Source organism: Leptodactylus fuscus, chromosome 7, assembly GCF_031893055.1.
Source record: "Leptodactylus fuscus isolate aLepFus1 chromosome 7, aLepFus1.hap2, whole genome shotgun sequence".
Lineage (NCBI taxonomy): Eukaryota > Metazoa > Chordata > Amphibia > Anura > Leptodactylidae > Leptodactylus > Leptodactylus fuscus.
The window spans coordinates 109,974,486-110,046,574 of record NC_134271.1 but is presented as its reverse complement, the minus strand read 5'-3'; the positions used below and the strand labels follow the sequence as shown (position 1 = coordinate 110,046,574).

At 42.8% G+C, this 72,089-nt stretch overlaps 3 protein-coding genes across 3 annotated transcripts in view; 1 reads left to right on the top strand and 2 right to left on the bottom strand.

The window, feature by feature from the left end:
- The window catches only part of FBXO34 (F-box protein 34), a 20,196-nt gene extending 11,986 nt beyond the window's left edge, over window positions 1–8,210 (top strand). Inside the window, exons 2-3 of the mRNA XM_075282712.1 lie at window positions 3,024–3,179; window positions 5,253–8,210. Of these exons, the coding sequence (XP_075138813.1) occupies window positions 3,112–3,179; window positions 5,253–7,359 (2,175 nt within the window). The 5' untranslated portion in view covers window positions 3,024–3,111 and the 3' untranslated portion in view covers window positions 7,360–8,210. The remainder of the gene's footprint in view (window positions 1–3,023; window positions 3,180–5,252) is intronic.
- A 7,084-nt stretch (window positions 8,211–15,294) lies between these two features.
- On the bottom strand, window positions 15,295–49,021 carry ATG14 (autophagy related 14). Its single transcript, XM_075282770.1, has 10 exons — window positions 48,760–49,021; window positions 36,931–36,993; window positions 35,103–35,145; window positions 34,181–34,262; window positions 29,429–29,666; window positions 27,544–27,773; window positions 26,920–27,037; window positions 25,776–25,866; window positions 20,978–21,063; window positions 15,295–19,624 (listed from the first exon to the last, which is right to left on the bottom strand). The coding sequence occupies exons 1-10, from the start codon at window positions 48,987–48,989 to the stop codon at window positions 19,318–19,320; spliced, it is 1,488 nt and encodes a 495-aa protein (XP_075138871.1). The 5' UTR covers window positions 48,990–49,021; the 3' UTR covers window positions 15,295–19,317.
- Window positions 49,022–50,542: 1,521 nt separating this feature from the next.
- Window positions 50,543–64,180, bottom strand: TBPL2 (TATA-box binding protein like 2). Its single transcript, XM_075280842.1, has 7 exons — window positions 64,130–64,180; window positions 60,074–60,468; window positions 56,947–57,034; window positions 56,774–56,865; window positions 53,348–53,515; window positions 51,195–51,289; window positions 50,543–50,622 (listed from the first exon to the last, which is right to left on the bottom strand). Exons 1-7 carry the CDS (start codon window positions 64,178–64,180, stop codon window positions 50,543–50,545), a joined length of 969 nt encoding a protein of 322 aa, XP_075136943.1.
- Between the last annotated feature and the right edge of the window lie 7,909 nt (window positions 64,181–72,089).

Sequence of the window (72,089 nt, the reverse complement as noted above, 5' to 3'; positions counted from 1 at the left end):
CGCAGGATCCTGTTCTCAGGCAGCGGTGGGGATGCCCTCATCGCATTTTCAGCGCTGGGGCCCACCCCCATCGCTGCCAGAGAACTAATTTACATACCGGTAAAAACCGGTATTACTAAGGAACGGCGCGGCGGAGATCCCATATAAAGGTAAGAGACGAATAGCCTTTCTAAAGGCTATTCCGACATGTTAGCCACAGAAAAAAGATTTTTAATGGTAGAATCCCTTTAAAGGGAACATGACTGGTGCCCCCCCCCCCCCCCCAAATCTATCCCCAGCATGTACAGAATCCTGTAATAACCTGCAGTTACAGCCTTGTCCCATTCACTTCTATGGCGAGAGACTGTCGTTATATCACAAGGTTGCTATAGATCAAACAATATGCAATATAAAAAATGAAGACGTCATTGCGATTGTACAAGCACCACTACCCCTTCAAACAGCTGATCAGCAGGGATCCCCGGTGTTGGACCCCCGCTGAACTTTTATTGATGACCGATCATGAAAATAGGTAGCCAATAAGAACAAAAATCATTTTTTTTTTCTAAGGGGACATCAATTTTTAATATGTATGGTCCCTTTAAGAACCTGTCCTCAGGTTTGAGCCTTGTGCAGTTGCATTTCGTAACCTATTAATCATTCACACCTATTGAAAATGATTTCCTAGTCATTTGGTTTCCTCCCTCCTTTATAATACCTGCACCATGACCAGATGACAAGGCTTCATGTGAATAGCCCATCATAAAATCCACCCTTCGTCACCTTTCCTCTCATGATAGCAGACGCCAGGGCTTGCTTACCTTCCTTTTCTGTTTTGTTTTTGTGTGACAAATTAGAATCCTGTATGTCCTCCTTTCAAGAATCTTTGCAGATTTCTCATACTGTGTATCTTCCCAGCCCAAAGCTGATCCAAATCCTGGGAACTGCAATGAGGACTTGGCCTTATTTGGTAGCACCTGTCTCTGGTGACATCAATGGTCTCTGGATCAGGAATGATGCACAGTACACTCCTTGGTATGGATAACAATCTCTGACGTACCGTGCATCCACCGCTTCTGTCACCGGCACACTTCCGGTGACTATACTGGTGCATCTTGGTGTACTGAGAATAGTTGTAGACCTGACCAGTGACACTGGCAAAGACTGGCCATCAGTCAATGCCAAGGTGGAGTCCTCAGGCAGAGCTGAGTGAGATCTAGAGCATTAGCTTTCCACCCTTGGGTACTGCCCCCTTATTCCTTCCTGGTTGCATACCCTATCAATGTTTGCAGAAGCATATATTCCCAAGTCCTCTACCACTGTAGGAGTTGTATGATGGGTATAATACATAGACTCCCTTTAAGCTCCCTGGTGCCCCCTATGCATGGCTGCAGGCATGTTACATTACCACTAATGATAGTGGGTTCAGCACTCTGTATATTAATCTAAGCAGCAATTAATTGTGGATTTATTTAGGTAACTGTGGCTGAATGTTCACTTTAAATGAGATTGTATGTTATTTCTGAAGGGGACTGGCGAGCCTGTTGTCACCATCCACCTTGGCACCCCCATATTTCTTTGTCAGCAGAACACAGGAACATTCAGTGGTGGTTACTCCGTCAGTGTCCAGAGCAGCTGTGAGGAATCTGATCTCCCTGCATCTGCCCTTAACTCTTACCTGCATTGCTCTTACCCCCTGTCAGCAGTCCTGGAGATTCTGCAGCACTGGCATCCAGATACCCACATGGTGCACAAGTGTTTGGGACCCACATTTGATCCCGACTCCTTTAATTCCTTGTGACATTTGAACTGTTCCTTTACACGTCAGTCTTGTTTCCTGGAATCTGAAATACTTGTAAGGTTTTTTTTTTCCTTTCCACTTAGAGTTTACCTGTTTTTCCTACTCTTTCAGTACTTTTATGTTGTGTGACATATGTACACAGTCAGCATAGTACATTTGTGGACGTCAGACCATCTAAAATAAAAACTTTGTTGCCCACGTGTCCGATCACCAATTCGTTGTAGCTTTTATCTTTTAGGCCCGGTTCAATCTGCATTTAGGTTTCTGCTTGGAGAGTTGGCTTGGGGACCTCCCGAACTGAAACCTATCCGCATAAAAGAGTAGTTCCTTAAGGAAATCCACGGACCCCATAAACTATAATGTGTTTCTGCACAAAAAAGGGGAGAGAGAAGTGCTGCTTTCAGGACTTTTCCCTCCACATATTTCATGCGGATAGGGGGACAGAATGGCCCGAACGCAGATGTGAATCGGGCCTTAGATAAATCTGCCCTATTGTTCATGTACACGTGTTCTGTAGTTTTGTGGCCAGGACCTTCTCTGATAGTTGAATGCCCCCACAGAGTCTCTTGTGTACTCCTTGGGGCTCTGTTTGCCGCCATAGTTTGCTCCTTGGGGTGTTGTATGTGACTATATTCTCCACTAGAAGCAAGGACATATAGGGGGTATACAGTAATGGACCACAAAGAAGCCATAATACGTGTGTGTGTGTATGACGCCAGAGTGGTAGTTTACGATGGAATCGCTGTGAGCGCGGTTGCCGAAGAGACTACCCTCATTTCAGTAAGTGTCACAGGAATGTGAAGTGTCAGCCTCGGCCGCTGTATTTTTAGGCTCCTGGCAGATTCCGTGCAGTCACAAGTGTCGGGTTGTGGAAATCTTCAGGGCGGATATTTTTAAACCTGTTTTCTGCAGTTTTTGCCCAGAATAGATGCTGGGGTGTAAACAGCGCTGGTAGTTACTACACATTTATTTACTAGTCACACTTTTTGTAGGCTATAGTCACTTCACACAAAGCCGTACTGTTTCCTAAATTCAGTACCTTGTCAAGGAGTATGCGCTTTTATTCTGGAAGTTTAGGATTTTTTTTTCAATTGACACTATATAAAGCTATTGGGTAGTCAGAGTGGACCTTTGTGTTTAAGGGAATGCTGGTAGATTAATATCACTTGTCCATACTGGACCATTACAGTGATGGGGATTATTAGTCCTGTTAAACGTTTCATATCGGTTTGTGTTTTTGCAGATTACCACGACATTGTGACGAACAGTGCAAACCCCCATAAGCACCATGGACTGGCTGTGACGACACGCCTTCTGTGCAGGCAGCTAGGATGAGTTCCAGCAGAGCCGGCCTCCACAGGGAACCACTGAAACTCCACTCACATCAACATGTCAGGCGGTAAGTGGCGCTGGAGTGTCTGTTTGTATGTTTGTGTATAGTATATATACACACAATGTGAGCGTACATCTACTTAATATTTATAGCTTTATTTTATTGTAGTTTTAGAGTGTTATTGTACGACAGCTTTCCTTGTTGCCTGCAGGGTATATTATATTATATTACATTAGTTGTGCTCTCACATTGTGTTCTTAGCCGTTCTATTGCAACGCTGCGCACTGTGTAATGGTTCGGTAAGGTTAAATACACTGGGATTTGGCTGCCCATTGGTTGTAGCCAATAAATTATTAATTTCTCATTGCTGTCTGTGTGAGTGGCCCTTTACCTACTTGTGTATGATGCTATATACCAGTGATGGCAAACCTTTTAGACACACAGTGCCCAAACTGCAACCCAAAACCCACTAATTTATCACAAAGTGCCAACACGACAGTTTAACCTTAATAATGTGCAGATCCACAATTGCATACAATTACAAACCATTACAGACCTGCAAAATATGGTCATACGAATGGGGCTTTATAGAGCTTTCTGCTCCACTGTGACCCCCACACAGTCCAATCTGCTTCATAGTGACCCGCACACAGTATAATCTGCTCCACAGTGGCCCCCACACAGTACAATCTGCTCCACAGTGGCCCCCACACAGTGCAATCTGCTTCAGTGACCCATACACAGTACAATCTGCTCCACAGTGGCCCCCCACACAGTACAATCTGCTCCACAGTGGCCCCCACACAGTACAATCTGCTCCACAGTGGCCCCCACACAGTACAATCTGCTCCACAGTGGCCCCCACACAGTACAATCTGCTCCACAGTGGCCCCCACACAGTACAATCTGCTCCACAGTGGCCCCCACACAGTACAATCTGCTCCACAGTGGCCCCCACACAGTACAATCTGCTCCACAGTGGCCCCCACACAGTACAATCTGCTCCACAGTGGCCCCCACACAGTACAATCTGCTCCACAGTGGCCCACACACAGTGCAATCTGCTTCAGTGACCCATACACAGTACAATCTGCTCCACAGTGGCCCCCCACACAGTACAATCTGCTCTACAGTGGCCCCCCACACAGTATAATCTGCTCCACAGTGGCCCCCACACAGTATAATCTGCTCCACAGTGGCCCCCACACAGTGCAATCTGCTCCACAGTGGCCCCCACACAGTGCAATCTGCTCCACAGTGGCCCCCACACAGTGCAATCTGCTCCACAGTGGCCCCCACACAGTGCAATCAGCTTCACAGTGGCCCCCTCACAGTGCAATCAGCTTCACAGTGGCCCCCACACAGTGCAATCTGCTCCACAGTGGCCCCCACACAGTGCAATCTGCTCCACAGTGGCCCCCTCACAGTATAATCTGTTCCATGGATGGGTGACCAAAGAGGGCTCTGAGTGCCACCTCTGGCACCCATGCCATAGGTTCGCCATCATGGCTATATACATACTATCTGTAATTATGGATAGTATATGGAAAACCAAATACTATCAGGTGTGATACTGCCTCTATATAAGTTATATCCATATAGCAATATCACATGACTTTCTTGCCCCAGTTATTTTCATTATTAAAAGGATTGTCCAGTGTCAGTAAATAAATGTTTGTTGTTAATTTACCATCTGTCGTGTACTGAGCCATGCACCTTTGTGTCCATCACATGACCATGGCACCATTATTCATTGGTAGTAACAGAATGAATCACAGCAAGCAGAGATCTAGAAAACCAGGAGGAATTAATACAGAAAGTATATTGGAAAATTGTAGAACTTATTATACAAACCGTAACATTTATGTCTGGAAACTGAGCGACCCCTTTAAGGATTAAGTAGAGTCCCTGACTACACAAGCCATGTGACGAGCAGCTAGCCGTTTAGCCAGATCTTATGCAGTTTTGCTGCTAATGCATTTTCCCATATAATAGGAGATTTCTCTTAAGCTGCTGGGATAAGGCTGCATGTGATCATAGGTTTTGTAAAGTGCGTTGGGCTGAATTGATTTTTCGTGTTACATATCCTATGCTGCATGTGACTTGTGAGACTCATTGTGGTGTCCGTATCTTCCGCAGGGCTTCTGGAATGCATTTAAAGCCATATCACAAGATACAGAAAAAAGAATCTCTTCTGGAACCAAGATCAAACAAAGGCATGCATCTGAATAACCAAAGCTCTGCTAAAGAAGAAAAGTGTAATGTCGCCACCAAGAATTGTTTACCCTGTACGGACAATCCACCCCGCAGGCCATTGGGCACCCTGTCTCAAAACACCATGTGCAATACAGCAGGGATGAGCTCCTCCAACAACTTCGAGGTCAAAGCAAAGAATGTTCCACCTGCAACGATCCATCAGGGGGACGAAGGAGAAGGCCCAATAGATAGTTGTGCACTCATCAAGCCGGGAAACACCAAGGAGAAGATCGCCTTTTTTGCCTCTCATCACTGCAGCAACAATAGGAACAGCTCAATGAAGATTAAAAACACTGGGGATATGAGCGGGAGAGCTGCGAAAAGGCGAAAGAAATCAGTGGACCTTAAACGCGTAAAGAACCATCTGGAGAAAATGCAGGAAGCGCAGAAAAAGTGCCTCCTCTCCGAGTCTTTCTCAAGTGGAGTTGAAGACTGTTCTATTAATTTTGTCACTGACAGTGATGGGATTCTTCCCGGAAGACCCCTTTCTGTGATAGAAATGGTAGCTTTTCTAGAACAAAGAGCAAATGCGTTACTTTCTGATTGTGCTAAACCCTTTTCCAACTCTCATCCTTCGAAACCTACTGGAAATTCTAAATGTGCCCTTCCGTCTGTGTCCTTGATGTCACTCGGAGCCAGTGAAAACTCTTCTGAGAAGGACAATTCAGAGAAGGCTGAACTGGAATCTGTGTGTGTCTTGGAAATGGTGGCTAAACTGGAGTCTGAGTGTTTGAGGCGCCAGAACGATCGGGATTCAGGAGGACTCTCCAGGAACAACAGCTTCAGAAGAAACGTTGGCCGGATGCTGCTTGCCAGTGGCTCGCAGCAAGATGCTGGTTGTCCTCCCGATGACTCGTCTGACCCTGAAAAACACTCCGCTGCTTCTGCGGGGGAGAAGAATGTCTCGCAAAATGGGGAAGACCCTTCTCCTGTCAAATCATGGGAAAACTGTGCTGCACCCAAGCCTCAAGAGTCCGAGTCTTTGCCACCCACAGAAGATTTTTTTGTGGCCAACGTAGACCTTGAACTTGTGAGGGAGACTTATATGAAAATGCGGTGTAGGGGTGATATAGCGATAACTGTGGATCCTTGTAAATTATCTATTTCTGTCTGTATAAAAGCTGTTGAATGTGTCCCTGATTCTTTTGAGAATCAGACGGTGAATGATGGTGCAGCTGATGAGAAGGTGGAGTGTTCAGATAGGATCCCTGATCCCTCCCTTAAGACTGCGGATGTATTAATGCACACACAGGATATAGGACACACACAGGACAACGCTTTATCAGGGGACCCTTCACCAGGGGTCTTATTTTTTCAAAGTGATCAAACCGATGCAAACCATGCACATGTACGGATCAACCCTGAAGTAAAGTCGCAGGCAGGCGCCCCAGAGAAACATGCCTTTGACAATACTCTGTGTATGCAGACTAGCTCAGTGATTGCACAATATGCTGTCTCTATATCCTCACTTGGAAACGTAACTCAGGTACTTGACACGTCCTCTGTAAAGAGGCAGGTGTCTCACGATTTTCTTGAGACCAGATTTAAGATCCAGCAACTCCTGGAGCCTCAACAATACATGGCTTTCCTACCGCATCACATCCTAGTGAAGATATTCAAATATCTTCCCACCCGATCTCTCGCTGCCCTAAAATGCACTTCTTGCTATTTCAAATTTATTATCGAACATTATGACATTCGACCGTGCGACTCGCTGTGGGTCCGGGATCCCCGCTACAAAGACGACCCTTGCAAGCAGTGCAAGAAAAAGTACGCAAAAGGTGACGTGTCTTTATGTCTGTGGCATCCCAAACCTTACTGCCAAGCTTTACCTTATGGCCCGGGTTTTTGGATGTGCTGTCACATGTCTCAAAAAGAGAGCCGCGGCTGTAAGGAGGGGCTTCACGACAATCGCTGGGTGCCCGCTTTTCACAGCTTTAACCGAACGGTGTGCAAGAAATCTAGAGAGTCCGAGTTCGAAGACGACTAACCCCGCGGGCAGGAATAGTACAGGTCTCGTAAGATAAAGATTTTCATGCCCCATGCTGTTTACATTGTATATAATCATGAGGTTTTTTTCATGGGGTCGCGAAACTGCACATTCTTTAACACAAGAGCCTTTACTTTTTCATTTCTTCAACTGGATATTTAGCCCTTTATCTTCTGTAAATATCTCCTAATAGATGTACATATAAAATCTATTGCTAGCTGATGCCACCTAATCTTTACAATGCAGCTATGGAAGTTGTCGTGGCTATAGGTGTGCGTATGTACGGATGGAATATTTTTGTGCGGATGTGGATTTATTTTGTTGTTTTTTTTTTCCATTTTAAGTGTCTTGTTCAATCTGTATATCCTGTACGACGTTTCTAAAAAAAACAAAAAAAGAAACTCTAAAATATATAGGGCTTGAAGCATTTAAAGTGTTTATCATTGGTTTAACTGGAGAGAGTTGTACTCGGAACTGGCACAAGTGTCTGCAATACTGTGACAAGTGAATACATGAGGTGACTTATTGTACAGTGGCAAACTATAAGAAGAGGATATTGTCTGGCTTTACTTCAATAAAAATGTGCATCCTGAATCTCGCTCAGCGCATTGGCCTTGCCGTTTGTTTCATGGTGTGTTGGCTTTTCTTTCTCTCTACGATTTCCTTTACTTTGCACTTTTTTATATAACGTCTATTATGCCGTATCTTGATCTCTTCCGTGTCCTTTTCTTTATGAGCTGCAATGTTTTCAGTAGAGTTTATAGATGTACAATTTATGGAAATGTTCAAGCCGTATTTTTTTTTATTTTAATAGAGATTCTGGTGAATATTAAATATATAATAACTTGTCACCGTGTCTAATGACATTTACTATTAGGACGTTCTTGACACACTCAGCCTTTATGAATTGTTAAAGGGATTTTCCAGCTTCATGTAAATAAGGTCAATTGATGTGTAACGAGAGTTCTGCAGTTCGGTATTAAAGGGCTTGTCCAGGATTTGGAGCAACCTGTGGGGCACGTTGTTGTCTATCCCAGCGCTGGAAGCTGCAGGGCTTACGTGATTGCTGAGACTAGTGGTCGCTGGATAGGAACTAGTGATGTCACCGCTTTGTTTCCAGTGACTATTGAGGCCACTTATTGATTTCAGCAGTCTCATGAGCCTCACAGCTTCTGGTTTGTGAAGGAAAAGGTACTGGGAGAAGACAATGGAGAATCAGACAGGTGGGAATGCCGTTTTTTTTTTATTTTTCTTCTACACCTGCTACTACCACCCCACAAGTTGCTTCAAATCCAGAAAACCCCTTTAAGAGCTGTACTTGCAACCATTGAATTAAAACCTTGTTGCATTCATATGAAAGTAACACAGGTTTATGGTTGTGTAGAAAAGAACATTGTGGGAAAGTCTCAACTGACCACCCCATTCAAGGATAGGAAATAATTGTAAGCCCCGTAAGATTCCGTCTGGGGGAGTCCGCATGTCACACAGACCCCATAGACTATAATGGGTTCCGTGTGCTTGATGCGAGATCTCAGAAGGCATTGCGGACAGGAAAGTAGTTCACCATCTACTTTCCTGTCCGCATGATGCATGCAGGCACTGTGTGGAAAGCACATGGACTCTACTATAGTCTGTGAACGAGGATTAAGATTGCTTGGGACCACCTTTACTCTTTAAAATGGGTGGCCAAAAGTTCCGCCTCTGTCTCCATGTGGATTTGAGTGCGGATGCGTATACACGGCCAGTTCTTCATTAATTTCTATGGAGCTGCCAGGATGGTGATCTCTGGCAGTCTCATAGCAGTGAATTAAGTGCCAGTGATCAGAAACTTAGAAATATCTTTAGTGGCACATTCCCTTTAAAGCAGCAGAAGTGCACGTGGGTGACCACTGCCCCATTTATTTGTATGGGACTGACTGAGATGGCCAAGTCTCTCAGAAGTGAATGAAGCCGTGTCACAATCTGCATTTACACAGAGGACTTGGGGTTTCCTGTTCGTGATGGCTGGGGGTCTAATAAATGGGGCACCAAGCAATCAGACACTTATATTAAAGGGGTACTCGCAGGAAAGGGAATGAGTCCTGCAGGGAAAATGTACTGCATTCACACAGAGCTTGGAGATACTGCTTGACCACGTCTTTCCTTTCAGATGAGCCCTTTAAGCTTTACACCTGCCTGAAGACTGAGATCTTCAAAACTCAGGGACTATTAACCATTACTGTTGCATAATGGAAAACCCATTTAAATGTATAACACCATACTAAGAGCTATGTGCTGTTGTATTTCCAGTAGCAGTCCCATGTGTTGCTGGAATATTTCCTTGTAAGGTCACCACAGACATGTAGGCCGAGTGCCGTTTGCCATGTAAGAATACCTGGATACAACTATGTTGGTACGGCACAGTGTTTAGTAAGTCTCTATACTGGTACTCCCTATATCCAAGAGTGACTCCATGTTGTGGAAGGTCCTTTAAATGAGTTTGTACAGAATTAGAAAAAAAACCCCAAAAACATATGTCCATAGGTTTTGTCTAGTATTACAACTTGGTTTTGAAGCTCAGTACCATTCACTTGCAATGCAGCCATGTATAACCTGTGCATGACTGGTCCTGTCTTTACAAAAACATGGCTTTTTTTTCCCCCCCCCTATCAGTATGTCTTTGTAGAATGGGAGGAAATCTACGCAAACACAGGGAGAACGTCCAACTACTTGCAGATGTTGCTCTGGCTGGATTCAAACCCAGGACTCCAGTGCTGCAAGGTTGTAGTGCTAAGCACTGAGCCACCGTGTTGCCCCTTGTCCACTCCCCCACTCATGACTAGTCCTGAATGAAAACTGTACCTGAAATATATATATTTTTTTTATCATGGCTGCTCATGAAGGTGACTGTACATAAAGGGTAATGGAGTCTCCAAAACACTTCATGGCATTTTCTGCTGCTTACACTGAAGGTTTTCTCTAGGAATAAGACTCGCTGCTGGGGGTGTCCATGTAAGAGCTCATTGTTGGGAATAAACTCCCTCAGTTGTAACGTCTTGTAGGTGAAAGAACGTTCTTATATGTAGAACTGCAGTAAGAAGAAACCTGCTGTGTGGGAATGATGTGGATCTAGTCCATCACACATGACTGTGCATAGAGGGATTATACATATACACTACTACACAGATAGAAATACACTTCCAAGAAATTCTATCCTATACCAGTACATGAAGTGGAGTATATTTATTGTCCTAGATGTTGACTTGTAATGTATGATAGGGAAAGTAAGGCCTTATTCATGCTACTATCAAAAACTGCCATTTATTTATTTTAATTCATTGGCCCATATTTACGGTGCGATACTGGTGTAAATGTAGCACCTCGAGTTTACTACTTGCATTATTAGTCTATGGTGGATGTATGTAGGTCACAAGCAGACTTGGACAGACTGAGTGTATGGGCAGGCACATGAAGTTCAATGTGGGTAAATGTAGCGTTATGGAGCTGGGTAAAAATAATCAGCAAGATTCAAGAGAAGGCTACAAACCTGATAAGGGGCATGGAGGCCCTCAGTTATTTAAGGTACCACTATGCATGTGTTGCTAAATATTGCCTCTGAGTAAGTCAACTAAAAGGTGGTATAAACTTAAGACTAGACAGTCTACATCATCCAGCATTAGTCACTGTGATAAATCTGATGTAGTTTCAGAGTGTCTGTAGTACCAGACATGGTCACCTTCCCTATCGGGCACTCCGACCTCATCTGCTGCTCTGTCCTCTCATATGACTTTGGATAACATGAGAATATACACACTGTGGTTTGCACTATTGTGATATCCTAATCTATTGTGATGGTCAGCTACACACTGGTGTTTGTTTTTGTATTCTCCCCCTCCTCCAAATATGACCAGGTGCATTATTTAGCAAGTGTCAGCGAGAAGACATTAGACCTCTAGTGTTTCCATAAATAATTCACTAACCTCACTATGGATCGGATCTGCTCTATGTTCTTGGAGCTTTTCTTATCCAGCCCTCCAGATCTTGGGTTACATAAACAGCCACCAAATGCCGCCTATGACCTGAGCTTGTGTCAAGGACATGTTTCGACACTGGCTTCCTAATTTTGTGTAGCTAGAAAGGCAATGGATGTGAATAGTATGTAGAGTCTTAACCTATATCTACAGCAGGACTTTTTTTTTTTTTTTAAACGTGAATTTTTGAGTTTCATCCAGGCCCCAGGTCTGAAACATCCCTCATTGGATATGTACTGAGCATCTTGGCATTTTATTTAAAGCCATTCCAATAATAGAAGACCATTAATACATAGCATTTGTATGAGCCTGGAAGGTCACAGGTTCGGTTTACAATCTGGGGAGATACCGAAATGATGTTTCAAAGTAATTAAAGGAGACTCGTATGGATAGTCAAGGTTTTAGCAGCAGCTCTACAGTGTAAAGAGCCAGCAAACACCCCGTGTCCTAGTATCCTGGACTGCTGCGGGAGATGGAGGTTTGGATACAAGACTAACCTCATAGTAAGGTGCAGTAATAAGCCATGACACACTACACTATCATAAGTCACAATGTCAGCTGCATGCTATGACTGTCACAAGCAATACAAATGTGCTGGTTGTGTTGTGATAAGTCCTAATGTAATAACATTTACTTATTACTTCTGCTAGTGTGACACCATCATGGCCAAAGGAATGTGCAAAGAAGAATAACGCTTACCCATACATTCCCTGTACAGCGTACACTTTATTACTAATATGGAAGCAGGGCCTCTGAAGTCCCGGGGATTGGATTTGCAGCAAGGAACATGGGGCTGGAAGTCTGTATTCACCCTCCAGTACAGGGAATACACTGGTGTTATTTTTACACCACCACCTTAGACTGAGCCTATCCTAACACCGGTTGTGTCCTCTTCTCAGAAGATGGTAACACATAGGCAGGATATGACCTACATAGGATGATAATGTATCATTAGAACATGTCTGACATTGATAGATGATCAAGAATTACCTCTAATGATTTGTTCCTTATGACCTGTGACTTAGACATTAAGAAGCTACAGTTCATGTGCTTGAAACCTTATTATTTAGCTGGAGCAGAGAACTCCTACAGAGAGCATAATATCTTGTAAGGTGTCACTGATCGGGTATTAGACCCAGTGCAGAATGTGGACGCCTTTGGTCATTGCTTCCAAAATCCTGAAGACGCCATGGCTGGCTAGCAATGAAAAGAAACCAGGTGGATTTTCTTATAACTGGCATTGTCCAGGATTTTGTAAATGTATGGCCTATGCTTAGGATAGGCCATACATATCTGATTGGTGGTGGTGGTGGGGGGGTGACAGGCAACGCCTATACAGACTCGCTGTTTATACACTGGCTATACTATACCGACTGGCTGTGTGTTATACACACAGCGGGGTGCCAACAGTGACAGTAAGTTCTCAGAGTTTTTTGGTCAGGATTTTGAGGCCGTATCTGCCTCAAAATCCTGACCAAAAAGATGGCTCCCATTGAAATCAATGGGAGCCGTTTGCTCTGGCTCCCGGAAAAAAAAAGAAGCAACATGCTCATTCTTTCAAGCGGATTGGCCTCGTGACATCCACCTTAAGACACTCCCTTCCGACTAGGCCCATTCATTTGCGCTGCACTGGCATCCAGTCTCAGATACTCGTATTTTGGTCCGGAACCTGATGCGGTCTCTGCCTCTCACAATTCTCATAAGGTAATGGCACAAAATGTTAAAATATACTATCTTTATTAATATGCACTAAAATAATATTTTGCCCAGGTATAAATATAATAAAAAGAAATATGTACCCTAACCCCACACCAATAGCAGTCCACTTAAATAGGGTTATCTGTCCTTCCAATGATAGATCTGAAGTTACTCTCCACTGGTTACAAGAAAAGAATAGCAGGAGCATATTCACGTACCTGTATACTCCTCACCAGAGCACCATACAATGGGATCCCGGGACTATTTCGAACTATACAGTTTCTCTCTAAATGTTGAAAGGGTACATAATACTCGCACAATCCCAATGCCTATAAAGGAGGGGTGCTGGTCATTAGAGATGAGCGAGTACTGTTCAGATCAGCCGATCTGAACAGCACGCTCGCATAGAAATGAATGGACGTAGCCGACACGCGGGGGTTAAGCGGCCGGCCTCCGTCAAAGCGGAAGTACCAGGTGCATCCATTCATTTCTATGGAGCGTGCTGTTCGGATCGGCTGATCCAAACAGTACTCGCTTAGCTCTACTGGTCGTCAATGGTCTCATTTTTTTTTTTTTTACTGACCAAAAACACACACCACAGAGTGCAACCTAATAATGACAGATCGCATATTCAGATCGCTGTAACCGACCATCAGTGCACTAACGTTATTTATTGTGCGTTATAATGTCATTTGGCAGGAGAGGGGGTAGATGTATATAGTAGGATAGCCCACTAGCCCAGGAACAATCCCATAAGCCCCACAGTCCTTATTACATATATGGTATCTGTGAGTCTCTAGTCTGCATAGACAGATTAGCAGAACACGGACACCAGTTCAATATCGTTAGTGGGTGGAGTGGTTAACAAGCACATACTCCAGAACACTCAGGAGTAACTATTGGAGCGTCTCAGAGGGTGTTACATAGTCTCGATAATAGAGACCAGTAATAAGAGTGCCCCAAACCGGCTCAATATCGCTATAGAGTGGAGCGAACATCACATCAAAGTAAAAAAGTGTGTCTATGCGTTTCCCTCTGGATATTATAGAGTTCATCAGGAGACTAAACGATCTAGTGATGTCACTAGCGAAATTACAATAATACAGGGGCCACACGTGGTCAGTGGTTAGTACTGCAGCCTTGTAGCGCTGGAGTCCTGGTGTTCAAATCCCGTCAAGGGCAAAAAAAAAATAAAAATCTGCAAGGAGTTTGTAAGTTTCCCCCCGTGTTTGCATGGATTTCCATACCATATTCCAAAGACATACTGATAGAGAAAAACAATGTACATTGTCATGTGGGGCTCACAATCTACATAAAGAAAAAAAAATTACAATAATACAGCCGTCTCAGTATAGGTAATAATGGCGATTAAAATCCCCTTTCCCCCACGCCTTGATGGTAGGTGCGGGCACTAAAATTGCAGCCTAGTGGTTCCTAAGGCCACACTACCCTACACCTACCTTTTTAGGCCATCAAGCAAAGTCATTCAATTTTGATCAGAACTGAAGGTCCACTGCAGTAAGTGCCTTATAGACAGCATGAAGGATCTGGCCTGCTGAAGCAGCAGAGTAACACATGGGCAGGCTTCACAGCAGAAGAAAGTTATCTAACCTTCATAGGGTTGTCAAGGTTTATAAGCCCAAGTTATTTCTCCTAACAAAGTGCACTCTTATCTATGGGCTGTGTCTGGCATTACATTCACTTGACAAGGCTTTATGCACAAAGCTGTAACATGTAAGGAACCACAATAGGACAAGCATAGAGGTGCATGGGGCCTTACTGTACCTCACTATGTCTTTGGGAAAGAATCTGACAGAACATAGTTGTATCTCAGTAAGTAAATATTAAGCAATAGAAAAGTCTTAATGGAGTCTCCTGCCGGCATAAGATGCATCTGAGGCTCCAACATCTTGTAGGGCCCGATGCACTAAACTTGAGCTCTGCCCTAGATTTCAGGTATACATACAGCAGTTTTCTGGTATGAGTTGAACTAAATCTGTTGGGCCAAGACTGCTCCATCCATCCAGGCAGGACCATGTTTCAGTCACTATTATTGCTCTATTTGGTATTGTAAAAATGCTGATAGGAACGAAAGCTCCTTCCATTTCTGCTAGTAATAACTCAGCAGAGTCCCCTGGCACGGGTGAAGGCGTTTGGGAGTCTAGGGCTACCTCTTAGCACCGTGTTACATTTAAGCAGCTATTCTACTTCAGTTTTGTGCTATTTGTTCCTGGATCTCGAGCACGGCACATGTCACAGATTCCATACACAGTCATTTGGTAATTTGACCTCCAGAACCCTCTTCCACATATACTGCAGTCAGCAAGTAGTAAGGAGATAAATGAATATTAATGAGAACGCCATCAATCAGCTCCCAGGAATCTGTAGCGACACGAGACACATACGTGTGCGGCTGCTTCAGTGACGGCACTAGTTCCTGGTGTACATCTCACAGCGACTGCGCCCTCTGTAATAACATTACAATAATCCATGTAAATGGAATCACACAAACCACATCACAGTCACGTTGCCACTTATCAAAGGTGGAAATAAATACTTTATTGCCCAGTTAAACAAGCAGAGCCATCAATGACATGTCACACAGTATCAGGACAACAGCCAATGTTAATAGGACATACTAGCATTTTATATAGCACCTACAAGCCAGAGAAGTGCAGTATAGATCTAGCACAAGGGCTGTCGCACCTCGCTGCTCCAGCTGTGCTCGAACTACTTGGGGGAGGGGGGAGCATAATGGGAAATGTAGTTCAGCAACAAATGGAGTGTTGCAAAGTTTCCAGTCCCAGTCTAGTCCCTGACGGACACTTGGCTGATGTTTACAACCCTGAGTGCTGGTACCTTAGGCAGAGGTTTAGGATACGGTGCAGCCTTAGTCCTCTACACCATATGCTACAACATACCTATGGTTACATAGGACAAAGACAATGAAGGGAACTACTGAATAACCAGAGAGAACAATCTTCCCATCACTGTGAGCATGCTGCTAGATGCAAATTAAAGGACAGCTATAAAAATAAAGTCAGATCCTTTACAATGATTTACATATAGGAGGAGAGTTTTAAAAAAAATTCCCTTTGAGAAATAAAAATATCTGCCATCCCCCACACTCATCAATAGGTCTGTTATCTTATACTGAGCTAGGTGTCAGGCCAGTCCTCATGGGAGGGACCAGTGGTCACATGCTGCTATATGGCACATGACTCCTCCTACAAGGGGAAGAGGCAGACACCAATTTCCAGTGTGGCAATTCAGGATATAAGCCTGACATGGCTGCTAACTCCACCTGGGGGAAATTATGAAGAGTTTTATTTTTTTGCATCACTTTCCTCATTTCAGTACAGTGCCATTATGTAGTGCTCAGGAATACAACCATACAAGTATACTTCTGTACACAGTACATTTTACAACAGTATGAACTTGGAGCAGCCAATACTGACCAAAGAGAGTTCCATGTAAGAGTCCTGACTGTACAAGACCTGCAGTGGAGCTAATGTGAGTGTGTGGGATAGAAAAGAAGGGCCATTCATGGGTCAATATTCTGACCTAATACCACTTTGCACCCTTTTTTATTTTTACTGAAAACAACCATGCAGATAAGCTACCTGCACTGTACCTGTGGCTTCACCCACCTCCCATGTGCCCTCTCCTTCAAGATCTGCACCCCAATAGCACCATTACATTTCAGCATATACAGCAGGTGACTGCTTACTCGGGAAAACTACATTTCCCAGGTGCACCTTGCTCTGTGTGCTTCCTCACAGAAATCAGACATGCACTGCACATGCGCCATCTCTTAGATAAGACCTACATAACCTAACTACAGGGGAATGAGCACGCTTGTCCTGAATGAAGACGGATTACAGGTCGTAGCCATTGGTAACAGGTGGTAGGGAAAGAGGGATTTCATTGGGTTTTTATAATGATATATACAATTTTGTTAATTGCTTTCAATGGGTATAAGATGAAACATGACTGTTGTTGTAGTAAAGAACATGGAACAAGCATGGATATGGGTTTCGCATGTAATATGCCTGTCTGAATTAAAGGGAATGGGTCATCAAAAAGTGACCTATTATTAAACCAGGTTTATTGTTAAACATTTGTTTATATAAACAAATTTAAGAATATGTTTAAAATAATATATATATTATTATTTTTTTTTTTTAACAACTTTAGATTTTCTGGCAGTATGCGTGTGTCAATAATAAGCTGTGTAATATACTTTATTAACAGATTTTGTCTCCTTTGTGTGATACAGAAGTTAGAGCTGTGCAAGGCTTCTCATTGTGTAATGAAAAGAAAAGGAGGGCGTTCTGAAAACTTACTTTTGGTATCGTCTGCAGCAGTTCTACCTTTCTTATATCCAGAGATATCACAGGTTGAAAACACAGCCAGGATTAGGTTATTTATATCGTATGCAGCTGCACATAAATATCCCAAATCCAAACTATGTTTTCAACCAGTGATCTCTCTGGAAATAGGTCTAGCTGCAACCTGAGATAGGAGCCTCCCCTCATTTCACATAAGCCATACACCATAGACAGTGGGAGAGGCAGGGACAGCTTTCTGTACAGAAGAGATGCAGGATTTTACAGAAGACAAGATTTAATAATAAAGTATATTACAAACATGTATTAATGACACAAATACTGCCAGAAAAATAAAAAATTGTCTAAAAGTTTAGTTACGGTATTTAAGTACTAAATCCTGTAATTTTTACTCTGGTCACCAAGCCTAGTAATAGACTGCTACTTCTGAATTCTAGAGGAGTTCTGTTTGCAGCAGTCACATCATTTCTATCAGACAAGAGAGACAGGATTACAATGAATTTCACATTATGGTTTCAATAAATAAAAATTGATGATACATTCCCTTTAAGATGTGTTCAGTAGAACTTTTTTTAGGCTAGTGTCTGAATATTCGTCATTACGCTATCCATCCCTTTTTTCATAGAAAGTAGGGATTAGACCGTAGCTGCACTGCCAGGACAGGAACCAGACGTTTTCTGAGTATAAAGGGTGACATCTCTGCTTATATGGCCAAACACAAGTTCTTTACTGGTGAGGTTTTGGCGTATCTTTAGGCAACGTGATACTGGACGAGGAGCAAAATCTCTCAAAAAGCGGTCATAAAGAAGGTGTGCACCAAAGCAATATGAAACATGTCATAAGTGTAAGTGATCCTGATTCTCTGGGCTTATTCTAAAAAGTGTCACGTTCATCTGTAAGAGGGGGGAGATGGGCATCTTGGGCTCGAGCCTTTCACTGGAGGATTTCCTAATGTATACCCCCTCATGAGTACACTGCATGGTATACCATTTTGCAGTACACCTTTGACATTTTTATAAAAAGTATAATGACCTATACCACAACACATTTTTGGCATCTGTCAAGTAAACAGAACCCTCTGGACATGTCTGACACAGAGCTTAAAGGGGTTCCCCCACAATAGACATTTATGGCATATCCATAAGATATGCCATGAAAGCCTGATGGATACGGGTCCTACCTTTGGGACCTACAGCTGTTTCTAAAATGAGCTTCCCCAGCCTTTGTGTATTTCTACTTACTGGACTGTGTCTTTTCTGTGAAGACTTCACTACGCTGTTTCCATAACAGTAATTGGGAGTTACAGAAACATAGCTCAGGGCTACGCTGTTTCTGTAAAGCCCAACCATAGCCAATAGTCTTCACAGCCAGGTCGTGGTCAGGAAAGTAGCACAGAAGCTGGAGGGCTTATTTTACAAATAGGTTTGGGTCCCAGAGGTGGGGATATGCCATAAATATCTTTTGAGGGACAACCCCTCTAAGTGGCACATACGCTAACAGTAGGGTTCAGATGTGATGTGAATAGTGCCTGAATTATACCATGGCACCAACAATATTGGTAAAATAACGAGCAAAACAATAAAACTTCCCAATATATATTTAGTGCAAACCTGTAAATATAGATGAATGGAAAGAATAAGCATCTACAACATGTTCAGCACTGCTGGGCCTGGCGCAGGTGGGTGGCACATCTGTCCAGAATGTAGGGCAGAAGATTTACCACCGATAATAAAATCTAGCAGTAATCGGTGTCAACATTAGAAAAGTCCATCCGTGCACAAAAAAAACAAAACAGCCTATATAAAGTTTGTTCTCTGCCATAAGTCAAACTACTTATCTTGCCTGTGTAAAAAGTCAGTGACAGGAGAGGTAACGTCATATATGTGCCCTACAGAGCCAGGTCAGCGATGTCCAGTGTAAGCCTTAAACCAGGAGGTGACAGAGGCAGCGGCGGAGGAGATCATCCCCCCAGCACTGCTGCTAGCGATAGGCTGCGACATCATCGTGCTCTGGCTCTCCTGCATCTCCAGTGGTTGAGAGGGGATATCACAAAATTTAGGACTTGGCAGATTTTCCCAGTCAGTGCCTAGGTCTGTCTCTTCATCACTTATATGCTCGTCTCCACTTTCATCACTCTCTCCGGCACCACTGGGATCTACAAATTCCATGGAGTCTTCGAGATCAGCGCTGATTTCAAAAGGTCCAGATCTACAGAACAGAACACGGAGAATATTACTTTTGCCAGTCCCACTCACTGGAATGGAGCTAAGTTCACATTTGCGTCTGTGTGTCCATTGTTCAAGTATAGACAGGAGTAGAGGACCAGAGGTCCGTTATGGAAGCACCGCGCTCTCTGGTATGTATAAGAGGATGGTAGACCAGGATCCAAACTTGAATAATTTATTGGATAAAATATAGTACAGCATAAGGCATGACGCGTTTCCGGCCTCACAGGATTCAATCCTGACTCGGTTCTGCTTTTCCTTGGAGTTTCTCTGGCCTAGGATGAAATAACTGCACAATATTCACAGCTGTCTCTTTTTTTGCACTTGAGAAAGGGCCATTGTGAGGCCCAAAATGCGCCGTACTATATTTTATCCAATAAATTATTCAAGTTTGGATCTTGGTCTACCATCCTCTTATACATACCAAAGAGCGCTATTCTTCCATAACGGACCTCTGGTCCTCTACTCCTGTCTATGATTCCCCCAGTCCTCCGGTGACGGATTGAACTGCTGCCACTCTCACCTTAATATGCTCCCCAAGTGTTAATACTGCACTTAGTGCGCTCGGGGTCCTCTCTCTGTTTTTTACTCTCATTGTTCAAGTATGTCAGAGGACCAAAACAGTGGATAAACAGTCCGCTAAAATAGGAGACACCAATAGTGCCCGATGGACCCCATTAATTACAATTAGATCCGTCGCTGTCCGTTCTTTCAAACAAACCGGACTTACAGCATTTTTTCATCCACTATTTTAGGTGGTCACTGCAATACAGTCTAAAACGCAGATGTGAATGTAGACTTACTGTGCATGTATGGCCACCACTCCAACAGGGACCAGGCTTTTCAGATTATGATTAGCCATAAATATTAGATCAGAGGATGTCTGACTCCCAGCACCCTCGCCGATCAGCTGTTTGTATTCCCTTCACTATTTACAAGCACAGCTCTGTACTTTAAGTGGCTTGGTATTACAGCTCAGAGCAGTTCATTCCTACTCAAGGGAATGGTACAAAGCTGTTATACCAGGCACAGCCATAGGCCTAAGCAAGTACTGCTTGTTTCGACATCCCCTACCTGAGGCCAGTATTTCCTGAAACCAGACAATTAACTCTTGTCCATCTGTACAGAAAGCTGCTGTGTTTTCATTTCCACACATGAAGTACAAGTGGTTACACTGTGAGTGAGCTGTGAATTACATTTATGTTCCAGAGCACAAAGGCACCGCCACACAATAGACACTATATGAACACAATGTGACATGTCGCCACTGCTGTACAATGGGAACATAAGAAAGTGTTCTTAAGCATACTGAGGAAAGCAAAAATTTCAAGCTCACCTGCCCAAGTTTTCACTGTCAGGACTAACCAAGTACATGAGGTTCCTGAGCGTATGTAGTGGATGTAACAGATCCAAGTCCACATGCTGCAAAAGAAACACACAGTTACTATATCAGCCATACAACGTCACAACATCAGAGCAAGCACAAAATCTCACAAGACAAACAACTAAAGTACAATTACATTTTACAATATCCGTGCTGCCTACATGTTCGTTTTGGAAAAAAAACAAAGCATAATATGCAACAGAAGCCCGAGCCTTTCTGTAAAGCGTATCTCCAGTTATAAATCACATTGCAAAAGTGAACAGAGTAGATGAAAATATTTTCTACGTTATTAGTCTATGGAGAGTGGAGATGTATAGAAAAGACACCAATTGCTGCTCCTGGGTCATTCCGTGTCAAGTGAACCAATGATTTTTCCCTCTATATTTTTAATTTTTTTGATATTTTGTCATTTGGTAATAGTGTGTCAGAGAATGCAAAATGTGAAGAAAAAAAAATTCTAGAATTTTTTTTGGATTTTTAATTGATTTTCAAAGTTCAGAAAAAGTGTGAATTTCTGTGTTGCCTGCCTTTACATTTCTCCTCATAACTTAGGCTAGAAAAAAGATAGAGAAACAAAATAAACGCCATTCTACTCAGAACTATACAGGCTTTCACCAAATATGTCACAAGAGTATCTTTGTTAATATTTTACCCATGTGAACGCAAACGCAAAATTTTAAAACGCATTTCCGAAAAAAAACGTTTTATTTAAAAATTTCAAAAAAATGCACATGGGCCTGCTATGCCCTTAGCCACATCTGTACCAAAATTCAAGTTGGGATCACGATGGGATAATATTTTAAAATATAACTATTACAGTTTCATTCCGAAAATCTTGAATTCAGATCTGTTCAGCCTGTGGTCTAAAAGTGTGGGGTCTTTATGTGAGATATGTACAGAGAATGATCCACCTCACAAAGTGTCAGACTAGCAGTATACAGGTCCTGTAATATGACACTAGAGTGGGACCATGTATCTCAGAGGTGTGTTTCTGGTAGGACACTTATTGTAGTGCACCTCAGATAACCACAAGAAGGGAGGTTCCAATCTTCATGTTTGATGCATGTCCCTTATTATTAAAGGTAGAGTAATTAATACAGAAGTCATGTTGTTATGTTCTCATATTGCATTGCTCAGTATATGTTGATGCAGTCACTGATGTAAGGAATGACTGAGGACTTAATGCTAATGTACAATTACTAGGTAGTATGGAAGGACACTTATTGTAGTGCACCTCATAACAAGAAGAAGGGAGGTCCTAATCTCCATGTTTGATGCATGTGCCTTATTATTACAGATGAATGTTAATAAAGAATATAACCCCCCCAACCACACCAGTGTCAACTCATTAGGTGTGCAACATATAATTACCAAATAATCCATGATTTTTAGATATCACAGCAGCTTTTTTTCTTTCGGTTTGTTCAATGCATTCAGGTTGAAAATGCTGAACAAGCTGTGTTCTGATGATAAGGGCTAGTTCACACGTGAGTATAAGGGGAGGGTTTTGACAGCGGATTTCGCATCTAAAACCTCCCCTTATAATGGTGGTCTATGGAGACCGCCGGGCTTCTTTTCTCCGCTAGCGGCGGGCTGCTGCTAGCGGAGAAAAGAAGCGACATGCTCTTTCTTCAGGCGGAAGCCGCGCGGGCTGCGCCGCACAGTTTCCGCCCGGCTGCAGCACCCTCCATGTTGGCTCATTCATTTGAGCCGACAGCGGAGGTGAAAGCCGCGACCGCGATGGTCGCGGCGGGTTTTGACAAGAGAGAGACGCGGCTCGCCGCGTCTCTCTCTGTGTCAAAACCCGCGCGGGCAGTTCACGTGTGAACTAGCCCTAAGATGTATTTGTTCTGGCACTTACAGTATTTGTTTTTTATGTTTTTTTTATTGTTGCATATAAATGTTGAATTCAGCAAGTTGTAATTTGAAAAGAAAAAAGGAAGAAGCTCACACAAACATAAAATCAGATGGTTCAAGGCTTAAAAAAAAAATAAAAAAAAAATTGATCCCAATTTGGTCCCAAGTTGAAAACCTGTACAAATATAATCAAGAGCACAAGTAACACACATGCATTTTTTCACAATTTTAAAACATACGTTTTTTTCACAATTGCGCATCAAAATTTTAAATTTGATTTCTCCAAAACAAAATATAAAGAAACATCGTCTTGTGACATATCAAATGAAAGCCGGTACCGCTCTGAGAAAAATGATGCCTCTCCCACCCATTTATCTTAATTCTAGCCCAAGATATGTTAAAAAATGTAAAGCCATACCAGGCCAAAATTCACACTTTTTCAAAACTTTAGAAGTCTATAAAAAATTAACTGATGAAGAAAAAAAATCAAAACTTTTTATTTGTAATTAACTTAAGTTGTACTTCATAAAAAATAAAAATAAAAAAATCTAAAGACGTCAGGTAAAAAAAATATTCCTATTTGGATCACTTGATATGGAATGACCCTCCTACACATTTAACACTGCTATGTTTGTAGGTAAAAGGGTATTAGTCCACAGAGAAGGTACACTTTAAGGACAAAACTATGGATCAGTGAACATGGAAAAGATGAGCCTATCCATTCCTGTAGACAAGGCCACATTCATACTTGCCATTTCCCCTATTGGATTAGAGGTTTACTTTAGCACACTGAGGTAATATACAGTGCCTACAAGTAGTATTCAACCCCCTGCAGATTTAGCAGGTTTGATAAGATGCAAATAAGTTAGAGCCTTCAAACTTCAAACAAGAGCAGGATTTAGTAACAGATGCATAAATCTTACAAACCAAAAAGTTATGCTGCTCAGTTAAATTTTAATAAATTTTAAACATAAAAGTGTGGGTCAATTATTATTCAACCCCTAGGTTTAATATTTTGTGGAATAACCCTTGTTTGCAATTACAGCTAATAATCGTCTTTTATAAGACCTGATCAGGCCGGCACAGGTCTCTGGAGTTATCTTGGCCCACTCCTCCATGCAGATCTTCTCCAAGTTATCTAGGTTCTTTGGGTGTCTCATGTGGACTTTAATCTTGAGCTCATTCCACAAGTTTTCAATTGGGTTAAGGTCAGGAGACTGACTAGGCCACTGCAACACCATGATTTTTTCCCTCTTGAACCAGGCCTTGGTTTTCTTGGCTGTGTGCTTTGGGTCGTTGTCTTGTTGGAAGATGAAATGACGACCCATCTTAAGATCCTTGATGGAGGAGCGGAGGTTCTTGGCCAAAATCTCCAGGTAGGCCGTGCCATCCATCTTCCCATGGATGCGGACCAGATGGCCAGGCCCCTTGGCTGAGAAGCAGCCCCACAGCATGATGCTGCCACCACCATGCTTGACTGTAGGGATGGTATTCTTGGGGTCGTATGCAGTGCCATCCAGTCTCCAAACGTCACGTGTGTGGTTGGCACCAAAGATCTAGATCTTGGTCTCATCAGACCAGAGAACCTTGAACCAGTCTGTCTCAGAGTCCTCCAAGTGATCATGAGCAAACTGTAGACGAGCCTTGACATGACGCTTTGAAAGTAAAGGTACCTTACGGGCTCGTCTGGAACGGAGACCATTGCGGTGGAGTACGTTACTTATGGTATTGACTGAAACCAATGTCCCCACTGCCATGAGATCTTCCCGGAGCTCCTTCCTTGTTGTCCTTGGGTCACGGGAGAAAACTTTTAAAGGCTGTCCAGGCCGTGGAAGGCTAACAGTAGTTCCATAAGCCTGCCACTTCCGGATGATGCTCCCAACAGTGGAGACAGGTAGGCCCAACTCCTTGGAAAGGGTTTTGTACCCCTTGCCAGCCTTGTGACCCTCCACGATCTTGTCTCTGATGGCCTTGGAATGCTCCTTTGTCTTTCCCATGTTGACCATGTATGAGTGCTGTTCACAAGTTTGGGGAGGGTCTTAAATAGTCAGAAAAGGCTGGAAAAAGAGATAATTAATCCAAACATGTGAAGCTCATTGTTCTTTGTGCCTGAACTACTTCTTAATACTTTAGGGGAACCAAACAGAATTCTGGTGGTTTGAGGGGTTGAATAATAAATGACCCTCTGAATAAACTTTTCACAATTTAAAAAAAAATTAAACAAAGAAATAACATTCTTTTTTGCTGCAGTGCATTTCACACTTCCAGGCTGATCTACAGTCCAAATGTCACAATGCCAAGTTAATTCCGAATGTGTAAACCTGCTAAATCTGCAGGGGGTTGAATACTACTTGTAAAAAGAAAACTGTTCGTTGTTGTACCGTGTTAGCCAGTGGGTTGGAAATATAAAAAACACGAAAACTTGGTAATCTTCAGTAGTTGATACCTTTTTAATGGCTAACTCATAATGATGACAAATGGCTGACGTTTCGGAACGCAAAAGGCTCCTTTATCAAAGTAAATTTAAAAACATTTCTGAAGGAGTATATATATATATATATATATATATATATATATATATATATATATATATGTAGCATGCAGCGTTCCGAAACGTCAGCCATTTGTCATCATTATGAGTTAGCCATTAAAAAGGTATCAACTACTGAAGATTACCAAGTTTTTGTGTTTTTTATATTTACTACTTGTAGGCACTGTAACCTTATGCAGCCTTGCTAGGTTCCCATGTAACGTCAAAAGAGTACATGGAATAGTGAGATATGGTGCTGTGTTATAAGTAGTCCTAAATCAACCCCATCATGCTTTCATTCATAAAATTATAATATTTTTTATATTTAATATGAGACAAATACAGGCACACAGTGATACCAACCTGAGAAAAACACAGATAGAGTATATTGGAGTTCAGCTTATTCACAGCACGATTAAATTTCCACCGACTCAAATTCTCTCCACAAAATTCACTGAAAAATCCAGAAAGATTTCCATTGATTAGAAGACATGCCCCTGTTAAAGACGTTTTCTGGGTCTAATCAGGGCACTCTGAAGACATGTGAAGGATAGAGGACCGGACTGGACTGGGAGCTGCAGCTGTGCAGATAAGCGAAACCTGGGGGAAGGGGGGGGTTGTCTTAAAGATGGCGGCCACTCCTGCCATAGCTACCGAGTCTCCACTGTACAGGAGACCCGATAGCTATGGCATTCGCTCTGCAAGAGAGGACGACTTGTTACTGTGCCACGCGGGAGCCTCCCCTGACCAGCCTCAATAGTAATATTGAGTATCTCCCATAGACTGCTATACAGTTGTATTGCAGTCTATGGGACTTGTAATCAAATGATTGCAAGTTCAAAAAAAAATAAAAATAAAATGATATTATATATTATGTGTATATATATATATATATATATATATATATATATATATATATATATATATAGTTCATATCACCCCCATATCCCTAGAATACATATAAATACAGAAGCATTACTGTTGAAACACATACACATTTGGTATCCCTGTGTCCAAAAACCCCCGGTTCTATTTAAATTGGTGAAATATTATATTATTATGTTATTAAATATTTTACAAATTTTTTTGCTTACATTTTTCCCCCTATTTTCCTCCTCTAAAACCTTAGTGCGTCTTATGGTCTGGTGCGTCTTATAGTCCGAAAAATACGATAATATATACAGTATATGCAATGGAGGCACAAATTATCATGGGGAAGAAGGTATTACAATCAGTTAGGCCTGACCTACCTAAATGTGCTGCTGGTGAATAGACTCCCTTTAAAGGGCTAAGCCACAAAGAGACAGCCGAGTGCTGTACGGCCAACTGTTTCCAGGTGCGTCTCATCCAGCACAGACTGAATTCACGACGGGTGGTAAACAGCCCCATACAGCTATTTAACCTCTATCCATATGAACAGAGGATAAATACTTATAATGCCATAACCCCATTAAGCCATATTAGTGACAGATCACAGCTGTATTCCTACCACAGGCGGTATACTCACCTATTATAAAGCTTTCTCGGAAGGTTGACATTTAATATGTGTGACAGCGTATTGACAAGCTGAGTTGCATAGCATAATGCAGCACTGATAGTGTACGCAGGATTGTTGTGTTCCATCTCTGCAAAAACACAAGCCAAGCAATATTTTATAGAAAATCTTCTTAAAGTTAGCCATAATCATATGAAGCGGTCTATCAAAGTCCAGAATTCCCCTTTAAGATGACCGTACAACATGTGTAGGATGAATAGTTAGCTGCAGACCTGCTTATCTCTATGCAAAAATGATCCGATAATAAAAATCAACGGTAGCTGAGTTACAGTACAAGTGTTTGGCCACTATACAGAGACCACAGCCTACTGCTTCCAGCTCCACCTCGTGTATAGTACAGGCGTCTGTAGCGGCCCCGTACAGCTGATCCATGTGGGGGCTCCCTGACAGCCTCTCACCAATCAGATATTTATGGCCTTTCCTTAAGATTTCCTGGACAAGCGCCTATAGCTTACTTCACCAATCCAGAAACCACTGATAGTCCTACAGACTGATAATGGATTCCATTGGGGCTCTCAATAATACTGTATTTGTATAACCATTTTTACATGCACTCCTAATTTGGAGAACCCTTACCAGGTCCTGGCGTGGCCTTCTTCTCCTCCACCCAGTTGTAGTAAGCAGAGTAATCTCCATTGTTTGGCAGAGTGATCCAAGGGCCAGCAATGCTAATGCTGGTATCACCATTGTGATCATCACACACCCATCTTCCAGAAAGGTAAGTGGTCCTGCGGGCTTCAGCCAACTTGCTCACAGTGCTAGAGGTCATTGCATTGTCATTCTCAAACGAAATGTCGGCTGGATCCCTGAAAACACATGATCATATAATGTACACAATTTAGTGATGAGGGGATAGTCAAATGTGTATCTGCAATATGCAATGCTAAACATGGAATACAGACTGAACACAACTCTCATACACAAAAGAAGAAGTCATATGAGAAGTAGCTAAAACATTACAGGGCTCCCTCACTAGCATAGGAGAAACAATCTGACAGCTGTGCACCCTGAATGGTTGTTTACAGACAATATTGCAATATCAGGGACCATAGTATTAGGACTCAGTTTTGTATATGTCATAACAGGGATGCCATAGAGGTACAGATGTAGCAGAGTTAACCTTTACTTCTGTAATTGGTTATACTGGTGCTGCGTGACATCTTATCACAGACGACAAAACAAAAAAAAAGCAATTAAATGTCATTGGTTTAAATTGCAGAAATTTGGGTTAACTCTGCCACATGTACATACACCGTCTACCAATAAGCATTTGGACACCCATGCAAATGAAGCTATCTGCGGTTGTGATGTACGTCACGCCTTCCGCCGTTAAATGGGAAACCGCATTGGCATTAGTCGCATGCAAGATGCCACGAATTGCAGAGTTGTCCGATTTCGAGAAAAGGGTAATTGTCGGGTACCACAGAAATGGTTGAGCCTTAAGGGACATAGCAAGCAAACTGAATTACCCAAAATCGACAGTGGCCTATGTGATTACAAAGTGGAAGATGACAGTGATTGACGCAATGTGCCCCGAGTCAGCAGACCCCCAAAACTGGGAGATAGAGACCGATGAGTGCTGGCCACAGAAACCACACACAACCAATGGCTCACATACACCAAGAGATTCACCAGGCATCCGGGAGTATTGTGTCTCTCAATACCATCTGTAAGGAAGCATCTGCTGGGTTCTACCAACTATTGTATAGGAATAAATGTGGTTTTCTATTCTACCACAGGTGTCCAAATACTTACTGGTAGGCAGTGTATAGGCTCTACACCATGCTTTCATATAGAAGAATATAGAGGTTTTATCAGTCAGATACTGTAGATCAACAGAAAAGAAATTAAATAAAATTGTGGACCACTTGTGTATTCGTCCATAGAAGGGTATGTACAAGTGCCTGACCAAATCTGTATGTCGTAGTGCAGTGAGGTAGTGAGAGCTGTACACACAAGCCCTTATTGAAAACTCTACTTAAAGAGGGGTATTGTGACCTATCCTTAGAATGGGTCATTCATATCAGGTCATTGGGGGTCCAGATCCTGGTACAAGTACTTTTTTTTTTTTTGGGCCAATGACGTCAAGTTAATTATGGCCTTTTTAAAAATACATCTGAGTCATGTAAATAAGAAGGAGCTGCAATACTAAGCACAGCCACATTACAGAGCAAAATTCTTCTGGAATGAATAAACGACAGCGCTTGTCCGACTGCTGCAGCCACTTCTAAATGTTGTCCTGCATAAGTGTCGGCACCTACCAATCTGCTATCGAAGATCTTTACACAGATAGTAGTATTACGGCTCAGTTTTGTATACAGTATGCCATAACAGGGGTGCCACAAAGGTACAGATGTGACACAGAATAGAAAGAACAGGTAGTAAAAGACAATGTTGTAGAAGTACACAGGAAAACCTTAAGTGGCAACATAATCAAAGAGAAGCCAAAACTTGGGGTTACCTTGTTACATTTCTTACTTCCCCTATGGGGAATATAACTGAAGTCAGCTCCAGAATATGTGACCGCCGAAGACTGGCCAACTCAGCATGCCGGCTCTTCAGATCTTTGTTCCTTTTCTCCACTACCACACTGAGCTTATGGTTCCTCCTCTGTATCTTCTCCTTCTTTTCCTGATGCCTTTGACTTCTGGAGTAAAGTTCTTGGTTGTATTTTTTGGACTTTGAAAGAAGTTCCGAATCTGTAAAAGAAAAATATAGGTAATTTATGGGAAAAGAATAAATTATCTAAACAGATCAAAAAGCTAGAGTTAGGGGACATGTACACGTTTAGGAATATGTCTGGATTATAATGCTGAAAATCTGCATAGTAATCTGTTCGAGCCATAATGGCTCTCCGTAATGCTGCACCTCCCTACATTTCCACCCAACCCGTGCTCTCCGTTCACTCAATGACCTAACACTTACATCCTCTATTATCAGAACCTCCCACGCTCGTATACAAGACTTCGTTGCACCACTTCTCTCGAAGTTATCCCGAACAATCAGATTAACTCACAATTTCTACAACTTCAAGCACAAACTAAAAGACGCATCTTTTCAGACAGGCTGATCACAATTCCTAATGTAAACCCTTCTGTACCGTAATTAGAATCCCTATAATGAACTCTCCTCTGTTCCAGCTCCCACATTACCCCACATGATATGATGCTGTTTCAGGCTAGCTTTATATGTCCAGGCACCATCTGCATGTTAAAGGACACGACTGATGACGGCTCATACCGTTTTATGTTTGTGTAATGACAGTAACCTCTATTACACAATTGTCTGACCACTGTATAAGCAATGCCGCCCCTGCTACCTCTTGTGTCACCCAGTCTACCTCATAGATTGTAAGCTCTTGCGAGCAGGGCCCTCAGTCCCATTGTGTGAAATGACCATTTCTTTGTAATGTATCTTTTTGTCTGTACTTGAACCCTACAAAATGTACAGTGCTGCGGAATATGTTGGCACCATATTAATAAAATGTATTATTATTTATAATGCATTGTAATCATTGGTCCCCACCAAGGATGTAAGTAAAAATCAAGTTGGAGACCACTTATAAGAGGACGTACTGCCCGGTTCCACCACAGAGCACAGCCCATCAATGATCAAATTATTGTCAAGTGGTCTCTTCTGTATAATAACTATACAGTATGCCAAATATCAAACTATCACAAGGGACTCATAAATTATAGCTTACAACACAGAAACAAGTTTATTGTACGACATAGGGTGGGACACCAGAAGCAGATTGAAATTGTCTTCACTGCATGTTATAGCATGTGGTGTTATATAACTTGCTTATTGTGCCATTTCGATACAGAAATCTCTCTCACTTTTCTCATGTACCTTTACTTGCTTTGTAGGTTTCCTGAGGACAGAAAAGAAGCCTACGTATTATGAAGTGGCACTCTAATGTATGTTTGGCAGAGCACTCATGACTCTTCATGTTACTACATTTACTCTAGTAGTTAGAAAAGATCACATGGTTGAAAAGCTACTTGAACTCACACATCATGTCTTGAACATTTACATGAGAATGCTTGTATCTTGTCAGTGGGGTCTCACCAATCCCAAAAACAGGCAGCCTCTCCTCCCATGATCGGAGCCAGGAAGAATGCGGGTGTGAGTGGTGGTGGACAGCGTTCCCATTCATTTCAATGGGAGCGCCAGAGATAGCCGAAGTACAGCACTAATCTATCTCCGGTGCTCTCATTGAAGTGAATGGGAGTGCTGTCTACCAGTAGTTACATCCACATTCAGCCAGAATGTGGTCAGGATGAATGTGCAGTGGGGAAATACATTCAGAAATTATCTTACAGAAGTTTTTCACAATAAAATATCCATTTCTGCAGATGGTACTAAACCTTGTGAAGTGCTGAGCACACCAGTAAGATTTTCTACATATCACACGTTGTTCCAATGGATCTGATAAGTACAAGGCTGCAGCAGAGAACTCTGATAAATGTAAGATTATGTCCATGGGATGGGAAAATACATGCTAACATTACTGACCAAGTCTATGCTTACAACTGCTTCAGTGTAGGTCCACCTAAAATCACAGAAAGTCCTGCAAGCCTGACTATTTTTTGCCAACAGATACCCAACAGACCACAATGTGGTGCAAGGGATCCCTCACTAGATGGACTGTTTTGAGTGTTTGATCCTGTCTTTTGTTCATATGATGGACCAGAAGAGCACATCAAATAAAGCAGCCACGGAAAAGGATTTTGGAAATTTTGTTGACAAACTTAATTTTGTCAATCAGTGTCAGGCAATAACATCATGGGGAGCATTAAAAAAGACAAGGATGCAGATGTATGTCATTTCACCAATCGCTGGTCAGAACGCACATGGAACAGGGTTGTGTGTGACGGCACACATAAATGACATAACAGAGCTGGAGAATAATAAATAATAATTATAAAACACCCCAATAAGTGGGAACTGAATTTCGTTCCTAGATGGGGAAAACTGGCTTTTGCCTCATGGAGTTGTTGCCATCCTCCATCATACTGCAGAATAATAACTTGAGTCTTTTTCTTGACCTTACAAGCTGTGTTACTACACTGGTGTCACACACAAGTCACATGTCAGACATGTTCTCTCATTATACAAAGAAGATCTGACGCTTATTTTAGCTCAGATAAATATTTGAGTTGAATCTTCGGTTAAAGTCATTTAGGTTTATAAAAAGACATTTTCCGCTCATTCATCAGGCAAGGAAATGTCAGAAGTCTGTCTGCAAATAGTCATTGAAAAGCCAAGATTAAAAGGGCTCCTAATAAAGAACAAGCGACTTCTTGTAACCGCTACTCCACAGATCTCTGAGCACCAAGAACTTTCTTCAAGGCATGTTTGCATAGCATGTCCAGTGTGTAAGAGCCCAGGGTTTCTAATATTAAACTGCAGGGCAGACATTACTGCATCTACGGGATGACCGTCTGACATAAGGGAAACAATCCACCCAACACATTGTACAAAATTATTAGTAAAGAAATTCATTAAATGGGGTTTCCAGTATGTTATAGAGCAGACTGATACAGAATTTAAATTATTATAAATATCTGTGCTTTTTATCCTAAGGCTACGTTCACATATGTGGTGGAGTCTACATTGCAGACTCAGTCATTGTGTTGGCCAAAAATCCTCTGTGCAGGACTTTTTCCTCTGCTGCTTTGTTCTATAATGACGGACCCCATCATAGTCAATGGAATCCATTGGGCTCTGTGTGTTACTGCTGTGAACTTAGCATTAGAGGTCCAATGGGTGACCCCATCAGAGGTTCCTTTGTGTGTCATGTGATCACTGTATGACTAACCATCCTATCCCCTCAAGTTAAAAAGGTAGAGGTCAGTCTTTGCTACAGGGCTGTTTAAAACAAAGGGAAAAAAAAAAGTGCATCCGGGCCATATGGTAGTGGGGGGGCCCCCTTTGTCGCCCGGATCAAACAGTACAATCCTGTGTTTCGGGTACTTTCCTAGGTTGCAGGTAGTGATTTCGATTCTGTCTGTTTCCAAAGTTGAAGATCACAGAGGTTGAACACAACAGTGCAGTATAAGATGGCCTTATGTACGGCTGGTAAGGGGAAATTAAAGTACCGTATATACTCGAGTATAAGCCGACCCGAATATAAGCCGAGGCTCCTAATTTTACCACAAAAAACTGGGAAAACTTATTGACTCGAGTATAAGCCAAGGGGGGGAAATGCAGCAGCTACTGGAAAAAAAATAAAATGGTCGGAGTTTTTGGGTGCAGTAGATGCTGGGTGCTGGGAAAGGGGAGTGGGTGTTTTGGTTGTCTGTCTGCCCCTTCCCTGAGCTTGAGGACTGTTTTTTTTTTCTTCCCCCACATGGAATTCAGCCAGGCTGAATATAGGGTATCTGCAGTGCTCCTATTAACCCCTTCCCGACAAGAGGAGCACTGCAGATACCCTATATTCAGTAGACCGGGCACTTTCGGACACAGGGATACCTAATGTGTTTGTGTTTCACAGTCATTTTTTAGTTTTGTATGTATTCTAGGGAAAGGAGTGATTTAGAACTTTTTTTTTTTTGCACTATTTTATGGGAGATTCTATACATTAATATTGCAGCTGGTCATAGACCTCCCCTCCTTAAAAAAAAAAAAAAATATATATATATATATTTTTTTTTTTGCTGACTCGAGTATAAGCCGAGGGGGGCTTTTTCAGCACAAAAACTGGGCTGAAAAATTCGTCTTATACTCGAGTATATGCGGTATGTTAAAACCTATTAAAACAGCCCTGCTTTGCCATGTCTGTCAATGTTCAAGAAAGCCTCTGCCCCTCTGTGAATGGTGGCTGAAGGAAAGAGAAGGCGCGCCGTCGGCATCCTTCAATCTGTACGTTGTCCTGATCCTATTTACAGCCAGGGCAATGGAAAAAACAATGATATAACATAGCCTTAGTAAATCTGCCCCTTAGTTCAATATTTAGAGAGAGGGTGTTGTGTAGTAGATTCAGCAGTCTCTATGTGTACGGCCCTTAAGACAGAGCTCCTTATTCTGACCCAGCAGGACAACGTTTTGGCGGCATTTTATATATTTAGCAAAGAAAGAAAATTTTACATACTGATAAAAAAAAAAATCTTAAATTATCATTATATGTATAATATATAACATATGGTCCTACAACTGTAAATCTACTAGATATCAGGAGACATGGCGTGGGCTATAGCTATTTACTTACTCTTTGCAATCTCCTCATTCCCAATCCATATGCTCTGCTTCAGCTGTTCAATCCTCATCTTGCAAGACATGATCTTCCATTTCTGAAAAAAAGGTTCTCCAGTCACAATAGAACTATAGCACAGTAAAGAAAAAAAAATTATACAACAATGTCCTACCAACTATTACAATGAATGTAATAACATCCCAATAATTTTATGCAAGAAGCCTCCTTGAAGGAGCAAATAAGGAAAAGATTTGTGAACAATGGACACAGTGCAGGTGACAAAAACCTCCTGCATGTACGACTGTATAAAAGTGGACAGGACCCCCTATCACCTTTATTCCTCTGTAAATGGAGAGTTGTGTCCAGTGCTTGCCCATCCTATGTATGGATAGTGGAGGGCTCAAAATAAGACCCCTGACACAACAGTTTAGAAATAAATTCATAGTATGCCATAAAGTGTCCCTTTTAAGAAGGTAGCGCTCCCTGCTCCAATGGCATCACATGGTGTATCGCGTGACTCCTCTCAGAGGTGCAAAAATTATTTTTTTTTAAAAAATCACAATATACAATGACCGAATCAGAAACAGGAGTCCAATTCAGAGATGCTACCTGGCTATGGGAGCGGGGGTGGAAGAGGGGGAAGAGAAATTAGTGATATACTATAAAACACCACATGACTGACCAAGACAGTCTTATCTGATTCCCCTCCCCCTTACTTACATATACACTCACACACTAGATAGAAACTTGCTAGTCATTGGAGATCCATTCACTCTGACCCACAGCAGGCACAAGAAATGGGGATCATTGTACACAGTAATGAATAAAGCGGCTGGTTGCTCCATTTTTGGAAATAGGAGTAAGTAGTTCTAACCAGAATACCCCATTAAGCCCAGAAAACCCCTTAACTTCTATAGACTTGTCCCACAGAACTCACCAGCTTATCTGCTGCCAACTTGCCCTCTACAACTGTTGCCACCCTAAAATAAGAAAAAGCATTTTAAACACAACACTCTTGAGAAGGAGATACAGACTGTGTTATTTCATCTACCACAAGTTTCCAAGATTTTTCAGATGTCCATATTCAGAAACACTCATGTTAAAACGTAATAGAAGTGATTCAGCTTAGTCGGAGCAATTGTCAGTCTCATGTTCTCTGGGCATGTAGAAATAATTTCACATGATATTGAAAAATTATTAATTGAGGGTTTTCATTTGCGGACACATTATATACAATGTGGCCTCTTACACCACCGGATATTTTATCCATGGTGTGGCCGGGTCGTAACCGTGGTCCACAATTTATAGGACATATCCGTAATGGCTGTGAATTGCTGCACTGCGCGGACTCGCCCATAGAACTCTATGGGTGAGTGCGGCAGGACACAGACATCTGCGGAGCCTATGTTGCCGATCAGCAACTAGTGTTACTGATCAGCAACTTGGCGTTTTTTGGTCCGAAAACTGAGGCGGAGGCAACCAGTGCAGCGGCATCCAGTCGCACACTCCGCTCCGGATTAGGCCCAATGAATGGAACAAACGGCTCCCGGAAAAAAGAACTGACTGGCTCACATGGATTTCAATGGGAGCTGTCTTTTTGGTCAGGATTTTGAGGAGAATTTGGCCTCAAAATCCTGACCAAAAAAAAACTACATGTGAACTCGGCCTTAGTGTAAAATGGAAAAGGTATTCTCATCTGTCCCCTGCACTCTGTTATCCGCTCCCAGTCTCCTTTCCGTTGCGTGCCAAGGCCCAGCACCAACCTTAGTAATCCCTGGAGAGGGGCCAGTGACATCACTCACTGACGTCACCAGTTCCTTACCAGCGACCACTGGTTGGTCTCAGTGGTTTAGTGAACAGCGTGGTGTCTGACACTGAGAGTCCCTGCATGCTACTGAAATGGCTAGTGAGCGAAAAATGGAGCTCCAGGGACATGAGAGTACTTTCTTTTTACACCCACGTTGGCCACTTCAGAAGCTGATGCAAATCCTGGACAACCCCTCCAAATCCAGGACAAACCACTCTAGTCATAACTGAAATTATAATTTCTGGAGTCATCAGCATTTCCGTCTCTGAATAAGGACCTGTCACACCACGTGACATTTCTCCTGTAGTAAATACTTCCTCATGAAATAATTCTCCACCATTGTTTCTTAACTTTGTGCTGTTCCTCTGTTCATCCTCCTAAAAATGTATACGTAAATTGGCAGCTGGGTGTTACCGGTTAGGGGGTGTGCCCTGCACTGTCCAATCAGTGTTGCTAGTATCAGACTGTGGACACACCCCTTCGACAAATATTAATGGTAACACCCAGTTGGCAAACTATTCCTTAACATGTAGCAGGAATAACAGAGGAAAAGCACAAGACAGAGTTATAAGAAAAGACACTCCAGAATTGTTATTCCATGGAAGTATTTACTATAGCAGGAAATGTAACATGTCTTTTTGGAGCGACAGAATGGCTGACTGCTCGAACAATTTTAATCTCAATTATGAGCGAGTTGTTTACTTGCATAGTATTGACACCCAGCCCATCATAGGCCTATATCCTTTCATCTAACTCACAGGCTCATAGCAAAGTCTGAACTTGGTTATGTCATGCCAGTCTCTGAAATTACCTGATCGTGTCAATTGTGGTTTCAGACAATACTCCAATGTGAGAAGACGACTGATCAGAGAGCACTACCACCCTCAGCAGGAATTTTAATAGCCGCAGTTTTCAGTCATTATTTGAAGTACAATGTTTTATGTGAAGTGCCACTTACTGTTTCTGAAAATCCAGCTGTGTTTCCCTTAAACGATTTAATCTCTCCCTCTTGTCTACAAACCTGAAAAAGATCAAAAAAGTGTTTACTGAGCAACAAGAGGCTGCATTAGTAAGTGGCAAAGATTGATAGCTCCAGGAAGCCGCGTGAGATTAAAGAGACAGAGTCACGACAGCCGGCCTGGATGTGAGAATATAAATGGCAACTTATAAAGGGGTTGTCAGGCCCAGAACAGGTACGTTCTATCTACAGAGTGAGAAAAAGCTGCATGGCATAGCTGGCTTATTCCTGTGAGGCCCCATGTACATGGAGGAATCTGGGCTGAAGCATCTGGTAATGACAGTGGAAGATTTGCAGGCCCAAACCCAGTCAGGAGACGGGACTTTGTAAATTCCTTCTCAGCGCTCAGCTTCACCGTCCCATACTGTATATAGTACAGACAGTACAGCTGCAGAGCGGCAGGGGCTCCCACCATTATATATCATTATATGATGCAAGGAGTGCTGCCCGAGAAATCCAGTCAATGTACAGACCAGATTTTCCAATTTAGATTCCCGTGTGTGCATGGGGCCTAAAAGTAAATTCTGAACAGTGATTCTCCAAATTTTAGTCAGGTAGTCATGAATAGTGTCATGGTTCAAGTAGGTTCCAAAAACTACAGTGGAGCCCTGAGCAGACTCAAAGATTTGTTCTCTTTTGTCAATTTTTTTTTGACAGTCTATGGGTCTCTTAGAATTATTAGACCCCTGAATGACAAATAGGCAACGTATAGAGTTGTAAAATGCCCAAGAGCATCACAGAGGCATGTCTAGCTGCCACCAATCTCCCCCAATGGTAACCATTTACATATATGCATGCAGAGTTTTGCAGCAATATGACAATTGTGTTGTTGGTTTTTTTTTAATGAGTGTAAATTGATAACCCTCCATCTATATATTACCATTTCTATTCCCAGTCAACTAGAATGTTAGAGCGACATGGTGACTTTAGCCACGACCAAAGATCGATGTGTTGCCGTATGTCCTCTTTACTAATATAAGTGAATGGACTAGATTAGGAACCCATGGCTGCTTCAATTGTGACATCAAATCACAAAAAGATCAAGCATTGCTGAATTTTTTGAGCCTAGAAATCTCAGTACCAGCACCCTCAGTGTTGCAATGTGACTTTCTTGTATGCACGTGCCAGCTACTGTTCCAGCTGTGACCTCTTGGCCTACAAATGATGAGAAGTACAAAGCCACCTGCAAATACCATTCAGAAGTGAAGCCCTGGAACATTATGTAATTGCAGCCCGAGATCTGTCCCAATCCTCGAAGCATGATCATGAAGAGGAATTAATGGGTCTAATACAAAGCGGCTGCAGGCCTTGTCCAAGTCCGACGAACAATGGACAACCCTGTAAACAAATGGCCATGAATAACTGCAATAGAAAGTGGATCTATGAGGACAGGATGTTCTTAATAAAGAGGAGCGTAAGCAGATGAAGAGCGGCTCTCCCTTCAGGATGACAACATTACTTGTTCTTTAAAGATTAATGTCCTCTTTATGGTTTACAAGCAGTGCCCTAAATGGATGTTTAAGAAGACAGTGGGCAGGTAAAGTAATGCTGTCTAAGGTTAGCACAGTCTTAGGTCGGGGCCCCATGTGGTGTAAGCATAGTATTACAGTTTCTGAAAAGTGGATAGGATTCTAGCAAATCTAATCCACACTGCAGAAAGGTGTGTGTGTGTGTGGTGGTGGTGGTGGTGGTGGGGGAATATTTAGTCAGCCACCAATTGTACAAGTTCTCCCACTTAAGAAGATGAGGTCGGCATGTAATTGAAAGACAAAATGAGAAAACAAATCCAGAATATCATATTGTCTGATCTGGAAAGAATTTATTTGCAAATTATGGGGGGAAATAAGTATTTGGTCACCTACAAACAATCAAGATTTCTGGCTCTCACAGACCTGTAACTTCTTCTTTAAGAGGCTCCTGTGTCCTCCTCTCATTACCTGTAGTAATGGCTCCTGTTTATAAAAGGCCCCTGTCCACAACCTCAAACAGTCAGACTCCAAACTCCACTATGGTGAAGACCAAACATTTGTTGAAGGACACCAGAAACAAAATTGTAGCCCTGCACCAGGCTGGGAAGACTGAATCTGCAATAGGCAAGCAGCATGGTGTGAAGAAATCAACTGTGGGAGCAATAATTAGAAAATGGAAGACATACAAGACCACTGATAATCTCCCTCGATCTGGGGCTCCACGCAAGATCTCACCCTATGGGGTCAAAATGGTCACAAGAACGGTGAGCAAAAATCCCAGAACCAACACGGGGAGACCTAGTGAATGAACTGCAGAGAGCTGGGACCAATGTAACAAAGCCTACCATCAGTAACACACTACACCGTCCCCCTGCTTAAACCACTACATGTCCGGGCCCCTCTGAAGTTTGCTAGAGAGCATTTGGATGATCCAGAAGAGTATTGGGAGAATGTCCTATGGTCTGATGAAACCAAACTGGAACTGTTTGGTAGAAACACAACTCGTCACATTTGGAGGAAAAACAATACTGAGTTGCATCCATCAAACACCATACCTACTGTAAAGCATGGGGGTGGAAACATCATGCTTTGGGGCTGTTTCTCTGCAAAGGGGCCAGGACGACTGATCCGGGTACATGAAAGAATGAATGGGGCCATGTATCGTGAGATTTTTGAGTGCAAACCTCCTTCCATCAGCAAGGGCATTGAAGATGAAACGTGGCTGGGTCTTTCAGCATGACAATGATCCCAAGCACACCGCCAGGGCAATGAAGAAGTGGCTTTGTAAGAAGCATTTCAAGGTCCTGGAGTGGCCTAGCCAGTCTCCAGATCTCAACCCTATAGAAAGCCTTTGGAGGGAGTTGAAAGTCCGTGTTGCCAAGCGACAGCCCCAAAACATCACTGCTCTAGAGGAGATCTGCATGGAGGAGTGGGCCAACATACCAACAACAGTGTGTGCCAACCTTGTGAAGACTTACAGAAAACGTTTGACCTCTGTCATTGCCAACAAAGGATATATAACAAAGTATTGAGATGAAATTTTATTATTGACCAAATAATTATTTTCCACCATAATTTGCAAATAAGACAATGTGATTTTCTGGATTTCTCATTTTGTCTCTCATAGTTGAGGTCTACCTATGATGTCAATTACAGACGCCTCTCATCTTCTTAAGTGGGAGAATTTGTACAATTGGTGGCTGACTAAATACTCCCCCCCCCCCCCCCCCCTGTACTTGTGGGTTTTTGGAAATCGCAGGAAGTCAATTATACCTACAGAAATGCCGGTAGTTTCCTTATAGTTATAATTGAAGCAGAAAGACTAAAAAGTACTGCAGGAAAAATGCAATATCTTTCCGCCACGGATTTACCTGCAGTGCTTCATTGCCGCAGGCCTGCTACATTGGGCCTTAAACTGAAATAGATTTTTGAAGGAGTCTCATGCGGTTTGATAAACCTGACTAAATAAACAAATAAAATGAGTCAAAATGTTGGCACTTTTTTGGCCTATAGTGTTGCATGTTAGCCCTGCCTACTTGCTAGACCAGGTGCAGAAACTGTTAGAACGGGTCTTATTTCAGGTTCACATCCTGGGTCACAGGTTATAAATGGTCACAGATTATAAATGGTTCCTTTAGGTATCTATTGTTTTCTTGATGTTGTGCTTGCAGGTATTTTCAGTCCACAATCTTAGACAGACTGTGAAAAGAAAGCTGCCGGTATGGTTGTTAAAGAGGACCTTTCACCACTTTTGGGCACAGGCAGTGTTATATACTGCCAGAAAGCCGACAGTACGCTGATTTCAGCGCACTGTCGGCTTTCCCGATCTGTGCCCGGTGTAAAGAGCTTACGGTGCCGGTACCGTAGTGCTCTATGGTCAGAAGGGCGTTTCTGACCATTAGCCAGAGACGTCCTTCTGCCTCGCGGCGCCTATCGCGCTGTGCTGTGGAGCGGGGAGGAACGCCCCCTCCCTCTGCTCACACAGCTCGTCCATAGACGAGCATTATCAGGAGCGGGAGGGGGGAGTTCCTCCCCGCTCCACAGCACAGCGCGATAGGCGCCGCGAGGCAGAAGGACGTCTCTGGCTAATGGTCAGAAACGCCCTTCTGACCATAGAAGAGCTACGGTACCGGCACCATAAGCTCTTTACACCGGGCACAGATCGGGAAAGCCGACAGTGCGCTGAAATCAGCGTACTGTCGGCTTTCTGGCAGTATATAACACTGCCTGTGCCCAAAAGTGGTGAAAGGTCCTCTTTAAATATGGTTGTTGGTGACCAACCATTCTCTGCTCGAGTAAGTAAATGAGGGACATTGTAATGTACAGAGTGTAGTGCCAAAGCAAGGGAGCCCCAACTATAAGGCCAGGCCTGGAAAATCGTACTCAGTTTTGGAAGTGAGCGTCTAAAAAGTTAGGAGCCAGCAATGACGTTGTCTGCCGACACCATAGGGTCAAGATAACACAAGTCAGTTGTGGGTTCATATGTACTATTTTCTCCCCCACAAAGTCAAACCAGATGCAAAAAGGAAGAAGGGTATAAAGTAAACTACTCTCCTCCCTGCTGACATGTTCTGCCTGTTAGCTTAGCAGTTAGGATGTGACATCAGCATTACACATCACAGCAGAGCCCAAATCAGTAGTAGTATCCCCTCCGCTACCCCTGTAGTAGGAACAGCAGGGTCCCTCCACAGTCACCCCTACTAGTTGTGGTAGTCCTTTTCCTTGCCTCAGCAGTAGTAGTAGATGCTGGGGCCCCCTCCCCTCTCTCAGTAGTAAAAGAAAGTGTGCCAAGCTTTCCAAAAGCTGTAGAAAAGCAGGATAATCCCCCCACCCCAAACAATTTCTTCCCAATTGCTTCTTTGTCTTTCCCTACTTGATAGTGACGGCAGGGTCTCAGTGCAGAGAGGTGGCTGCCTGCATTTCCTCACCTGGTATACGCTCTGATAATGTACCCTCTGCTGGTAAGAAGCTGTATATAGCAGGCAAATCCTAACTGCTATATGACGCTTCATATTCCCGTGCGGCTCTGTAACAGAGCACAGAGTCCCTATCTGACGGTTGCTGTGTACTCTCTTTCCATATGGACAGTCAGTGACCATTCCCTATATAACACTCAGTGGCCAAATGAATGTACTGCTAGTTGGCGGACATGGCTGTGAGGCCTCATTATGGGTGTCATGGTGACCTCTATGAAGACCATATAACCTACGGTTCACACTTCGTACTAAACCTTCAGGTTTACATTCATAGATATAAAAAAAAAAATCAAAGATGCAGAAGCAAAAATGTCGGTTTTAGTTTTTAACCAAAAAGTTGAATAAAGTTCAGTAGTTGCCATAAGAACCAACCAGCTATCCCCTCACTATGTTGAATGCCCATACTACAACCATTGCACTTTACACATATTGTAATCGCTCACTGTCCCATCTACATTCCCTACCAGTATGCCACAGCACCCAAAGGAAACCCGCACAAGCTCCATACAGATAGGTGTCCTGGATCTGAAGCCAGTGCCGGGGTAACAGCGCCAACCACTGAGCCACCATGCGGCATTACACTACTGGCCAAAGTGTCATTTGCCAAGAGCCAAGAGCGACCACGAAGCACTGAAACAGGTGAAAGGAGTTAGGCTAAGGTTCACACTAGTATGTACACAAGCATGAAGAACAGGGTAGATCAAAATGACTCATTTAAATGACATCTAAGGGTGCATGCAGACTACGTAACGCCGGGCGTGTATGAGAGCCGTACACGCCGGCATTACGGCAGACTGCCGAACACTTCCCATTCACTTCAATGGGAGCGCTCGTAACAGCGGCGTTTACGAGCGCTCCCATTGAAGTGAATGGGAAGTGTTCGGCAGCCCTGCTGTAACGCCGGCATGTACGGCTCTCATACACGCCCGGCGTTACGTAGTCTGCATGCACCCTAATACCCACTGTAGATCATCAAATAATTGCATTTTCAAAAACCCAGAATGAGGGGTAAACGGAAAAGGGGTAGAAAATGCTAAATTGAAACAGACAATTTTTATTAAATATACAAACACAATAACAACAAGTTAAAAAGGGTGACAATACCACATCTACCAGCAGTAGGTGTGGGGGATAAATCCAGCAAGGCGAGTATAAATAGGGTAATTATTGTTCCCAGTATTTGAAGTAAATACATTTGTACAAAATCAAGTTGTAAGCTTATAGCAATCACCCAAATGTAAGGGGGATACAAACCCAGGAACCTATCAAGGTATATTTAGAAATTTCTACATCAATGGCCTTCATGCATCTCTGACACAATTCACACAATGGACTAGTAAGTGCATGTCAGTTAATACAAATGGAGACGTCATGTTACAGAGAAAGCCTATCCAGGTGAATACACTTCATGTTATAAGTAGGTAGTGCACATGTCAATTAAGTAGAAGTAGTAGTTATAACATGCTAAGTAAAAATATAGAAAAAAAAAACAATAGGTAACTGAGATCAAAGGTATAACATACCCATGGATGAATTGTAAAAATATTTGCTGGTTTGTTGGTTTAGCCCACACTTGGTTTCGGCTCTAAGCCTTCTTCCGGGGGAGTGGGTTCACATTAGCACTGGGCACTCTTCGGCAGAATCTGTGGACGAGTCCCCTATGGAGACTTCCACACAGATGTGAACCCAATCTAACCCATTCTGTCTCTTTAAAGATGAAGGCTGGCCTGGATGTGAATGGCGTATTGCACGTGCTGGTAAATACACACTGTTTATATTCCCTCCTTACTGAGCTTATAGATTATAGAAACAAGATCTTGGAGAGTGTTTGGTTTAGTGGGTGTCATAGCGGGCACGGACAGCAGAGTGGAATGAGGTTATACAGGCCAACATCAATATAACTCTATACATCATATCCTGTGTACTGGCTGATATACATCTCCAGGCATGATCTATACACAGTATATGACATATCATAACATCACATACTCTATCACTTCCTGTGTATAGAAAATTACTTACTACTTACTAAGAGGTTCATGTGCAGAACATTTTCTCTAAAATAAATTTGGTTTTACATAAAAGGTTTCTGAATTATAAGCTTTGTGATAGCCAATCCAAAGACCAGCTCTGCTCCCACTGGATCAATCACTCAGCTTTACTAGTCTTCTGAATGGTAAATATGTGTAGCTGGAAGAAACCATGAAGGGGTTGGACCTAGTTTTAAAACTATGCACAGGATAGGTGATAAGTGTCTGATCATTGGGTGTCTGATCATTGGGTGCCTGATCATTTGGCTCTCCATCATCAGGCTATTACATGCTTTTAGGATGTAGTGCCCACCAGGTGAGAGGGCATTTGTCCTATCCTAAACTGGATATTACAGCAGGAGCAAAATGCAATATCTAAATGCTAAAACCAGAAATCTTCAGTCACTACCAAATTCTACAATTACAACCAAGACTCAGAATCCGAAAGTCAGAACCAATTTTGCGAGTTAGAAAATAAAATGATTATTAACATTGTATAATGAAATGCATAGCATGTTACTTTGCCATCTTAGTAATGAATCAGAGGGTTTTTACTTCTTCTGTCTGACCCTGACTATCAGCCATCTATGAAGGAGGAAGAGCAAGAGTCGGAGTTGGGCTTTGGAAAAATAAAGGAGTCAAAGTTGGAGTCAGTGGTTTGGCCAACCAAGTCCACAGCCATGATCATACATGAAGGAAAATGGGAGGGGCACCACTATGGAATCCCATTACTGCCATTATAACTCAATGGGGTATAAAACACTGCTGGTACACATCATACAACACGTGGCAGAGTTATAGCTCGTGTCATTATTGTCTGCGGAGAAGGAAGTTGTCCCCAATGGGTCACAATTATTTATTAAAAACACATATTGAAATACATCATTTATTATGATCTGTTTTTATTTTGTGTTGATAGTAGATTTTTTTTTCTATTTACAATACATGATTATTGATAGGTTTTACAGCATAGTCTTGGGTAAAGCCATCAGTAGACCGGAGCCTACTCAGTGAGATCTATGGGAGAGTTTTCTAGACAATCTCTGGGAGGGGAGTAGATAAGCTGTGATTTCATCTATTGTTAGTAGTGGAAGCAATGAGGGTTGTGTTGCATATAGAGGAGTTATTGTACAGTATATTGTAATCCTGTCTATCTTGTTTGTGATGTAAAGAAGATGCAAAGAAAACCTCTGTGGAGTTAGTAAGCGTCAATCTGTTTATAGGCTTAGGGGGCAGAGTGAAAAATGCAATGTATAGTGGGGGTTTTTTAAAATGCAGATAGGAACATGGAAAATGTAAATAAAAAATATTTTAAAAGATGGTAACATAGAAAATTGGCTTAAAAAATAGGTTATTTTTGGTAACAAATTATCTTTCAATACAAAATCCCCCCTCATGGAATGTGAGTGCTTTACAAATATTGGCATTGGCACCTTTGTGACTGTAATATTGGGGGCAGTCAGCTGGATACTGCAAAAGTGACATAATAGGGGTTTAGTAGCCTTGCTCAATAGTGCTGAGACATCTATCATAATGCCAGAAACTAGAGAGCAATCACGCAGTCATGAAAATGAAGGAAACCTGTAAGCTTGGCAAGATGGTTCCCGCACTACATGCGCTCCTGCCTGCCAGAACATGGACACTGTGTGACATTACAGACAGCATTTATCAGTAATACCAGTCCTTTATGTCTATGAACTCACTTTACCAATTTTCTCTTTAACTGTAGCATTTACTGATCTATTTATGTAAATCCTTAATCCTACCACCAGGTGGCACTATGAGTAAGAATACAGGTTACAAATAATGTTGCATTCATCATCCTGCCTCCTGTCATTACACATCTCTGAGCTTACACCATTGTATGAGGAAGTATTCCTGGAAGATCTTACCAATAACAGGTAGCACCACCTTACAGACTTCTCTCATATACCCACCTTGGCCCTAAACGTTAGATGAAAGTATCCTAACCCTGCATATTAGGACAGAATCATTAATCTAAGGGGAAGTTCACAGGGAGCCCCCTGCACCTATTCCCATTCAATACAACTCACACTTATAAAGGTCACTAAGGTTTTAACAAACTTTGCAGAAATATATAGTAAAACAGATAAGAAACTTTATAATACGCAAGAGAGAAAGGCTTCTTACTACTCTTAAGATTGTTTCTCAGCTAAACAGACTTTCACTCTGAAAACCACTGCTCTATCCATCTTCGGGTCACATGACTCAAATTACATAAGGACAGAATTCTGCGGAGAGGGGAGGGAGCAGAGCTAACTAGGAGCTCCAGATAAGACTAAAGCACATAACTTAATCAGTACTTCTCTATATATGTCCTGCATACTCCTGCGGCTGTGCATGACAACTAGTGACTACCAGCTCAGAGAGAAGTGCAGAGTACAAATGGTTCCCACAAAGGGGAACATTGCTAATCAACTGCAGCACATATGCTATATAGTAGTCAGATATAGCCTTACTCCTCATGTACACACTGTGCTACTGATTTATACAAAGTCTGATGACAGGTTGGCCACGCTTTACGCTGGGTTCACACCAGCGCCCGATCTCCGTTTTCAAGTTTCTGTCTTCTGCCGACAGAAGACGGAAACCTGGCAGACTGTGTCCAGCCGTGAGCGTTTTGTGCTCTCCGCGGCGAAAGTTTTTTTTTTTTAAACTGGACACAAAGTCCTGCATGTCCGGTTAAAAAAACCGGTTTCGCCTCGGAGAGCATAAAATTCTCCCCGGCCAGACACTTTCCAAACCCGTTCAAATGAATGGGTTTGAAAAAAGACTGCAGGTTTCCATCTCCTGTCCAGTTTCAGGCAGGACATGGAAACCTGCAAAACGGAGACCCGGGGCGCAGATGTGAACGAGCCCTTGTGGTACGGAAAACCTGGACACACAATGTGACGCAGAACTCCATTGATGACCCTGGGGTATCTACTGTAGAACTACAACTTATTATGCTGCAGATCCACATGCGGATTATCCAATTCAATGTGACTAACCCCACCAATCACACGACCGTCATACCAAGAGAGGGACTCCTACTATTATAAGTAACTGTAATGATAGGAGCCCCCGCCACCCAGTGACATACTGTCCGTATTATAATCATACATAACTATACAGCTAGGTCAGGGGTAAGCAGCAACCTTCAGCTCTCCAGCTGTTGTAAAACTACAACTCCCTACATGCATACTTTCTCTGCTGTTCTTGGAATTCCCATGGAAGTGAATGGAGCATGGTGGTAGTTGTAGTTTCACAGCAGCTGGAGAGCGGAGGTTGCTGACCCCTGTGCTAGGTGTTCTTCTCCCAGCACGATGTTCAGGGCAGTAAATCATGAAAAAAACACGGATGAAACTCAGTCGTGTGATTATGGAGTTATCTACGTGTGGCTTCCTAGTGGAATCAATGACATGGGTTGCAGTGAATGGCAGTGCAGATTTCCCACTAGAAACAATGAGTGCAGATTGCTTTCTATTATTTGGATTTCAACATGCCAAGCCCTTTGTTCCTGTGAGGGAAGGGTCACAGGCCAGTGCTTTTTTTCTGTGGGGGATGTGGGTCACAAATAGAAATGTCCAGTACTTTGCTTCTGTGGGTGGGGGGTTACTGTTTATTTGGGGGGTTGGGAGAGAGAGAAAGAAAGAGCAGCTTTTCCAATGAGGCTGGTTATGAACTTTGGACAAACTATCTGACCATCTAATGTGCATGGAGGCCTAAAGATGTGGTAAGAACTGTGCTATGCTGCTCTCTGCTCTCACAACCTATACCTGTATGACAAGGTGTGCCTGTGTATGGAGGGATGGACAAATGGGAGGCGGCCTAAGCTATCCCCTATGTATATATGGCTCACATACCTAACAGGATAAGAGTCTGCCAAACAAAACAGGCAGCAGCTTATCTCCTGGCACAGGCATATTGGAAAAGGAATTATTTCGGTTGGTTACTCTGCCATAACTTCGGATGGTTGCCCATCTATAACATTTATGACAGATCCTCAGCATAGGCTATATGTTTCTAAAAGCTGGGAATCCCACCTATCGGGAGAACAGGGGTCTCGCGGTCTTCTCAAAGATCTGAATAGTGAGAGACTCAACACTTACTTGCAAATGGCTCACCAGGCCGAGCAGGGGTCCCCTGGTCTCTCCAAAGGTGGTGGTCCCAGAGATTACCAGAATAACCCTTTACTGACCCGTGGGCAGCCGATAAGACACTGTTCCTATTATGTCAGCAATGGCAGGGACAGTACTGATCAGCACTAAAGGGGTCTCCCATGTGTATACATAAAGTCTACAGCAACCGCAGAAATGTCGATAGAGCCCAGAGTCATAGACAAGGAAATAACATCCACTGATCATGACCGCTAAATAGTGATCTATGGGGGAGTCCTACCTGCTGACGCTCTCTACATACAGTGTGTACTGGGGGTAGTAAAACATGGTCTCATTACAATACCGCCACACCAGGGTTATGTCATAGTGTAGCACATCCACAAGTGAACATGCTGAGCTGCAATACCACACATAACCTGTACACAAGCGTGGCGCTTATGCTCGGTTGGATGATTTTTGTTTGTTTGTTTTTAGTTGTAGACCCCAAACATGACGGCTATACAGCGGCATCTAACCAGAATGGCGGGCGCAGTCCTGGACTAGCTCCTGAGAGAGAAGCGTTCTGCGACACAAATTACATGAAAGTCGCAGCGTCCCCTCCCCCACAGGCTCAGGACGGGGCTGCAGTGTATAAGGCCCTCTCAGCAGCCCACATCCCCTCCCCCACTCTTACCTCTCCGTGTCCCTTCCATCAAAGAAGACGAAGTCTCCGCTCTGGACGCATTTGGCGCAGGTCAGCCTACGGCGGGTGGTGTTACATAATGGGCAGCGCTCCACCGCCACATACAGCCCCTCAGCGTCGTCCACAGAGTCCACCAGCTCCGTCCCTCTGCGGGGGCTCCCGCTTCCTCCGGCCGCCAAATGCTGCCAGCTCGGAGCTCCCCTGTCACTGGGAGACGCCATGACAGCTTCTTCTCACCGGCTGTCACGTGGGATTTTGTTTTCAAGCTGGTGAACGCTGGGAAAGGGGGGCGGAGCCATATGATTGACGGTCTAGAAACACGTGACCTGTAGCGGAGGAGGAGGAAGAGTGCTGCGTCACAGGGATGGCGAAGGCTCAGATGTGCAGCCCGCCATAGAGAGGACTCTGCTGGGAATAAGTCATAGATAAATGGAGTCTAGGCAGCTGCTTCCTAGTTGTCTGCTTCAAGTAAACTCTTGGACAACCCATTATTAAAGGAAAGCTGAGTGACAAGTGCCCACTGGTTCAGTCAGTAATGTACCATGGTGCCAAGGCTCACAGCAACACCAAAGTCTGGCATCTGAAAAGAAGGCTTCATGCAGAGCCCTTGTTAATGTCAGTGCCCCCTTGTGTAATAGAATGGTCTCCACATGAAAACACAGTGTTTAATCCACTGTACTATTACTGCAAATAATGGGGATTTAAATATGGCGGCCGCACAGCTCAGTATTTATATGCCCAGGTCTCTGCTGTATTATAAAGAGAAGACCCAGAGCTAATACCTGTAGTCAGTGTCAGGGCTGATAACAGACAGTAACCTCTGAAATGGCTTTCATCAAACCTGACCAAAGTACCAGTTTTGTTCCAGCATGTGGACATTGCCATGGATCTCCAACCCCCAGAAAGATCTAGGGCCAGCGATTTGTGGCCATGACAGCCAGGAGTCTCCCATCTATGTTCCTCTTTTTGTGCAAATTAAGCCAGAATGCTGGCACATTTCCAGGTTGCCTTATGTAGCATAAGGGCTCATTCACACAGGGCGGATTTTGACACCAAATCCACCCCCTCATAATACAGGTCTATGTAAACCGCTAGCTGCCCTTTCTTCAGGCAGATTCCGCAGCCACAGCGTCCGTCTCGTGACAGTACCCTCCGGACTAGGCCCATTCATTTGGCCCTACTCCTGAGCGGGAAGCCGCAACTGTCAGAAGCGACAAAAATCAGAACCAAAATACGGTCACTAGCCCCGTGTGAACTAACCCTAAGGCCGGGTTCACACGGAGTATTGTGGCTCATCATTTGGTACATTCACGCCGCGGGATCTTTTGCGGGCCGTATACGCTCCCATTGTTTTCAATGGGAGCTGATACTGTACACGCGGCGCTATTTTGCGGCCGCCACAAAATCACGGCCGCAAAATAGCGCCGCGTGTACGGTACCAGCTCCCATTGACAACAATGGGAGTGTATACAGCCCGCAAAAGATCCCGCGGCGTGTACATACCAAATGACAAGCCACAATACTCCGTGTGAACCTGGCTTAAGGATCAGTTTTTTCATACAACCTATAGCTCTACCACATCCAGCAGTGGTGCAAGAACAAGAAAGTTCTAGGAACAATGAAAATCAAGTCAGGCCCAGCTTCAGTAGGGAAGGAGTAATAGGTTTACAGCCAAATGAACAGAGTGGTTACAAACCTTTATTTTAGTACAATTTCGTATAAATATTAAGCTTTCACATACACACACACCCCCATTCCCACACACACACGAAGTTCACGTTGTCTTCTTAAAACCTTTCAAAATAGGATATATGTTTTCAAAAGCCTCATAGATTTCTGAACGCTCTTTGGCACCTACAAGTAATAAAAAGCGAGACAAAATAAGAACACCAATGTCTGATTACTTACTAAGCATTTAGCTTTATGGTGCTGTACCTCCGCATTACTTACTAGGAATTTAGTAATTTCCCACTGCCAAGGAGTTTGGAATAGACCCACAAACCTAGCAGTAACATGTGCAAGGAAGGAGGTATGAGCTTTAGTGCAGCTCCACAAGGATATGTTCACAATGGTGTGTATAACATACTCATCATAGAGCTAGATAACACCATTGCTGTGGGGCCTGTGGCGAGAAGTGGGCACGTAATACCACCCATAGCATTATCCTGCGTGCCATCGGAGTCGCCCACAACAAAAGTGTCATATGTAGCAAACATTTTAAGGAAGTGTTCACACTACCGTCGGTATCCGACAGCTAGTGTCTGATGCTAGTGTCCGCACAAGATTTTGAACCGACATTAGCAGCGGACACCGACGGTAGTGTGAACGCTCCTTAAGTGTTATGTAAACAGAGCCTGATTTCTGTAATATTTCTATTAGGTGAAATATAACAATCACATACAGATATTAAAAATCTAGAATCTTACCAGTTAACACAACCTTTCCAGACACAAATATAAGGAGCACAATCCTTGGTTTCACCATTCTGTAAATGAGGCCTGGAAACAATTCAGGTTCATAACTAAAATAAAAAGCCATGTAAGAAGTATAGTCAGGATAAGATCCAACACAAAAGAGCAAAGGTTATCAGAGGTTGGTTAAGGTTACCATGGGCCCTTGCCTGTATGAAGAATGCGGCTACCACCTCCAAAGTTTTTCAATGACCTCTAGCCTAGATAGAGTATAAGCTAAAGAGGTGGATGTGGGGACTGGGGAGGGTTCATTTTTCTATCCATCAATCAAAATAACAGATTAAGACAGTAATGTGAACCTAGTCTAGGAGAAGTGCACTGCCCATAGGTAAAGGATAAGACAAGGGGTCATATAGGGGTAAGAGATTTATACCCAGTGGCAGTAAGTGCTTCACGTGAATGACCACCACTTTGAATTTTATCATTTAACTCAAGGGCTTCATGTGGACTTTCACTGTAAGGGTTTGGCTACATAGGACTTCTACTATGCAATTTTTTAATTCAGAATATTCAGAACACAATGGATACCATGGCTCAAGATGTCCTACCGATTTAGCTGAGCGGTGGTGGAAAGCTGCAGCGGAATGTCGTTCCTCTACTTTAGCATGCCATCACAACGAGGTGAGGGGGTGGAATATGAAGTGGAATGTGAGGCACCCATCTTCATATTCCACTTTGCGAATATACCTTTAGGGTTCAACAAGACTGGGGCTCTACAGTATTAAAGTAATACATAAACCAAGTTTTTTCACAGTTTTAGTCATTTTGCAGTGTATATCCATTTAAGGGCTAGTTCACACGTGAACTGCCCGCGCGGGTTTTGACAGAGAGAGACGCGGCGAGCCACGTCTCTCTCTTGTCAAAACCCGCCCGCCGCGACCATCGCTGTCGCGGCTTAACCCTCTGCTGTCGGCTCAAATGAATGAGCCGACATAGGAGGGAGCTGCCGGGGGCGGAAGCCGCGCGGCTGAGCCTGCGCGGCTTCCGCCTGAAGAAAGGACATGTCCTTTCTTTTCGCCGCTAGCAGCAGCTCGCCGCTAGCGGAGAACAGAGGCCCGGCGGTCTCCATAGACCACCATTATAAGGGGAGGTTTTGGACGCGAAATCCGCTGTCAAAAACCTCCCCTTATACTCACGTGTGAACTAGCCCTAAAGGTCAAGATAGTCAGTTTGGAGCAAGCAAACAATAGTATGGGGGGGGGGGGGGGTCACTTGTATAGACATACTTGTGTCAATGAGAAAGTAAATGATTAACATTAGGAACGTGTTTCTATTGCACACTCCAGTAAAACCTGATGTGTATGCTACTATGGCCCCAGGGATTACTGGTTTTCTTCTAGAGGATTCCTGGAGTGTCCATCCACGTAAGCTTCAGAAGGTGAAACCAGTCTTGTTTTAGCATTCTGCATTCCTGAGCCAAATTTCTAGTGCTTGCAACCACCAAGCCTACAGTGATATTTTCCTAAGAGGAGACTCCTCAATAGGGGAAACTTATTTTTTGTACTACAAAATGGACCCCCCCGGCCCATCTCTAGTACCCAACAATTTTATTCAGAGCCGGGTCTGACCTGAATAGTCTAAGTTGCCTTCAGTTTCATTAGAAACGGAGCAATTTATGCCAGACAAACTAAAGTGGCTGTCATGATATGCAGAAGAGAAGTGTAACATTTTAGCAATTGTGAAGAAATGGATAGGTTATTTATCACTGCATGAGCTAAAGCAATTACTCCATTTCTTTTGTAATATATAGCAGCAAACTTGCAATAGAGGTCAAGAATAAAAGGAGTAGGAGAAGTCGAACAAAGTTTAGTGAGATTTAATCAATTTCAGGCAGATAGAGTTAGAAATCATACGAGTGAGGGAGAATATCTGCATTGCATGTGCTGAAAGCCAGACTGCTGCAATATAGACTATGGAAAGTTAACCCTTTCATTGTCAGTGATGTAATTTGTCCAAATCCGTTTGATCTGCGGTGTGGTCCACAGAGTGTTACATTTTCACTGACAAAGTCAGTCCTCTGAAAGATACAAACTGCCAAACGAACGCAAAATACCAATTGTGAAAGATCTCAGTTTAAGACCATAGCCAGTACAGATCAAGGATCTTACCTGCTGAACTGCTGATGAGTGAGGACCAGACCTTCAAGCCGGATTGGGAATCTTACATCACAGCTTCCCACCATGTTCTGTATTTTGAAATCAAGAAATTTTGCAGGAAAGCCTAGCTTTTGTACTACACGGGCGTACTTCCTTGCTGCTAGTCTGGACTGCTCTTCACTGTTTAGGGACATAACCAAGAATACAATTGCATGATACAGTTGAATTACTTTATCTTATGAACTTTATGTACATTTGTGTGTGGTCTACATAAATTCGCAAGCTCAAACCTCAGACAGGCAGTGTAAAGAGTAGTGAATAGAACACTGGCCTAAGCACCTAAGTAGGGTAGGGTTTTGTTTTTTTTTTACCTACATATTACATATTTTTTTTGCCTCACCGCTGATGTTCTGGGGACTCGGTATAACGGATATCTGTACCCTGGAACGTCAGTGAAAGGAATTCCACTCCCCTACCTCAAGCCCCATTATACTCATTTTCCCTGTGGATATCCAAATCCCAGGACATATGCTCTGGAATGCCACCACTTCATTGTGTGTACCAGCCGCCCACATATATGCAATGCAGTGGGCAGCTGGTATCACAAAGAGGATGTGGTGACTATCACCATCATCCCAGCCCTGAAAGAAAGCAACTGTATTGGGGCTTGGGAGTGGGTCAAATAGGAGGTGCCATCCGGCACCCCCATAAAGTGGGTGGCGGGGAATCCTTCCATCATGTAGTGCTGTATAATATGAACTGTGCAATCCATATTATACAGTGCGGGGGCTATCTTTGAGCATATTATACTATGCATAGGTAGATATATTTATTACAGGAGAACGTTATTGAATGAGAACTGGGGGGGGGGGGGGCTCAAAAGATGACTTATGATAGTGTAGTGGGCAGGCTAGCAGGGAAACAAAAGTGTGTGTGTGTGGGGGGGGGGGGGGTCAGCTCTGAGCACAGACCAATGAATAATGGGAGTTGTGGCGACCGGAAGATGACCATGTAAACAAATTCAAAGTATGCCAGGAGCTCTTAGAGAACCCAGAAATCACTGCTGAAATGTATTTAGGTGCACTTAATAGCGCTCACAGATCTTTTTGAAAATCATTTTTTTTATTTGAATAACCCCCTTTAACCTTTTCGCTGCCAAGGGTCTCTGGAAATTTTGCACCTCCAGTAGACAGAGCAATTTTCACAGTTTTGAGATGGATAAATCAAAGCTAAATTGCAACATTAAAAAAGTATCCAACCCCCACATGCCTATATATTTTCTTAAAGTAGACACCTGCAGTATTGGCTCAATGCAACTTGGTACTGTATACGAACAGGCACCTTCATGCAATTTTGATTTAAAGTGAATGTTTTATGAAAAAATGCAAATAAATTTATATTAGCTGTTAAAAGTGGAAACCAAACAAATTATATGCACCAAACCTCCTAAAAATAAGAATTCAACATGTGCAGAGTTCATACATATCACTATGGCCTGCACCCACATGCACATGTCTTCAGAAAATTGCTAGAACTGGAAGGAACAAAAATCTGCTTTGAAGCTGGAAATGCTAAAAAAGTATCATCCTATAAAATCTAGGGATTACACACCATGAAAAGCAAGTGAACCCCTAAACCCTATATATTTTTTTGAAAGTAGACAACCTGAAGATTACATATATCTCAATGGGTCATCAATAGCCACATCCACCTTCATGCAACTTAGTGACAAACACAAAACTTTTTTTTTTTTTTTTTTTTTTTTTTTTTTTTTAAATGCACTAAAACTCATGTTCAATCTCAGAGTCATATACAAAACACATCTAAAATAATAAGTTAAGGGGTATATAATGTGTATATATACACACTATATGTACCGCAAACATCACCTACAACAAGAGCTCGGACTCCCAAAAACCCTAATACAGAAGACAAGCAGGATTTTGCTGTTGTTCACTAATATGTTATAAAGCTATACTGCACCCACCAAACTGTGACACCAAAATCTAACTTTTTTGAAATTGCAGAGCATACCGTATATAAAAACACAATTTAATGGTTTATATATACAACCACCTCCATGCAATGTTGCAGCAAACAGAGATTGCAAGCAAAGATTGCACAAAAATTTAAATTTGCCACTAAAGTGCAGCTCAGGCAATCCCTTTCTGCAAACATAATGTACTTTCCAAAAAACTGCAATAGGTGAGGAGTTCATACATACCACACATGTATATATTTACAGGGGCGGGTGTTAAAGAATCGCCAAAAATCACAGAAATGCGCCATTCCATTTTGTGCATGCAAATTAAATAGGACTTTACATAAAATTATTATTTTCCATCCCCCTATAAAAATTTTAGCAAACTATACGTTCATCTCTAGTGATAATAGTTTTTACTATTATTTTAGCATGTAACGGATATCACTTGAGGCGTATTTTACTCTAGAAAGCTCAGATATGGACAGGGATTGGGTGAAATGTAAACTTTATTCATGACTTTGTATGTGTTTGGTGCGACTTTTTTTGGCGCTGCGACCTGGACAATGGTAAATGTCTGGGTCACAGCGCCAATAACCTTCCTGGTTGTGTTCAGGAGGTATAACATAAGAATACCCCAGTCAGACAGCAAATCAGTATGCCATCTGATTGACAGGAGGGGGGGGGGGAAATAGGGACTTAATCCCTCCTCCCCCCTCCTAGTGTCACAGAGGTTGTCCACAAAGATTAGAGAACAAGCTTCTCTATCTCTGTGTCTCCATGCAAGCTGCTACAAGTCCTTCTCCCCTTCCTGTTTCACTAATACTTCCCGAGACAGGAGGAGGGGGGGGGGGGGGGACAATTTAAAGTCCTGTATCTCAGGACTCGTTTGGCCTATGAAGATAATTTTAGATTCATTTTAAAGATGAGAATCTCATCTTTAAAATGACACCAAGATCTTCATAATAGCCCTTACAGATTTATAGTGAATTGCTGTTAAATACGCTGTCGGGAATTGAGATCTTCAATGAGATCTAAATCCCCAATAGCATTTTTCAACAGTGAATCGCTTTGGCACAGTAAGGGTTAACATGAAGATCTTGGTGTCATTTTAAAGATGAGATGCTCATCTTTAAAATGAATCTAAAATTATCTTCATAGGCCAAACGAATCCTGAGGTATGGGCATCAGAAGTTAAGCACGTACCTCTACGTCCTCGGCTATGCAAGTGACACCCTGGGAGGACGTAGAGCTACGTGATTGGCAGTGAAAGGGTTAAATGAGTTTCAGATTTATGTAAAAAAAAAAAAAAAATTGAAACAGCTAGCTAACTTTATGGTATATGGTTTTATTTTTTACCACATGCAAGATTTCTTCTTGCAGTCTTCTTTCAACCCCCCTCCCCTGAGGCTCCAGTGCCCACTAGCTATGCCCCTAGATTGGGGAAGGGGCCATACCTCTTTGCTCCAGTGCAGACCATTTTGCCAGAGCTGAATATCAGTGCAGTTGTCCTGGGTTCACGAATTCTCATGATCACCGCAGCAAACCTCTGGAATCAAAAACAAAAATGCCCAAGAACTGAAGGTTTAGTTCATAAGAAGTTATGCAATCTGTTTGTACCACATCTTACCTTTGGGTTGTATTCTGCATTTCTAGCATGCAGGGCAATCTTCTTCAGATCAAGTTTACAGGCCAAGTTCACAGTAGATACAATATTTCTGGGTGCATAAGAAGAAAAAAAAAAAAGTTTATACAGAAGTTTGTAAAGGTGAGGCAAGGACATTGTAATTTAATAAGGCTCTGTCCACCCACTGTCACTGGAGATTGTTATATTTGATAGAAATAATAGATCATACGGCCTTAGTGAGATTGAATGAAACATCACAGCATCATGTGACCCCAGAAGTGGGAGCGAATTATTATCTGCGATAGATTGCATGGCAGAATGGAGAAGAGGGGTACGGTACACAGAGTGATGAGTCATGGGAAATTATTTTATTCACTACATGTAAACAGAGATGAATATCGAATATTTTACTATTCGCTCATTTCAAATAGCCACTCAATATTCGACTATTTGAACGAATATCGAACCCCATTATACTCTATTGGCAAAAATACTCGTTTCAGGGGAAACCAAAATTCGACTCAGGAGGGTCACCAAGTCCACTATGACACCCCAGGAAATGTCGTCAACACTCTGGAATGCAACTGGGATAGCATGTCTGGGGGAATCTAACATGCCCAAGTACCTGTATTACGTCGGGATCCCTGTCAGCTTGCGACTTTTTCCCATAGGAATGCATTGACTAGCGTGGATTGGCCAACATACAGAATACAGCATTCTACCAATCAACGCTGGTTCTGCTGGAGGCTTGTCTGTGAGGAGGCGGAGTCTAAGATCGGTCCACAGCAGTCTCCATTCTGATCCAATCTCAGATGTAGCAGTGTTGAGTGCACGTGGAGCTCTGCTACATCTTCAGATGCAGCAGAGCTGACCGTGTGCTGAATTGGCTGTGACTCTAGAGGTGACTGGAGTATAAGACATAGTGTACAGCAGAATAGTGACTGCATATATACTCCAGTCACATCCAGAGCTGCAGTCACTATTCTGCTGTTACAATATGTCTTATACTCCAGTCATAGCCAGTTCTGCTACATCTCATATGTTTGTATAAAGCAGAATATATGCAGCTCTGACCACCATGGAATGACCTGTATATGTATTGCTGGATCTATTGTATGAGCAAATGGGCTGCACGGAGAAACCCCCAGACTGTTTCACGGGGTTGGCAATAGAATAAATAAATAATATATATATATATATATATATATATATATATATATATATATATATATATATATATATATATATTACTCCAGCATGCCCAATTATATATAAAATATAATTTTTACTTCAAAAATTTAAAAACATAGTACAGACATGGATTCAGGCACGTAAAAAAAAACAGAAAAGCTTACGGGAACAAGGATGAGGTCCCTTATTCATAGCTATTCTGTTTCTGTTTTCTCATATGTAGCAGGGTTCAGCACACACTCAACGCTGCTACATCTGAGATCGGACCAGAATGGAGACTGCTGTGGACCGATCTTAAACTCTGCCTCCTCTGGCAGAACCAGCGTTGATTGCCCGAATGCTGTACTCTGTATGGCATCCAGATGGTGAGACCAGTCTAGCCCTCACAATGCGAATACAGACCTGGCATCCGCTGTAATAGAGAGGCGGATGCCGGGTCTGTATTCGCATTGTGAAGGCGAGACTGGTCTATGAGCGTGCACGCAGGGCCAGCGGCATTGACTGTAGGGGCATTATATTGTACAGGGGGACAAGAGAAATGGGTGGTGTCAAAGTAGAAGTGTGTGGGGCTGAAATTGCCATGGCGTGCCACACATTCCATGAAAGTTAACAGGTATGTGTAAATAACAGATATAAGGACCGGCAATGAAAAGCACACAAGGAAACAACGAGTATTTAGCCCTGCTGTGGATGTGTTTGCAGATAATTTGGAAGCTGTATAATCCCTTTAAAGGGTTGCCCAGTATCAGACTTCAATTCACATGACCTGATTTTAGCCACTGCAAATAAGCAGAATGAGTTCTCCAATCCCTTCCCTCATTCTTCAAAAGAGTCATGAGCAGGGCCGGCGTCAGCACATGGCATAGTCTGGCAAGTGCTGGGGCCCACAGAGCCTCTGGGGCCCCCCGGCACTTGCCCGCCCCAGCACTTTCCTGTCCTGATCTCAGCTCATAGGTGTCCGTCGGATGCCGATGAGCTGAATACACAGGCGATTAAAGCAGGAGCTGTCACAGCTCAGCTCCTGCTTTAACTCTGCGGTCGGGCTTCTGCATTTGTAGGCACGATGTGATGACGTCACATCGGGCCTACAACTATGTGAGTGGAGTGAGAGAGCGGAGAGCATTGAAGGTGAGTGTTTGTTTTGTGTTGTGTTAAACATTAAGGTGGAACATAATGAAGGGGGCCCATGAAACTGGGGGCAAAGGAGGTGAGGAGGGCCGGCATGACACTGGGGCAGATGAAGGGGTGGGAGAACTGCATGAAACTGGGGACAGAGATGGAGGGGGGGGGGGGGGGGGGGACATGAAACTGGGGGCAGAGGAAGGTTGTATATGAAACTGGGGGAGAGATGGGGGGGGGGGTGACTGTTAGGAGTATTATACCGTGTGGGAGCACATGAAAAGTGAATGAGAATGGGTGGAGTCAACATTAAAGTGGGTGGAGCTAAATTTGCCATGGCACGCGCCGCACATTTTGTCCCTCTTTCTACTCTTCAAAAGTTGGGAGGTATGGTGTAGGTGACGCCGCACTCCTGCGTGACGTCACTCGCTTCGTCCGCCCGCAGTGTCCCGACTCCTCCACAAGGGCACCCACTGAGGCTCTGTCGCCCAAGGGCCCATAAAAACCTGGAGCCGGACCTGGTCATAAGCTATTCTCCATATCCAAAAAGCTATTACATAACCAAAAGACAACAAAAAAGGATGCACAGTATGCAATAAGAAAGGCCAGGGTAACCCACAGAGGATTGTTCAATAGGACAAGACTGATGCAAGAGGTCAAGTGACAAATAATGTCAGGTGGGCACAAACTAGTTGAGAGACCCCAAAGTTTCCAGGTTTCATCCATATAGAACAAAGTATTCACTAAATAGATTAGAATTTGGAAGGAATCTATCTAATCCACCCCACTCAGTTTAACAACATTCATGCAAATTACTTACTGTAACTGAGGAACAATCCCAGAGGCCTCAGAAACCGGAGTCATGGGAGTCATCGGGGTCATGGGGGTAATCGGCATAGTGCAGGGATTAGATGCCTCATGTGAGGCATCTCTGTTCTCAGATGGGGTAAACGGCTGTGACAAGCCAGAAGAGTCCATACAAATCCCACTATCCTGCAGTTGCGAGTACTGCTGTTCTTGAAGTCCATTCTTTTCGTCATTATCAGGATTCAGATCATCAGGCAGAAAGCTAAGGTCTACGGAGGAGAAGTCCGTCGAGAGGTCTTTGGAATGATCCAAAGCAGATCCATATGATGTGTTTGGGAGTGGCTGTATATTCAAATCATCATATGGCATCATAGACGTGAACATGTGGGGTGTAGAGCCAAGATCATTCTAAATGAAAGGGATCAAATCATTATCAGTGTCAGACTGGGCCACAGGAAGGTGTATGGGAATGTCAAAAAGCAGTTTCATAGAACTAAGGCACGGTTCACATCTACGTTCGGTATTTTGTTCGGGGACCCCTCAAAGGTAAGCCTATACGTATTAAAAAGCTGTTAGCTAAGGATTAGTTCACACAGTTTCTTGGTCCAGATTTTGATGCGGGCAGCCGCCTCAGAATCCAGACCAAGATGCGCCTGCCATGGCTAGCTGTGACTTCTGACAATCGCGGCTTTCCGCTCCAGATTAGGCCCAAATGAACGGGCCTAGTCTGGAGGGATTGTCTTGACGCTGCGGCGGAATCCGCATCAAGATAGGGCAGGTCGCTTCTTTTTTCCCTGCAAGTGGTAAAATACCGCTCATGGAAAAACGAGATGACCGGCTCCCATTAAATTCAAAATCTGGACCAAAAGACTATGTGTGAACTAGCCCTAAGAAACAACACAGACTATAATGGGGTCCATGTGGTTTCTTAGTCAACCGCTTTTTAATGTGTATGGGTTTCCATTCGGGAGGGCCCCCAAGCAGACTCTCCGATCGTAGATGTGAACCTGGCCCAAGTCTTCACAGATTCCTAAAAGTTAACCATATTATTTATATATATACCGTATATAGCACCATTAATTCCATGGTGCTTTACATTTGGGGGTTACATATAATACACAGAATATACAGGTAGATATAATACTAACAGTGATCGACTGGCACAGTGGGGTAGAGGGCCCTGCCCGCGAGGGCTTACAATCTATAGACGATATACCCACATTTCTCTAAACCATCCTTTTTCAAAGATGCCATACACAGGCAGGCAGAGTTGGCTTCCATCAATACTGTATTCGACCTTATTCACACATTGACTTTTTTTTTTTTTTTAATACAGTCTGCCTATAAGAAGACAGGTCATTTTTGTCATCCACATGATGGCAGTGTTACCATTTCAGAGCATTTACCAGTAATGACTTGTGACTACATAAACTCCACCTGCATGTGGCCCATCTGGCTTTCACAGACCCATTGGGGCACATAATTCAGGTAACCTGCTCCTCTTTTTGGCATAAGTTATGCTTTTTGAGAGGCTTGTTTGCTGGCTGCACTTTGTTTATGAAGCATTTTTGCCTATTTTTCCCAGAGGTTTTTCTTACCTAGCCACTTTTGCCTTTAAGCAAAGAGGGCATGGATAAAGTGAAGTTTCGTTTCTCACTGGATTTAGGACTTGCACCTTTATTTAAAAAAAAAAAAAAAAAAAAAAAAAAAAACACAAACTGCGAAAATTTCAGATAAGAGACAGTTAATAAATAATTTCCAATGAGCATAGTCTAAGATTGGATTAACATATGTGTAAGGAACACCCCCATTCACAGTACAGCGCAATAGATGCTACTGTGAGGAAGAGCATTCCTGACAGACTGTCAGAAACTCCCTTCTGACAGTGAAGGGCAATGATACCAGCACAGAATGTGGAAAGCCGATGTGCGCTGAATTCAAGGGATTTGAACCCAGGACTCCAGCTCTGCAAGTCCTGACCACTGAGCCACCGTGTTGCCCGCACAGTAGGACATTTTATATGTTAGTGTTGATCTCTCTTTGCAGCCATAGAGCCCTGACCTTGGTTCACAGACTTGCACTGAGTGCAAGCAGAAAAGCTGCTGTGTGATGCTGCGAGCTTGCAACTTCCACACCATTGGAAGTTCGCAGTTACATTCTACGAAGAAACTGTTAGGTTGAGTTCACACAGTTTTTGTGGTCAGGAAAAATCCGCTTCAGGAAGATTCATGAAGCGTTTTTTTCAGGCGTTTCTGCCTGGAAATGAAAAAAAAAAAAAAAAAAAAAAAAAAAGCCAAGTCAATGGGAGGCGTAGAATCCGCCTGGCGGTTTTTTTTTTGTTGCAAAAACACACCATTTTCCGCCTCCAGTTGACTTGTATTGATTTCCTGAGGCGGAATCCGCCTGAAGAATGGACATGTCGCTTCTTTTTTCGTTTGGGAAAGTTCAAACGGAGTATTTTGATCAAGAATCTGAGGCCGCCTCAGGCTCCGGACCAAAAGCCGGGTAGCCGCGACTGAAAGCCAGTGCACTGCACCGGCATCCAGCCGCGCACTCCGCTCCGGATTAGGCTCAAGAATGGGCCTAGTACAGAGGAGGGTGTGTCTTCAGGACGAATTGCGAGGCGAAACGGCCTGAAGAACAAGAATCTGACTTCTTGTTCCGGCTCCCAGAAAAAACACCTGAGCTGCTCCCATTGAAATCTTTTTGGTCAGGATACGGCCTCAAAACCCTGAGCAAAAAAACCCGTATGAACTTACCCTTAAACTACTGCCATAGCTGAGAAACTGCCATTAACCCCTGTTGTATTTGATAGTCACCTGAGAGTTGTGTGCACACTTGCCCTTTCACATACTTCCCAACCAACCCAAATTCAGTGGAAGTGTCCCAAACTTCAGGTGCTTGTGGGCATTAGGAGAGGTTTCCCAGCTTCAACCTCATCAGTGTCCACAAATGGCCAGGTGTACAATTATAAAGCTCCCAGTTTCAACATCCAGGCCCTGTCTCTCCTGCTGGCAGCTTGAGGTGGATATGGGTGATGAAACACCACACTACATTATGTCCTGGCTTCCAAGCAGCAGAGACCACAGTGCACTGAAGGGAAAGGGGCTAGGCAATTTTTTTTTTTTTTTTCCTGTAGGGCCCATACTGTCATTTTGGTCTAACTTATCAAAGCACTGGAGGACAGGAAGCAAACTGTATTGTTCAGTAACAGAACCATAGACAGCACTGAATCCATATGCTGTTAGTTATTACGGGGCCATAATATGGGATAACACAAATCAAAACTGTGGACATGTAAATGGAGCCTTAGGCCTCATTCAGACTGTGTTATTCTGGTCAGCATTTTTGCAAGCCAAAATCAGGTTAGGAGCATAAAGATTACAATGGAAAACTTGTATCTCATCCATATTCAGGTTTCACTCTTGGTTTTGGATCATAAACTAGTGATGCAGAATACTGGCCCAAAGTAATAGTCTTAAGAACAGCAACAGGGGCCAGCTATGGGGGGGGGGGGGGGGGAATAAAAATATCCAGCTTGATGCATCTACTATCTCACACAGCATACACCACCATGATAAGAGTGACACAACATGTGACTGCTCATCTATACTAAGACTAGGTCAACACAGCAACTTTGGTCATGACTGTCGCCTGGCTAAAGATCAGTGTTATCCTGCATCTGCTTCACTCATGATAGTAAATGGAGTTTGCAATTATCACAAAATAGTCAAGCAAGGTTCACAATGCGCCTCCATTCATGAATATGAGTGAAGGTGTCACAGGGCAACACAGCAATCTTTGGTCACAGCCAAAGTCAACAAGTGGCCGTAGCCTTACTCAGTTTATTACAAGATAAGAAAATATAGGCCAATGCTTTTCAAACACTCTGGAAAACATGGATTGCATAGGAATAGGGGATAGAACAGAAGGTCTTGTACATCTCCTTTCTGCTGACCCCACTTTTGGCTAAACAAATGGTTTCAAAGATCTGTGTGTAAAACTACCCCTATGGAGTCCTAGTCTAAAACAGAAAGCTTCAGTTTATTCCACACTTTACAATACATACCTCAGCCTCACATTGGTCCAAGTATCTTTCCAATGAAGATTCTCCATCCATTTTGCAAGTGTTCTGAAACCAGCCAGACACCTCTCAGATTGAGTAAAACTCCCAAGATTCACCACTTTGCCTCTCAGCTCCATGGGTAGGGACTTGTACCAATACAACAGGAGCAAACAAGGGAAATTTCTTGCAAGACACACCTAGGGAGCACTTGCTCTGTACCACATGTACTCAGCTGTCCCCCTTAAAAATACAAGGCCAGTAATGTGCTTCAGCCCGAGTCCAGGTGATTCATCAGGTGTGAGGCTCTGGAACGGACTACAGACTGAATCACCTATATAGGGCTCTGGTCTGGTGTCTGATATATCACATACAATGATTTTGGCATTAGCTGTGCCTTTCTTGCGCTCTTTTATGCCACATTTATGACGTGTTTGAGCTTTTTTTCTACGTGAGAATTCCCTATCCGCCACTTTGTGATTTTGGTGAGAAAAGTAGGCATATGTGTTCACCGGATTTATTATTTGCGCTTTTTAAAAAAAAAAAAAAAAAAAAAAGGCGCATAAATAGGCGCAAAATCACTCTACTCGGAGAATCACATTAAAAACAGTGCACACTACAGACCATAATTGTACAAGCATAAAACACACACAAAACTATGCAGAGTTATGATGTCGGCGCACTTCCTTTTTAAATATTGTGCACATGTTAGTTTAGGATAAGTTCACACAGGGTTTTTTGGTCAGGATTTTGAGGCCGTATGTGCCTGAAAATCCTGACCAAAAAGACGGCTCCCATTGAAATCAATGGAAGCCGGTCAGTTCTTTTTTCTAGGAGCCATTTCCTCCGGCTTTTTTTCCACATGGATTCTGAGGCGGATTCAGTGTCAAAATCAGCGCCAAGAAACTATGTGTGAATGGAACCTTAGGGAGTTCACACAGGGTTTTTTGGTCTAGATTTTCACGCAGAATCCGGCTCCAAAAAACACCTCCCATTGACTTCAATGGGAGCCGTTCACTTCTTTTTTCTGCTAGCATTTTTTTGCCACTCGCGGGAAAAAGAAGCGAGCTGCTCTTTCTTGCCGCGGAAAGACACTCCCTCCCGACCAGGCCTATTCATTTGGGCCTAATCCGGAGCGGAGTGCACGACTGGATGCTGGCTAGCCGTTTTTTGGTCCATATTCATGTAAATTCAGCCTTAACCTTAATCCGTTTCATATGTGGTAGTTACAGACCCAAACAAACCACACACGTCAATTTTTTTGGATGGTCCTAAATGTGATATAGTTACAGTCAGTTAACCTGCTGCAATATACCGTATCAGCGTAATGGATGGACTTTATACAAATCTCATCCACACATTGATAAAAAAAAATCAGTGCAATGTGCACAATAAGCGGGTTTTGAACTTGCAGCAGTTCAATTTCCTATTATGGAATCAGTGTGGTTTTTAGCCTTTGCAGTCTCCTCTGCCACAGGGGTAAAACCCACAGCAAAAACATTGAATGTGTGGCCTATGTAAATACTGTATGCCTCCAGCAGGTGGCAGCATAGCCTTCAGTTTACAAGGAGCATTCACAATGGGGGGAGGATGTGGCAGCAGTTGTGGTCTTGTCAGTGTGCTCTGCCATTTTATTACCACCCTGTTAGACATATAGTACATACACAGATTCATAGTACATCTTAGCGAACCTGCTGCTTACCTGGAAAGCTAGAGACACTGGGAATTGGTAGAACTTGCATATAACTGTTAGCCAAAGATTTTCTTGTTATGATTTTAAAAGGGTTCAGTTCTGAGCAATATTTATGTCCAAACCACATGATAAAGGTGGTATCATGGGGGGTCTGGTGTTCCCTGTTTGAATGGAGCAATGGTCATGCATGCTATATGTGACTATTGTATGCCATGTGTCCTATGTCTAACAAGGCATTTGCAGAATATTTACTACATGTAAGTTGTTCAGAAGGGGTACTCTGTCTCCTAAGGCCTCGTGCACATGACTGAATGTGCAGGCCAAAGGGGGACCTTCCATCTTTATTGATTTCATTGGAGAATTCTAGTCCATTCCGTTCTGATGTCATGGAGCAGAATAGGACCTGCTCTATAATATTCAGAATGGAACAACGCATTGGAAGCCACCTCGGACAGCAGACTTGGTTGTGTGCATGGGACCTTAGGGAGATTGCCTTTGCAGGCCACCTTGTGGCGTGTAGAGTCCTACAGACCATGTATGTTTTACTAGGAATTCTGGGAAAGGAATATGAAAATAAGTTTGGCCACATTAGTAATAGTGCCCCCCATAGAGCAGTCGGTAGCCATAATGCACCCCAGTGGGTCCACATTAACAAGAGTTCCCCTATAGTAATAGTGCTTCCTAGCTTGCTGGTATTAGTAACAGTGCCCCCTATAGTAATAATGAAATTCAGTGTGCATCCATTAGTGATAGTACCCCAGTAAAAGAGCTTAACAAGTGTGTCCTCAAACTGCACTGTTGGAGTCCGAATCAGTTAATTGTTAGATATTTGAGGCACTAGACATAACTAGCGACACCGCGGAGCCCCAAAGCAAAATCTATAACAAGTTCCCACTTGTGCCATTTATAATACTACTCTCTATGTATAGGGGAGAGGGACCTCAGGCACAAGGGTCATGGTACAACTAATACCTTTGTACCCTCTGTAGCTTGTAGCTACACCCCTGATGCTGGACATAATAGTTCTGTTATTTCTGGCTCATTGTACATTTTGCTCAGCAGTTTGTCCTGGTTTGTAGCCGGTGATGCCTCTTCTATTTTCAGAAGGCCAGTGTGCGTGTGTGAAATCTGGCTGCTTACGCGACCGCTGAATCATATCTTCCAGCTACACAACACATATAATATCAGGACATTGCTGATTCACTCTCACTTTAATACAATAAATCAGACATTCAATGCAGCGTGCAATATCTTTTATCATCTGGAACCTCACTTTTAAAGGGCACTATTCCAAAAATAGCATTTTAGATTATTTAGATACTTAAGATCACTAGTACATAATACGTTTTTATTTGATCTTAGTTTTATCCTTATTTTTAGTTTTATCTTATCTTTTATAAAACATATTTTATATCTATTTATTTAGTATCTTGCTTTGTCTACTGTACAGTAAGCAGTCCCTATGAGAACTCCACAGCAGAAAATAGGTGCTTTACAGTTGATCCCCCCCCCCAACAACCATTCTTTCTCACTCATTCTATATACTACTTAATCCTTCTTTGTCTTATCTAAAGCAGTTTAGATCTGTGACTATGGGCCCCTTCACACGGCGTAAGCGCGCCGCTCATTTAGACACGTATACACGCTTCAAAACAGAGCCCATTGATTTCAATAGGAAGCGCGTGTATATCGGCATATATGCGTGCTTCCCATTGAAATCAATGGGCTCTGTTTTGAAGCACCGCGCTCGGACACGTGTCTAAATGAGCGGCACGCTTACGCCGTGTGAAGGGGCCCTAAGGCTGGGGCACTACATGGTGTAAATGCTGCAGAAAGCATTGTGGCATTTTACAGTCCCTGCAAAGTGGTCGGGATTCAAGCAAAAATACATATTGTGGGAAAATATATGTACCGGACAGTAGTCAGGGTACAGACAAAAGGTCAGGACAGGCAGAGTTCATGCATAGCCATATTCAGGCAGGAGAGCAAGGCAGCAGGAGGCTCAGAAGTAGAGGTCAGGAGCAAGCCAAGGTCAGACACAGATATCAGGCAGAGAATAGTAAACAGGGAAGATGAGGTCATATGAAAGGCCAGGGTCAAAACACAGGATCATATCAGAAAAAAGAAAACACCTTAGGTAGAACATTTGGTCAGACATTCTGCTGAGGGAGAAGGAACGGGGGAAGTGGAAAGGTGCAGCGTGACTGCGAAGAGGACACAGAACACGAGGGGAACGGAAAGTGAGGTGGTTACCATTACCACCAAGGATCTCCTGCAGGTATAGTCTGTCTATGTGTGTAAACTCAAGGATTTGGCATGTGAAATTCTAAGAATATTTATCTGACAGAACGTAATAACAGGAATCGCTGAAGAAGTATAAATAGATAGCGAAAGCAACATGAAGGAATGTGGCTAAAGGCTGACAAGAAGTTCTCAAGTGAATGTAAAGCCTTCTCAGAGTCTGTCTTGTCCACCATGGTCTATAATAGGCACCAATGATCCAGCAAAGATAACCCCATTGTGAGTCAATCACTTGTCTTTAGGGTCTGTATTTTATGATCCAACAAAAATAACATGCAACCAAAAGTAGACACGTACATGATAGAGGGGGCCCACAGCATCATCTCTCCAGGTGGGCCCAAAAAATCTGGCTTTGGCCCTAGATGACACCTGCATTTATTCTTTAGCTAAAAATAAGAGTGGAGTAGTGTGTGCAGCAGAAGAATGACAAATCGGTGAAATGTTTGTGTGTTCATAAATATGCCACATTTACATCAAGAAACTGGCATGCTTTAATACATTCTCCCTGTATATTGCAATGCAGGAAGCTGATTGAGGCATCTCATCACATGTCCCTTTTCCTATGGTCCTATCATGGACTGGTGGGGCATGTGTTTGGCAAACGCTAGGTTAAAATGGGGGTGTGGCTTAATGGATCGAAAGCTGTATTTGCTAGGCATCTGCTCAAATAATACATAAAGAGGTCCAAACCCTTTCCTTCCAACATGAAATCAAGCATTTCAGGTTCCCATTGTAATCATTGGTCTGTCTTTATAATGTAATGGACATTCTGGTCCTTCAGAGTTAACAAGACAATACATGAGACCCCCCCTTCCAAAAGAAAACCTCAGAATGCCCTCATAGTGTTTGTAAAATGGGTTTTCTAAACAAGACAAGCCCTTTAAATGCCTGCACACTGCAATAAATACCAAGGAAGAGAACATGCCTTTGTGTAGGTTGACATGAATCTGCCCCAGGGTGAAGCTTTCATTGGAACTAGTCCACTTATTCATACTTCGCTCAGTGCAGCAGGATTAAACTGTATGAATGATATTTTTCCAGCGAAATAGGGTTAAATACTGTGGGCACATTGGTTGTATTCTGCAATGTTCATACTAATATGGACACTGCTATAAACTTACTATATGAAATATTTGGCAGGGTGATATGCGGGTTAGAACTGGTAGATCTTCCAGGAGAAGTTGTAAAATGTACCAAAAAATCCTGTTTGTAGTTACACAAGAAGCAACATGCTGACATTGCTGAATCCATGACACTATGAATCAGCTTTACCGGGGTTCAGTCACACAAATCCTCTGCAGCGACTTAATATTACAATCTGTGTGTTATTCCTATGGCCAGTCGCCTATATATAGTCCAACATAGTTAATTCACACAAAAAAAATGCATCAGAATCAAAACGCTGGCTCACAACATAGAGGAAAATGAGGCAGAAATTCAAGGCCCGATCTTCCGGCAATGGCATAAATACAGAACGATCTTTTGATCTGCATTTTTGCAATGTGACCATAACTTAAAAGATATGTTCAAAATTCAATGTATTACAGTATGCAGTCAGCTCCCTCTAGTGGTGATTACAGGCAGCCAGTACATATTTTTTTCTAATTAGTATTATTGGGGTACATAAACTGGAAAATGCAGAATTTGCTGCCTCTTTTTTGTGCCAAAACCAGGAGTGGCTTCAAAATGAATGCAAAATATAAAGGAAGCACTTATATTTGTCAAACTGCTAAGGCTGGATTCACAACAGTGCTTGGTTTCTGTTTGGAAATTCCGTCTCCCATACTGCGTGAAAAATGCGGAGAGAAAAGGCCTGCAAGCATGCCATGATATGGTTCATGTACAGGTTGGATTCCAAAAAATTGGAAAAACAAATAGAATGGATAGTAGTTATCATTTTGATTATCTGGTGTTATGGGAGATTAAGAAAGTGCGAATAAGGGCTGAGCAGAGGTGGCAATAGTTTGGAAGATCCATCTTATAGAGGGTTGTTCTCTAGAACCATGTGACTTCAGATAGTTTAATAGCTCCATCAATAGTCTTCTAATGATAGGCCATATATTACAAAATTCCTGAACCCCTTTCAGTACAGAGAGCTCAAACACAATCACATTACAAATTCTACCAACTTACAATTACAGTAGCAATTACATTGTGAGCCAATCACAATCAAGGTCCAAACATTGATGACATGTTTACCAAATATTAGTTATTCACTTCGTTCACCTATATAGCACCAACATATTCTGCCGAGCTGTACAGAGTTTGTCATCACTTATGTCAGTGCCTGTCCCATTAGGGCTCACCTTCTAAGTTTAATTTACAATACACTTAATATGATATTTCGATGCAATGCTTCACCACTAAAAATGCCATGACTAGTAGGGCCTGCGAGTGGGGAGAGCGATGCTTGCCAAATTAGCCAATAAAACTGAGAATCAGTGAAAATACAGACCTCTTGCACTGTTGCACTGCATCCCATCGTGGCTGGACCGCGGTAAAAATGCTGGCGGCGGAAAATGCAGAGGTATTCCTCATCACTTTCCACTGTGTGAACATACTTTTAGGTGGGGACGTGGTTTCTTGATGCTGCACATAACCAGACATATAGGGCGGAATTTATCATTCTCTTTATGTCAAAAGATACATGCTTGGCACAAGGTCCTTTCTGCAAATGTGGGCAGTGCAGTGAGGAGGGGTTCAGGGTGGTCCACTTTTTGGGTGTACCCCATCCTCTTCATAAATCTCTGGTTCCCTGTGCCTGTCTACTGTTTATTAAGACTGGTGTATGCCACTCCTAATAACTGTGCCCCATAGAGTGGATACACAGGAATACCGTAAAGTTGACTGATCAAATTGAACCTTCCAGCTGAACAGGTACGGCATATAGTTCACATCTCCTAGGAATCACACAAGCTTTTGTATTTATTCTATAAACATGACCACATCGCATCGCAGTAATCAGTTTATCTTCGTACTGTTGCAAATCCTGATTTAACCTGTTGGTACATTTTTGAAGTGTAGGAGGAAATTGGATTTCCCCAAGGAAAAACATAAAAATCCAGAAAGAACATACAAATTACACTGAGGATACCAGCACTGCAAGGCAATGGGGCCAACCACGGAGCCACTGTACAGCCCATTATTGCATCAATAATTAAGTTAAAAAAAATCCTAATTACAATACATTGTCATTTTACATTGCTATATACAAATATCCCACCTAATACAGTAACCGCTGGCAAGCCAAGTGTGAAATAAACTAAACTAGTATACAGAGGAAAAATACGGTTGTTTTCTAATTTATTGACTTTCCTTGACTCATCCACATAAATACAGTTTACCCATCTAAGTACAGAGAGATCGCTCCACTGTAAAACCTTCAAGTTGAGCCCAAACTGCATCAGCATCACTGGGAGGCCATTCTGAGACAATGCCTGCCACCTATTTCCAAAATATTGACGGGCCACTTAATGGAAAGGGCTATCAAGCCAGCTGCAGGAGCTTGTCTTCATCTTGTATTTTCATTTAATTCTCATCATACTTTAGCCTTCTTTCCCATTCTTCCCAATAACAGACTTACCCAGCAAGTTCTTCTCATGTTTTCATGTGTTTCTTCCAGGTACTTAGATTTTTTCCCACATACTGATAGGTAAATTTGCTTCCTGTAAAACAACTCACTCTTGTGGATGTTGGTGATGAGCGTCTGTATGGCAGCCACTAACTCGCCTCCTCCACAACACTACTTGTGCTTTGAGTCCCTATGTGAGAACAGTGCATGACAAATGTTTGTCATTGTTATTACTGTTATATAGTAAATTACCAATACTTGAAAAAAAAAAAAATTAGATAACAGGCTAACCATTTTTGGGTTTAATTTGATAACTTAAAATTAATTACAATAAATACAGTTTACCCATGCAGTGCTAATGCACATTACTAATATCCACATAGGTTCAGGGAAAAATCAAC

Bases quoted from the DNA above. Each gene is read 5' to 3' on its own strand.
- ATG14 (XM_075282770.1), bottom strand. From the start codon at position 48,989: ATGGCGTCTCCCAGTGACAGGGGAGCTCCGAGCTGGCAGCATTTGGCG. The intron at 35,146-36,930 runs GTAAGTGGCACT...TTCTTATTTTAG, and splicing joins CAGCTGGATTTTCAGAAACA to GGTGGCAACAGTTGTAGAGG. The intron at 19,625-20,977 runs GTGAGCTTGAAA...TCTGTTCTGTAG, and splicing joins GACAGTGAAAACTTGGGCAG to ATCTGGACCTTTTGAAATCA.
- TBPL2 (XM_075280842.1), bottom strand. From the start codon at position 64,180: ATGGATGGAGAATCTTCATTGGAAAGATACTTGGACCAATGTGAGGCT. The intron at 53,516-56,773 runs GTATGGCCCCTT...GTCCCTAAACAG, and splicing joins GTCTGCACTGGAGCAAAGAG to TGAAGAGCAGTCCAGACTAG. The intron at 51,290-53,347 runs GTAAGATCCTTG...TTTTTATTTTAG, and splicing joins ACTCATCAGCAGTTCAGCAG to TTATGAACCTGAATTGTTTC.